General features: G+C 40.0%; 1 protein-coding gene, 2 long non-coding RNA genes and 1 pseudogene across 3 annotated transcripts; 1 reads left to right on the top strand and 3 right to left on the bottom strand.

Moving 5' to 3' along the window:
• Window positions 1-5,651: 5,651 nt before the first annotated feature.
• LOC124076044 (cytochrome b-c1 complex subunit Rieske, mitochondrial-like) lies at window positions 5,652-17,481 on the bottom strand (annotated as a pseudogene).
• A 10,344-nt stretch (window positions 17,482-27,825) lies between these two features.
• LOC124075675 (uncharacterized) lies at window positions 27,826-38,978 on the bottom strand. The gene is made up of 2 exons (XR_006846132.2): window positions 38,618-38,978; window positions 27,826-28,456 (listed from the first exon to the last, which is right to left on the bottom strand). It is a non-coding gene; the product is annotated as an uncharacterized LOC124075675 (long non-coding RNA).
• A 5,380-nt stretch (window positions 38,979-44,358) lies between these two features.
• Degs1 (delta 4-desaturase, sphingolipid 1) lies at window positions 44,359-52,375 on the bottom strand. Its single transcript, XM_046419143.1, has 3 exons — window positions 52,190-52,375; window positions 47,241-47,983; window positions 44,359-45,203 (listed from the first exon to the last, which is right to left on the bottom strand). Exons 1-3 carry the CDS (start codon window positions 52,269-52,271, stop codon window positions 45,057-45,059), a joined length of 972 nt encoding a protein of 323 aa, XP_046275099.1. The 5' UTR covers window positions 52,272-52,375; the 3' UTR covers window positions 44,359-45,056.
• Window positions 52,376-52,671: 296 nt separating this feature from the next.
• Window positions 52,672-71,738, top strand: LOC131423276 (uncharacterized). Its single transcript, XR_009224621.1, has 2 exons — window positions 52,672-58,151; window positions 64,612-71,738. It is a non-coding gene; the product is annotated as an uncharacterized LOC131423276 (long non-coding RNA).
• The last annotated feature ends 351 nt before the right edge of the window (window positions 71,739-72,089 follow it).

Below are 72,089 nucleotides of genomic sequence, written 5' to 3'. Positions count from 1 at the left end.
AGTTCAAAACCCATCTCATTTATTTATGATGTCTCTTTATATATTGAGCTTTCTTTGGAAAAATATTTTACTTAAACAAAGGGAACCCTAAGTATTGAAAACTCATAGCTGCTCTCAGTATGCAAATGGTAAAGAAAAATTCCTCCTCTGGATTTTCCTGAAGAGCATGTGAAAATGCTATGTACAGTGTCTTTGATAATATCTCTGAAGATCCTCAATCCCTCGGATTGAGCCGGATCATTCTCTTATGTAAACTGTGAAGACATGACCCAAAGCCAGTTCGTACACAACAATGTTATGAAAGGCCAGAGAAATGCTCTCTGAAGGGACACAAGGCTTTGTGAAAGTTTAGTGCTCAACCTAGGAGTAGAATTTATATTGAGGAGAACAGAAGAATTATCCCTGGTGAACTTATTTCTTGTGATTGGACTTTTGATTAAATAAGGCAGCAGACAGCACATGGAATATGCATTGGAAAGAACCGTGTGCTATGTGATAGTCAAGGTAAGGCTGAAAGATTTTATGAACATTAAACCCCTCATAACAGCTCATGCCTTCCTAGATAGCACCCACCCCCTCACTCCACACCTCCTCCAGTGGTGGCTGGAGATGATCAATGAGTTGTTTTCCAGCAAAGCAGAACTTTCTATCTCAGTAATTGCTTGGAAGGTCTCAGCTCTTCTCCACTGCAATAATCCCTGTGATATGTTCACCATCACTGTTCAAAGCAGTTCCCCACGTCTCCCCAAAATATAACATGAAATTATATGCACTCGATTGGAGATAAAGTACTATCTCCTTCAACAATCAAAACATTTTAAAAATAATAAAAATTAAGGGATTTACCAAAGATGCATTCAGCTGAACCTCAGAACTCAAATTTCTGATGCCAAGTCCAATATAATTTCTGCATTTTAGGTCTTCTTTATTGAGGCACAATGGACATGGGGAAAAGTGAACATTAAGTGTCCAGCTTTATAAATTGTTACAAAGGAAGCCTCTAGATCAAGAAAGGATGTTCATGGAAAGACACAGTAGAATGGTGGTTGCCAGGGACTGGGGACAGGGGCCAGAGTGAGAGGTGACCTAGTGTTTAATAGGGACAAAATTTCATTTATGGAAGACAGAAAAAAGTTCTGGAAATGGAGAGTGTTGATGGTTGCTCACCAATGTGGGCATATCAAATGCCACTGAATGGAATGCTTAAAATGGTTAGATGGTACAATTGTATGTTATGTACATTGACCACATATTAAAAAATAGAAAGCATTACCAGATCCACAAAAGCTCCCTTTTGCTTCCTTCCATCACTATTACACCCCTACCCTTTGAAGGGTTACTCTCTAGCCTGACTAAACTGGAAATCATTTACACTAAAAAAATGCTTAGGGCTCATGTGGTTTGACCCTTTAGCACAGCATCCTTCACCTCAGTACAGAGAGAGTTTGTTTCCCAAAAGGGATTGAGTGGGCAACGAACACTTTCCTGATATAGATGAGGCCTCACATAGCAGTGGATAGTTGTGCCATGCAGGTCTTGCAGGTCTTGAACAGGCCCTGCTGGGGGGCCCTGAAAGGCTGGTGATTGCACAAGGTGATGACTCCACCCCTGACCTGGCTTTCTGACAGAATCCCCAGCAGGGCTGATATTTCACACTAAGATAACTTAATGTCATGTTAATGCACTTGGGTGTATGATTCGTCTCACAATATTTATTTCACGAGTTAATATATGCTAGAAAGGAAAGAAAGTGTACAATATAGATGTTATCAGAACAATGAGCCAACACTGAGGAGCATATCATCTAGCTGTTATACATTATAAGTCATTTAAAACTGTGTTTTGTTTACTTTGTTGTGTAAGCTACAAACAATGTTTTTGAATATGTTGTGTAACATGGTGCTTTGCTAAGTGTTAATGCTGAGATGTTCTGATCCATGTCATTTCTAGAAGTTCTTGATAAGGGCTGAATGGGAATTGGCTCCAAAGTCAGGGTTGTTTATGATACAGGATCAAGAAAGAGTGTATTGGACACAGAGGCCTTGGGGCTTTCAGTGGAGAGCAGGTGGGTTAGTGATCATTCCCACCTGCCTGGGTTCAGTATTATTCTCCCATCACAGCCAGCCTCAGACCGGAATTCAGCACTGCTCCAGCGACCACCATGGTCAATCAGGGAATGGAAGTACTGCTTTACCTGTGGAGAGGTTGAGTTGCTGGGTTTTCTTCTTCTTGTTTGGGAGGTGGTTTTACTAGGAGTGCACATGAACTCTTGAAACTTCATAAGCATAAATGGCTTTCCGCTAGCTTTCCCACATTTGGAGTCTGCTCCTTACCTTCATTTCTCAGAATTGAAACTTGTGGCACACTGGTTTGGGAGTAAAATTGGTTTGGGAATTGACTATCTTCATTGAGTTCAGCAGCTACTCCTCTTCCATAAGAGCCTGTGATGTGGATGCATAAGGGTCTTTAAAGCCCCAATGAAAGCTCTTGTTTCTGTCTTCTTCAGATGGCACCAAACCTCCCCTGGATGCAGATGTAAATTTGGAAGCAATTGCTGGTGATCTTCGCTGTGATTGCTATACGTAAGTATTTAAATCTCAAGTCAGTAACTCTGTGGGGCTCAGTTTCTTCACCTGCAGAAGGAGGGGAATGATGCCCATCTCCCAGGTTATTGGGAAGGTTAATGACATGTCCTCTGAAGCTTCTGATGTAGGGTCTGGCTGGTCTTGCTTCTTCTTCATAGAATTCCTGGGAATGGGGTATTCAGGTCACATGTTGCCTCTTGGTACTGAAACTTCCCCAACCACATTGCTGTCCGTCACACATTGTGCTTTAAGATTATTTGAACAGATATTATACTCATGACTGGCTGCCAAATTATCCAGGTGCCTTTGGAAGTGACTAATATATAAGTGCTACATTCTCCATTCTGCACAACCACAGAATGCATTTTGTCAACACACCTCTCACAGCCACACAGCCTGCAGTAACAGCAGGAAATCTGACACATGTGCCTCAGCTTTCATATGGTTGTTGTAGTTTGGGGAACAGACAAATATGTATCTTTCTGTGTTTGGAGAAATAGGAATTAAACATAAGGAGCACTTTCTTGCCCCCTAAATCGCTAAGCTACATCCTTGCCTGTCTCCTTGACCTTTTGAGACAGAGTCTGGCTAAGTTGCTTAGGGCTTCATTAAGATACTGATGCTAGCCTTGAACTTGTGATCCATCTGCCTCAGCCACCTGAGCTGCTGAGGTTACAGGTGTGTGCCACTGTACCCAGCTCTTCATATATTGTTTTTTAAATATTTATTTTCTAGTTATAGGTGAACACAATATCTTTATTTTATTTTTATGTGGTGCTGAGGATCATACATCCAGTGCCTCACGCATGCTAGGTAAGCCCTCTACCTCTGAGCCACAACCCCAGGCCTCTTCATATATTTTTAAGTAAATTTGTTTGTTAACTTTCCCAATTTGGGGACACAAGGAAGGAAGTGGAAGACATGTTTTAACAAAGACATTCCTCCCCCGCAGCCCATTGATTGTCCCTGATATGTTGGTTTCAGGTTATACCTCTAGGGCAAGGCAAGCCAGTAGTCTATGTCTTTATCTTTGAGAGTTTTGGGGGATCTGTTTTTCAGCAGTGTAAATTTGAATCGAATGGCATATCCACTAGTAGTAATTAAGGTTCCGAGGTATTTCTGTTCCTATTGTGGAATTTCATCTAACCCTCTCTTATTCAGATATTTCCACTTGAGAACATGCAGATGATTTGGGGGAAATGTGGTAGGATACAAAATTTAATCTCCACTTCTTTTATATATGGTCATCTAGAATAGGGAATCTCAGTGGTTCTGCCACCCCAATGATCCTGAGAGACATAATACATGGTGGCCAGCAGTCATGTCTTGGTAAAAGGCAGTGAGCAATTTTCAATGAATGGGAAATGGTAGGTTCTCCGGCAGGGGTTGTGTGGGGTTTATGTAAATGAAGGAGAATACATCTCACCCCTTAGTTGTTTTATTTTGCTTTCTTTCTTTTTTCTTTTTTGGTACTGGGGATTGAACCCAAGGGTGCTTAACCACTGAGCACCATCCCCAGCCCTTTTGTTTTTATTTTGTCACAGAGTCTCACTAAGTTGCTTAGAGCCTTGCTCAGTTGCTGAAGCGGCCTTGAACTCACAATTCTCCTGCCTCAGACTGCAGAGTTGCTGGAATTAACAGGCTTGTATCACCATGCCCACTTTCCCACTCCCTAATTGTTATGGGAGTTTTAGAATGAATGCACTGCTTCTGGGGTCCCCATGGACTAGGTTCTACCATCTGTACCAAGATGCCAATGGAAGAGACAAGCAGTGCAAGTCAGGAAAGGACTGTTATCAGTGTAGCTCTATCAGGAAGATAAGCAGAAGTAGGCATCCCAGGAGCTGCCAGGTTATATGGCAAGACTGGGGTAGTGGGGAGCAGGGAGTAGGCAGAAGTATATAATCAAGCAAACTTGGTCTGGTTGATTATTATCTCAGGATTGGTCAGTGGGGCCTTGTCTGAGGTAGAAAAATTGCTCTTGCCTAGAGGTAGTTTAGACTCTTGTCACAAGATATTTATCCAGCAGACCTGTTATTCCTGGAAGCCAAAGTTACTGTGGGAGAGAATGAGTCAGAGAAAAGGAGACAGATGCAAAATGGAGGCAGAGATGCCAAGTTTGTATCCTGTTTCCAGTTAACCATCAGGCATCCAAATAAATTCAGAAGTCAGTGCTTTTAGTAAAAGCAGCCTCTAAGTCCTTGTTACAATAGCTGTTGGGAAAAGTATAAACAGCAGCCATACCCCAGAGAAAAAACCCCAACATGGCGCCTAAGCACCTCTTCTTCCTACCTTCTTCTTTTCTGCAGTGGCGCGAAAAGTTTCCGCCCGTGTGAACTCTCCCGCCGGCGCCAATTTCAAATCTCGCTGGCGGGGAACCTTAGCCCCAATGAAAACTAATTCCTGGTCTCCACAGCTGATATCTGAAAGAACTTGCCAATAAACGGGTTGCCTGCCATTTGTCTAAACCCTACCATCTCCCCCTTAGTTCTATATAAGCACACTGCTTTTTGCAATAAAATTGGAATTCTCCCGGCGAAGTGTCTTTGCGTGGGGAATTCTTTCAATAGCAGTCTTTGATTAAATGATCTCACTTCTTTGAGTAGGAGAAGATTTAAACGAGTTGTTTGTAGTTTTCTGTGAGTGACTGAGGCAGTTTTGATGTCAGAAATTACCCTGTGCCAAGTCTTGAGGATTATACCAAATGGGGTGTCAGTTCATAAAGAGGGTAGAGTTAAAGTTAATGATACAAATTTTGAATTTTACTATTATTGTCATCACTCTTTGAGAGGCATTTTACTACCACAGGCTTCAGCTACCTGTTTGCCTTAGTTAATAGTGTCTGCACCAATATTAACTTTAATATTACGGGAGGTACAAATACCCCAGGATGTATATGATTTTTTGGGGGGGGAAGGTACTAAGGATTGAAACCTGAAGCACACAGCCACAGCCCTTTTTATATTTTATTTTTTTAACAATGTTTAACAGTAGCTTTATTAAGTGAATGCTTGTAAGCATTCAATATTAAATTCAATTTACTTCATATTTGCAAGTACACTATTAACAATTCTTAAATATTTCAAATCAACCAACTTAGAAGTACAGGAAGCTTGCCCTCAACTCTTCTGAGGTGATGTGAAAAATGAAGGCAGCCTAGGACTTTAGTTCAAAATCTCTAACCAACAATCACTATATCATCACTGGTGAACTCATAGGAGACAACTTCAAGGCTGAGAGGCACAGGCCCCTTCCTGATCGTGCCTGATGCATCATAGTGTGACCCATGGCAAGGGCAGTAATAACCACCAAAATCTCCTGCATTTGCAATGGGTACATAACCAAGATGAGTACAAACGCCTATTAGGATAACCCATTCAGGTTTCTTCACTGCATCCAAATCCTGCTGTGGGTCCCGCCATTGGGACACTTCAATAGCAGCTTCCTGGTCAATCTCCTTCTTGGTTCTGTGGCGCACAAAGAGGGGTTTGCCTCTCCAGTTGAAAGCCATGTCCTTGGCTTCCGTAATATCGGATAACTTGATTTCAATTTTCTACATGGCCAATCCATCAGCAGAAGCACTCATGCTGGAAACAAACTGGGAGACAACATTCTTGGCGGCATATGCAACACCCACAGTAGCTGTTGCAGTCACCAAATAGGAGAAACCTTTTCTAGCCTGGCTGCTCTCTTTTGAAGACTTTGTGCTATCTAACACTTCGGAGTGATGATAGAGAAATCAGGCACTTTGACATCCGTGTGGGAATAACAAACAGAAGCAGGTACATTGAGGCCCACGCAGGCGACCAAAGGCCGGCCCAAGGCCTGGCCACTCAGCGACTCCTGGCACAGGAAGGGTCGCTTCACGTCCAGCACAGGCGGCTCAGGGGATGGTGGGCATTGCGGTCTGCACCAGAGGTCGCAGTGCACCCACCACCCTGCGGGACATGGGCGACAGGACCCAACCTGAGCCTTATTTTTTCATTTTAAGAGAGTCTTGCTAAGTTGCTTAGGGTCTCACTAAGTTGCTGAAGCTGACCTAAAACTTGTGATCCTCTTGCCTCAGCTCCCTAGGTAGTGGGATTACAGGCATGAACCCCTGTGCACTATCTGGTCATAATTCTTCAATAATATAATAATCTCACACTTAGCCAACGGAAATGTTGTATTTGGTTAGTAAGTTAAGCTCTATTAGTCTTGAACTTTATATATTGTGTGAATTGTATAATAAATAAGTTCAGTGTCCAGAAATGAAACGTTTTTAATTGCAAAAATTCAAACTCTCTCTCAAAGAACCTTTATGAATCATTTTAAAGCTGTAATGTTGCAAAACCTATCAACACCAATGTTTTTCATTGACCTCATGCTGTGCTGACTCGCTGCTGTTACGTGAATTAATTACATAAATGAAGGCCTGTTATGGTGTTTCCATGAAACTTGAGCTGAATCAAGTGCTTCAAAGACTTTCTAGGCTTTGTTTTCCCCTTTTCCACTTGGAGCCGTCTCAATGATTTTTTATATAACCTTACTTTAGGCATTATGTAACATACAAAGGTGCTACTCATCACTTTAGCACAGCTCTTATAAGGGAAAATGCTACAATAAATTGCATGTAAGTTTTTATTGGCTGGATTTTTTACTTTTTTATTATGTTTTGCTGAGAAACTGGCATTCTTCCATTTATAATTATCATTACATAGCATCTCATTTTCCCATATTTGCCAATAGCACAAGCAAAGCCCTTTAACTCGACAGATAATAACTTAATACTGCTGGGTGCCGTGATGCAACGTCTGTAATCCCAGTGATTTCGGAGGCTGAAGCAGGAAGATCGTAAGTTTGAGGTCAGTCTCAGCAACTCAGTGAGACCCTGTCTCAAAACAAAAAAATAAAAAATAAATAAAAGGAACTGAGAGATGTAATTTGGTGGTAAAGTACCCCTGGGTTCAATACCCAGTACCAAAAACAAACAAACAAAACTTAATATCAATCTGTGTCAGCATAGATTTTTCTCCTGAAAAACTAATTATCCTTCATGTCCTGGGCTTTAGATTCTCACTGTGCTCTGCAAACAGATTAGTGTACTGGGAAGAGAGGAGGAGATGCTCGTTTCTTGCAGGTTATATACAGTAGGGGCACATGGCATAGGTTCAACATAGGCTTATTCATCCCTAAACTATCCAAATTTCATTAGTAAAAACACAGCTTAGTAACAACAACAACAGTATATTAAAGAAGATAGCAGTTTATTTCTCCCTTGTATAATAGTCCAGATATAAGCAGTCCATGGAAAATACTGCTGTTGGGTGTCAGAAATTCTGGCTTTTTCTCTATCGTTGCTCAAACATCCATATATTTGATTTCCATGTTTAGTCCAAGAGGCTCCAGCCATCACATTTCCAGTCCTTCTAGCGGAAAGTTTATATGAACCTTAGTTTCTGTGGCACTTAGGATGAAAAGGTTTATTTCTCATTGCATTGCTTCCTGCATGCTTCTCCTTTTTCTAAAGATTAGAAACATTTTAAGTGAAAGCTAAATGTTCTTTCTTACTGGTCCTCATCAGTTTGTCTCAACTTTATTGGTCATCAGTTTGGTTCCTGATTGTTTAATATATGACAATATAAAATTGCCACCTGATTTCTTCCTGGGCTTTTGCAGTATCTAAGAATAAATAAACAAGAACACTTATTTCATTTCAGGAGTGCAGACCTCTCTGCTTTGGTAGAAGAAGCTTCTCTCTGCACTGAGATTGGAACTAGCAAGACTGATGAGGGAAATGGAAAAGGTACAATTCTCTCCACAATCTCTTAATTTAATGTATCACTTTGAATAGTTAAAACCACAATTGTACTGGAAAATGACTATTTTCTAGGATCTATTTTCTGTGATAATAAAGCTTACGTTTTAAAATGAGACCTTTAGAAGCTGTTCTGGAATATTATATAACCTCTGTTATTGACAGTATAATAATAGCAAAGTTAATCAGTGCCTCTCTAAAATCAACAGAATTATATCTTATCATACACAAATGATTAAGTAGGGGCAGATAGGTCCATTCACTGTCTCCATCATGATTGTTCCACTTATCCATTCTGGAAGCACTCATCTAAAGTGTTATCTTCTTGCCTGTTAAAAAGCAACCTAAATTAGAGAGGTTAGAAACACATGCAAGAAGTGAAAATTGAGTAACTTTCCATATATTGAGTCTTTCTTTTCAAAATACAAAAATGGGCTGGCTAGCATGCATAAGGCCCTGAGGTCCATCCCAGCACCACAAAAACATAAACAAACCAAAATACACGTATTTATGTGCACTTTAATTCTGTAGTGCTCTCCTTTTATTCAAAAGATGTCCTTTTATATTTGTACTGTTCTTTCCATTTTTCTTTGGCTACCAAAAATCTTAGAGCTAAGTTTGTTTACAGTTATAGCAACACATGCTTTGCCTAGATGTGTCAACACACATCTTCATTATGAAGTCCCTAGGTGTTTTGTTTTGTTTTGTGGTTAACTTTACGTTTCACTGATCTGAACTTCATTTATTATAAGCTACATTCCATGCCTTTTAGAAGTAGGTGATATATTAATAAGCAAAATAAGAATATCTTGTAAAATAAAAATCAGGTATACTACCCAAGAGCTGAATCGCCTTTCTGATGTATGTTTAGTAAATAAAATTAACAGACCCCAGCATATATATTGGGTTTCTATTAATAATTTTGTTTGGGTGTTGTCTTACATATAACAAATTCTGACATCCCTGTTTTGCTACAGTTTTCATTTCTAGCTACCTGGCCTTTAGGGACTTTGTACTAGTATCTTACGAAGCCAAAATCAATAATATTATCCAGATTCATTTGATATATTCAACAATGTATTTTATTTTACTTTTAGGTAAATATACTGTAGTATCTGAATAGAAAGTTTTATATTTTAAGTATAACTTGTTATCATGTAAATTGTCATATTAACATTCTAAACTAAGCCATGTTTAACGTTTAGCTCCTTTATTTCAGTTACTTGTGAATGGCCCCTAAACTTATAAAGAAATATAATCCTCATCTGATCCAGTATTGTGCTATTTTATATAATATAAAATATGTCATAATATGTTAACTTCTTAGTATCTAATTATGTTATGCAGTCTTAAATGGGATTCTACTATCCATCCCCAGTTAAATTTATTTGAAGTATCCTAAAAAAAAAAAAGTTCAGATTCTTCATAAACATCATTATTGAGTTGAATTAAACAGCACAAGAAAGTCCTACAAAGTGTTAACTGTTTTTGTATGGTAACTCTCCTTGGTCAGCACTGGATTAAAATCTAATAAGCAGGGATAGGGATGTAGCTCAGTGGTAGAGCACTTGCCTAGCATGTACGAGGCCTAGTACTGAAAAAAAAACCAAAAAATTGATGAGCAGAATATATCATGCTTGAATATTCTTCTGGAAAAGAGCTCATTTCGTTACTCATCTCCTCAGTTTTCCCTTGAAGCCTTGAACACCCTTCAAGACAAACTAATAATCTATGGTCAATGGCTTCTATTGAGGTGTGTCTATTTGTGAATTTCTCCACAGGTCAACTCAAGATTAGTCATACTTTGTAGAAGCTTTCAAGAAAGTGAAACCATCGATGTCAGGAAAGGTAAGGAACACTCTTTAGCACCTAGAAAAGGGCATTAGAAGTGACAGCTATTCATGAACCATAAAATTCAATTTTACAGATAGTGTCTTCTAAACCATTTCTACTTTCTAAAGAAATTTCCTGGTATGTTTTGACCTGAAAATAAGCCACATTTGTCCTTCATGAGAGTGTTCTTGAGATTTTAATTTTGCATGTGTCTTGGGCACTGGAGTATAGTTCTCACTAGATTCTCCAATCTCTATTTATTCAGAGGTAGAACAGTTACTTGTGTGTGTTTTCACAATCTATCTTTGTTGTTGTTGTTGCTTTATTTTGAGTATTGGGTGTTTTGTCACTGAGCCTCATCCGTAGTCTTTTTTATTTATTTATTTAATTTTGAGACTGGGTCTCATTAAGTTGCTGAGGCTGACCTGGAATTTGCCGTCCCCAACTCAGCCTCCCAGATCGCTGGGATTACAGTCTGCACACACACACCTGGCCGCAATCTCAGAATTATTAATCAATCTCATTCAAGTATTATTTGACCTACTCCACCCTTTTTGACAGATGGTTTCTTATGTTCTTGGAGCTAGACTGTACTAAAACTAAGATGTAGAGATTTAGCTATACATTTAAAGGGAGTAAAATACTTTCACTAGAAGGTAGGAAGAGAGTTTAAAAATAAACACTCTGATTTTTCCTTACATAAATGCCAGGTTATACATATCTCCTACTGTAATCAGGCTTTCTATTTACAATAATTTAAAATGGTTGCTATAAATGAAATTAGATTATTGTGGTGACTACTGAGGGTTGAAATAAAAATATCTAACCCTATTATTATTTGTTTACTTGGGATTCATAACTGTTTCCGGAATCTGCTTTAGCCATGAAAACCTGTTTGCTGGCTGTTAACTTCTTTTAAATCATTAACTATTTATCACCAAGTTTAGCCATTCTCATTATGATTATTGAGTCAAAGCAGTTGCATGAATTGAGATGCTGTGTTTCAGTGCCCTGTGGTCCACGTGTTGTGTTAGTTGACCTTCTTATCACTTTACTATAGTGAGTAGCCTGTTAAGGGTTTGGGCTGTTGTGGTATCTTGTGGGCACATGACTTTTTCAGCTGGAATAAGGAAGAACAGGCTTCACCTGGACTAGTCTTTCACCATGTCTGGAAAGCAAGTCTGCCTTGAATTCTCAGCATCTTGTGTACTAGGGAATTTGTTTTTTAACTGTAATTCCTTGAGTAAAATATAGTCTTATTAATTTTAATCAGAATCAGTTTTGCTGGTAATACTGTTGGCCCTTTACATTCTGATCAACAAGTGACGGTTATTGTCTAGGGATACTCGTTTCTTTGTCTCCATCCAGCAAAGAATTGAAGAACAGAACACAGAAATAGCAAGCGAGCATCAGGTTTATTGCAAAGTCAACAGAAATAGATTTCTCTGAAGAGAAGGAGCCCCAGAGCTGGGAATCCAGTGGGGAAGTTTTGGCCTGTTCTTTTTATGGTCTCTGGAATGCCTCCTTTCCTTCTCTCCTCCCCTGTCCATATTCTCCTCAGTATTACTGTTTGGTGTCCCCTCTGTCTACGTGTGTGTTTTAGTATTTCTACCGGATCCCCTACTTAGGAGCACTAGTACAGAAGTGTCTGTCTGACTGGGTCCTCTCTTGTGTCCACGAGTGCTTTCATCAAGTAGGAAGTTGACCTCATCAGAAGACCCTCTCCATGCTCCTTTGTCTGGCTCTGCCCCCAACCTCCTCACTTTCCATCCTTCCCTGGCTGCCTAAGCCCTTCTGCATCTCCCTCAAGACTAGGGATATAATTGTCCTTGCGAAGATTTGGTGGTATAATTTTTTTTATTTTAGTGGAAATTATTTTTTACTTTGGAACTGAGTTTTAGTTGTCAAATTGTTAGGACATATGACTTAGCTCCACATTTGTCACTCTTCAGCTCTAGCCTTACTTTCTACATTGAAATTTAATTCATATACAATAGTGTACAAGCTTAATTGTACCATTCCTTGAGTCTTGGACATTGTTACCAGCACTAGTGTCAAAGTACAGAACATTTCCATCAGTGCAGAAACTTCTGTGTTCTTTTGTAGACAAAACCCAACTCCATAACCAACCACTGATCTGATTCTGCCACCATACTCTCACTTTGCCTGTCTTAGACATTTTATAGATGGGATCGTAAAGCCAATTGCCGCAGTCCGGCTGGGCACAAATAACTGGGAGGTGACAAGCGACTTGAAGGTTGAAATGGGAACTACTTTATTGCGAGTGAACTCAGCGGGAACTGAGCGAGAACTCAAAGTAGCAGGCACCCAAGGTAGCAGGAGCCGACTCTCTGCCGGACAGCAGAGGTACATATACTCAACTAATTACACACAGCTTAATTTAATTAACATCATCTAGATACAGCAGTCAGCCAATAAGGAATCCTCATCATCTTAATGGCTCTATGGCGTTGCTTCACAAACCACTCCTTCTGGCAAACTGCCAGGCCCCATCTTGACTTGATTTGCATCCCCAACAGCCAATAGTCCTGTCTGGCTTCTTTCACTCAGTATGATGTTCTGAGATTCTTCTTTGTTGTTCTGTTTTTCAGTAGTTGAGTCCATTCTGCTGCTGAGAAGTATGCCTTTGTATAAATATGCCTCAAGTTTTCTTATCCTTTCACCTACTAGTGGACGCTTGGGTTGTTTCCAGATGTGGCTTTTATGAATAAAGTTGCTGTGGATATTCTGTGCGCGCCGGCGCGCGCGCGCGCACACACACACACACACACACACACACACACACCCTCTTTGTGTGAACACGTGCTTTTATTTTCTTCAAGTATAAAAGTAGGAGAGGAATTGCTAGGTCATGTCGTGAGTGTATGTTTTTATACATACCCTTTAAAGTAAACTGATGGCCTGTTTTCCACAGTGGCTGTTCCATTTTACATTTTTCAAGCATTCTAGTTGTTCCCCTTTCTCACTAACACTTGGATACAGTGAGTCTTTAATTTTAGCCATTTAGCCATTCTACTGAATGGAAATATCTAGTATCACATTGTGGTTTAAAATTCCATTTCCCTCTTGATTGAAATGTGGAGCATATTTTCACATGCTTATTGATCACTTGGATATTGTTGTGGTTTAGATGTGAGGTGTGAGACATGCATGAGACAATGTAAGATGGTATAGAGAAGAAATGATTGCATTATGAGAACCTTAACTCAATCAGTGAATAGCTCCCCTGATGGGATTAACCAAGTGGGAGCTGAAGGCGGGTAGAGTGTGGCTGGAGGAGGTAGGTCATTAGAGGTGCGCCTGTAGGGTATATATTTGTATCTGGAGAGTAAAAGTCTTTCTCTCTGCTTCCTGATCATCATCGTGAGCTGCTTCCCTCTACCACACCCTTCTGCCATTATGTTCTGCCTCATCTCAAGCCCTAAGGAATGAAGCCAGCTGCCTATGGACTGATACCTCTAATACTGTGAACCCCCAAATCAACTTTTCCTCCTCTACAGTTGTTCTGGTAGAGTCTTTTCATCATAGCAGTGAAAAAGCTGACTGAAACAGGTATCTTATTTTATGTCCTCATCTTTTGCTCTTTTTAAATTTTTAAAAAATTGCTTCCTCCCTTATTATTGAATTTTAATATAAATTCTTATTTGTTCCTGGACTGAATTTCTTTTATCAGATATACATATTGAGGATATGTCCTCCTAATCTGTGATTTAGTATTTTATACATTAAAAGCACCTTTTGAAGAACAGGTGTTTTTTTTAAATTTTAAAAACAGGTGTTTTTTTTAAAATGAGAAATTGACATATAGTCAATTTATCATTTATGTTTCTGTCTCCCCACCCTCCACTTTTTTTTTTTTTTGGTACCAGGGATTGATGCCAGGGGTGCTTTACCACTGAGCTACATCCACAGCCCTTTATAATTTTTAGTTTGAGACAGGGTCTCACTAAATTGCTTAGAGTCTTGCTAAACTGCCAAGGTTGGCCTTGAACTTCCTATCTTACTGCCTCAGCCTCCTGAGTTGCTGGGATTACAGGCATGCACCACTATGCCTGACTATTGTTTATTTTTACTGTTTTGTGTATTTTTGTCATAAGAAATTTTGCCTATCCCAAGCTTGCAATTTTTTTACTGTGTTTTCCTTCATTCTTCTTTGTAAGTATTGTAGTTTTAGCTTTCATATTGGAGTCTGTGATCCATTTTACAGTCCTCTCTCATTATGTGTGGGGAATTGGTTTCAGGACCCCCATGGATACCAAAATCATGGATACTTATGTCTTATGAATTGGCATAGTCTTTGCATATAACTCATTCAAGTCCTTCCATATATTCTAACTTGGTTTTAGATTATACATATTAACTAATACAACACACATGTCAATGTAAATAATTGTTAAACTGTATCATTTAGGGACTAATGAAAGGAGAAAATGTTTGTACATGTTCAGTATAGATGCACTTTTTTTCCAGAATATTTTTTATCTTCAGTTGGTTGAATCCATGGATGAGGAATCTAAGGAAAAGAGATGGGGCATAATTTTTTTGTTTGTTTGATGTCAAGTAGGGATTGTAGTTATTTTTTATCCATGCAGTATTTACTCTGGCTCTGGTTATTAAAAAGTTTCTATCCTCTTGAAAGACAATTGATTGTATGTGCATGAATTTTTATCACTGTATTCTGTTCATTCATCTTTATATCTATTCTTAATGCTACTGTGTCCTTTTGCCATTACACTGATGATTACAGAATCAGATAACATAAGTGCTCTAAATTTGTATCCCCCTCCTGGTTTTTTTTTTTTTTTTGTTTGTTTATTTTATTTTTGGCCCTTTGCATTTTCATTAAACATTTAATTAAACATTTACAATCAGCATATCAATTAATACAGAAAAAAGCCTGCTGTTTTGGTCATATAATGAACACTTGTAGTCCCAGCTACTTGGGAGGCTGATACAGGAGGCTGGCCTGGGCAATTTATCACGAACATGTCTTAAAATAAAATTTAAAAGAAGATCTGGGATGTAGCTCAGTGGTAGAATTCAATCCTTAGTGCTGGGGTGGAGGGTAGGTCTGGTGGGTGATGGACTCTTGACTGGGATTGCATTGACCCTGTAGGTCATGTGGCAGAATTTAGGAACATCCCCTTGGAAGGATACATGTATGTCCTAGGGAAACAACTTTATTCCATTATATTTTTTTAATATCTTTGAGGGTCATGTCTTTACACTTTACATATTTGATTTCTGAAAAAAATATGAATAAGGAGCTATTATTTGGTTTTTTGGTAATGACATAATACTAATTTTTAAAATTTATTTACAGTACAATGCATTTTGACATATTGTACACAAATGGATCACAGCTTCTCATTCCTGTGGCTGTACATGGTGCAGAGTCACTCCAGTAATGTAATGATACATGTATATAGGGTAATAGTGTCTGTCTCATTCTACCCTTCCTATCCCCACAGCCCCACCCCTCCCTCACTCACCTCTACACAAACCAAAGTTCTTTCATTCTTCCCTATCCCCCATCCCACTATGGATCAGCATCTGCTAATCAGAGACAACATTCAGCTTTTGGTGTTTTGGGATTGGCTTTATTTCACTTAGCATGATATTCTCTAGTTCCATCCATTCACCTACAAATGCCACAATTTCATTCCTCTTAAAGGCTAAGTGATATTCCATTGTGTATATGAACCATGTTTTCTTTATCCATTCATCTGTTGAAGGGCATCTAGGTTGGTTCCATAGTTTAGCTATTGTGAATTGAGCTGCTACATCGATGTGGCTGCTAATTTTTAATAAATATTATAAAGCAGACTACCAAGCTGACTCTGTGTTAGATCTTTCAAAAAATAAGGAATAATGTCAAGGTCAAGAGACTTTTTTCCTTTCTTGGCATACCATAAACAAAACATGCTTAAGCTATCTTTACTTTGTCATCTAGCTTTGATGGTAAGAAACAGAGGCCCTATTTTATTTTATTTCAGAGTTAGTTCAGTGTTTCACTAATACGTTTTATGTCCGCTTTTGAAGCTGAAAGGTACTTGAAAAGTTTAAGTTTACCTCTTCCAGGAAATGATTTTGTGTTTTGTATGGGCTTTTTCCCTGCTCTCAGTTTGTCAGGGCTGCTATATCAAAAATACCATAGCTAGATGGCTTATAAACAACACACATTTATTTCTTCTGGAGTCTAAGAAGGCCAAGATTAAGGTTAAATTGCTGGGGCTTTCCTTAATTTGCAATCCTCCTGCCTCAGCCTCGCGAGCTGCTGGTTATTAAAAACACATTTACAAGTGTGTGCTACCATGTCTGAAGTGGAATTTTATTTTTAATACAGATTTTTAAAGGGCCTGAAAACAAACAAATCATACTGCAGTTATTTCCTTGGGATAAATATATTGGAGGGGAATTGCCACCCAGCATTTAAAGGTCAATGTAACCTCAGTGAAATTTTGCTACACACCTGCCAGAATGACTAAAATTGAAAAGAGTGGCAGCACCAGACAGTGGTAAGGATATGAAGTAACTAGAAGTCTCATACATCATTGCTTATAAACACAAATGGTACAAGTACAATGGAAAACATTCTGGCAGTGTCTTGGAAATGTAAATATACATTAAGAAGCCTTTGCTTTTGCCTGTGTTTCCATCTGGAATCGTGATAGTTTAGATTGTGCTTGCTTTACTAATTAGATATAGGCATAAGAATCTCTTGGTTGATTTTTTCAAGGCAAAGTTTAGTGGACAACAGTGAGAGGCATGGACATTCCCTGAGGTGGAGCCCATGTAGGATCTAGATACAGGGAGGTGAGTTGGGCTCTCACAGACTAAGGGGCTTGAACAACAGAATTTGTATATTCTCACAATTCTGGAGACCATGTCTGAGGTCAAGATGTTATCAGAATTGGTTTTGCTGTGGCCTCTGCCCTTGCAGATGGCTTCTTCTCCTGTGTCTTCATGTGGCCTTCCCTCTGTGCACATCTATGTCTTAACTTCCTTTTTCTTACAAAGGCACCAGTCATTTGTGTTAGGGCCTGCCTATGTAAACTTATTTTACCTTAATAACCCCCTTAAGGACCCTGTCTCCAAATACAGACACACTCTGAGGTCTTGGGGTTAGGATTTCAACCTACACATCTGAGGGGAACACTCCTCAAAATGCAACCAACTGTGATCAGGTCTATATTCTGTTTTCTCCCCTTCTCTCAGGGTCAAATTATGTACGAAGCTCTGCATCGCTCCCTCAGCCAGTGACATATCCAGCAGCTGGCTTGGAGAAGTCCAGCCATCAAGCCAGCAGAAAAGACCACCTGCCCTGAGGTGTTCAGTTTCAGCTTGACACAGATGTGGTCTCATGTAAGCATTTGATTTTGAAATTAATGAAGTCAATCTAGAGCTGAAGATTCTTCTCATCTGGATGACCTTGTGGGAAAATTCCCTACTTTAAGACAAAGAAATTTTTAAAACTGCCAAAATAATACTTTATTCAAATAAATTTTTTATTTTAAACCATCTTGACCATACACAAAAGTTACAAAGAAATTTTTTCCTTGAGAGTAAGTGGCCAATCTCATGTCCCCTCATTCCCAGATACATTCATGTAGATTTCCTACACACCAGGATATTCTGCATAACCAACCATCAAATTCAGGAAATTAACATTGACACCTTGCTACCATCTCATTTTTAGGCCCCATTCGAGTTTCTCCAGCTGTCCTAATGAGAAGCCATATAGCAAAAGAATCCAGTTTAGAATTAAAATTAGCCATTCCAGTGAGTTGCTGAGGCTGTTCGGGCCCCTTGTGATGTGGAAGAATTCTTCTGGATTCTCTTTTGGCCTATGACTTTTGAAGGTCATAGGCCAATTACTTTGCAGAATGCCTGCAGTGTGCACTTCTGAGATGTTTTCTCCTGATTGGACTCAAATTATGCATCTTTATGAAGATTATTTTGAAGTAATGCGTGTTTCCTGTGTCTTGTCAGGTGACTTGATCTGTTCCTGCACTCTGATCCATTGATTCAGGTGCTTCTGCCAGATTTCTTATACTATAGGGTTATATTTTACCCATTTAGTGTTGCTTACAATATATTCTGAGGCTGTAATACATATGGGTTGGGATAACTAATTTTCTTCTGAGTTTTTATTCCACTTCATTCTACAAAACATTTTAGGCAACTTTTAAGAACATAATTGCTAAAATGGAGAAAATATGAATAAAGAAAAGCAAATCAGGGTTACAAAGGTCAATAAGGAACAGTCCTTTTTTTGAGGATGAAAAATAGAGATATCTAGACAGAGTATTCAATACTCAATGAAAGGGTACTATAGAACCCCAGAAGAAACAGCACCAGAAAGAAAAAAACGAATAAGCCAGGAAACCAGGATCATGTAAAAGAGATAGATGATTAAGAATGAAGGGAGCTGGGTGTGGAGGCGCACGCCTGTAATCCCAGTGGCACAGAAGGCTGAGGCAGGAGGATAGTGAGTTCAAAGCCAGCCTCAGCAAATAAGTGAGGCCCTAAGCAACTCAGTGAGACCCTGTCTCTAAATAAAATATTAAAAAGGGCTGGGGATGTGGCTCAGTGGTGAAGCGCCCCTGGATTCAATCCCTGGTACCGGAAAAAAAAAAAAAGACTGAAGGGAAAATCAGAAGTACATGCCAGAATGTCTTAAGTAGTATTAAATTTGAATAACAAATTTTACTCTGTGGTTGGTATCATCCAGATCAAAATACAGACTGGCTTACCAAAGATAAAGCCAAAATCTTCCTGACAAGTGAATGTTAGGTCTAAGTAGCAAATTTCTGGTAGTTTTGCTTAGTCTAGACATAGATGTAGAGTGCATAAGGGATTAAATGCGTTGGATTACCTAATTTTCATGCCCAACAGTTCTGCAAATCAGCAGTTGTGCAGCTTGAACCGCAGGCAGTTATTGGGCAGAAAAAGGACCAGTTAATGTCACAATGGATATTGCCAGCACTTTTCCAAATTCAAGAGAAGATAATTTTTGAGCATGCTCTGTGTGCTACTAGACACTGTTACGTGTTTTATGTAATGCTCCCGACTCATATAAAGGATCATACAGCATCATCTGCGTTTTATCAAAAACACAAGGTTGAGCTAGTTCAAGGTGACTTGCTAATCCAAGAGCAATCTAAATTCTAGTCTTCAGCTGTTTAACCTTTCTCTTGTGAAAAAGACCCAATCCTGTGTTCAGAAATATCTGGAACTACATCTGCTATTCTAGCATTATCAAAGCTTCATTATCAAAGCATTTGTGTGTGTGTGTGTGTGTGTGTGCAAGCACCTCTGATATAATGGTAAATAAACTCAGAACTTCCTGCCAAGTTTGGTATGTGTGGCAGACACAACTAATTGTCCCACAATACCCATTCTTCCTTCTCCCTTTTGGTGTGAAGGGATTTGATTGCTAGAAGAGTAACGAAGGTCTGGCTGGTGTGATGCGCACAGGCGCAATGCATGAAGCTTTTGGTCATGTGCTTAAAAGTCTGTTGAGGAGAACTGACTGGGCCAGTGGCTCATTATGCTGGTAATTCCAGCGACTTGGGAGGCTGAGGCAGGAGGATCACAAGTTTAAGGCCAGCTGGGTCAACTTGATGAAACCTTGTCTTAAAAAAGAGAGAGATCTGGGAATGCAGCTCAGTGGTAGACACCCCTGGTCTCAATCCCCAGTGCCTACAAAAATAGAGTTGGACTATAAATCAGAGTCATTAACGTGGAGCAGCACTCATCGATCATAACCCATAAGCAAAGGCTCTGAGTGTGTTGTTAAAAAGTCACAGAGCAAAACTGGACTCAACCTAACCCAAACATCCATCAAAAGTGGGATGGATCAATGTGATGTTTTCCTGCCCTAGAATATGACCCAGCAATGACAGACTGTACGCAACATCAGAGTTGATGCTCACCAGTGCTGAAAAGAAGCCAGACCCCAGGATCATCCTGTATGAGTCTACTTAATAATACAGACGGTCCCCAGCTTAAGATTTTTCAAATTTTCCATGCTGTGAAAATGACACACATTCAATAGAAACCATACTTCGATTTTTGAATTTTAATCTCCTCTTGGCCAACCGATAGTGGACAGTACTCTCCTAGGATGCTGGAAGCAGCAGTGAGCCACAGCTCCCAGTCAGGCCAGCTATCACCAAAGTAAACAAGCAGTACTCCACAGTGTCCTATCCTGCTAAGCCAACATGTTTAGTAAGTTAAGTGTATTAAATGTATTTCCTATCTCTATTTTCAATTTCAGGTGTATTTCTTGGGATAAAACCCCATCATAAGTGAAAGAACATCATCTATATACATTCCAAGAAGGCAGAAAACTAATCATCACCATTAGAAACCAGGTGGATGGTTATTTTTGGAAGGGAGCACATGTGAAATGGCTCCTGGAGTACTGGCTGCACTTTCCTGATCAGTGATGGTTGGACTTGCATGCTTCCTTCATGAGAGTTCTTGGTGCCAGAGGCTCATCTGTGCTCTTTTCTGCAAGTATGTTCTGTAGCATTTAAAAAAAGGTAAAAAACTGAAGCCAGGTATGGTAGTATGTACAACTCTTGATTCTTCCACTGATTTTGAAAAAAGAGTCAAAAGTGACAGGAATGTCCGAGTTGAAATTTTAGGTTTCTTAAAAGTAAACAACACTACAAAGCACGTTAGAGGCTAAACTAGGCAGCATTCCTCCCCCTTCCCTCCACCCCCAGTGTCAGGCATGCTATTATATTATCCTGCACCTTGATAGCAGTGAGAAAATGAGGTCGGGGGAGCAAGCAGTGGTTGGATGTTGTTAATTGGATTGGCCTGCTTCAAATGCCATTCTCTCTTCATGGGCAAACTCCATTTGTGAACATGAACTTCAAAGACTTATGCATCCTGCAAGGTTACCTGGGTAAATGTCACCTTCTGGAATGTTCTTTAGACAGCATGTGACAATGTGCAATCTGCTCCGTCTTCCAAGTAAGCCTTGCCCCTGACGGGAAAAAGGAATGACACAGCAAGGTTTGTTCCAGAGAACTCTTCCTTAGAAGTGAAACTAAAAAATCCATGTGACATCACAGTCATCCAGTCTTCCAAGTCCACAGTGTCAGGATGGGAAAACCAGATGGACTTCAGGAGCTTTCCTCCACCTCCATCTGCACAGCTGCTCTGCTTTCACATCCACGTCACCCAGGTAGAGATCTTCAGTACTATTGATTGGTCCTCAGTCACCGATTATTTAGAAATGTTCCTGAAATCCATCCCCTTGGTTCTCACAGCACCACCCTAGCATAGGCTGTCACCACCTTTCACGACTCCCACTGTGGCTCCCAGCTCATCTCAGCCAGTCTCCTGCACACTGACATCAGGTTGCCTTTCCTAAATATAAACGGATGATGTCACTGTCTCCTGAATAGCCCTCAGCGTCTTGAGTTCATCATCTGATGGCACATGGACTTTGTAACCGCCATCAGCCCACCTTTGGCACCTGTCCCTCCTCCTTCCTTGACTAGATTTATTGCCTTTCCTTTAAAACACCATGTTCTTTCACATCTGGGCTTTTGCTCATTAAGTTTCCTCTTCCCAGAATGCCTCCTCCCTACCAGCCACAGGGCCAGCTTTCACTGAAATATCATCACCTGAGAAACTTTGCCCTGTCCCTCTGCTTTCTGCGCAATCTGCATTTTGTGCTGACCTCACCACTCCTATATGTCTGCTATTTTAAGCACAAGATTGAGACTCTTATTGGCAGGGTCCCTGTGTTTTTGTATATCTGTAGCAGTTGACAATAGAATGAAGTTTTTTTTTAATTAGAAAACAGAATCAGTTAATCCTGAGGCACAAAGTGGTTAATATTGGAGAGATTTGATGGAGATTTGATGAAACTGGCATCTTAAGGCTGCCTGAAGAGAAGCTAGCCAGATTTTGGAGAAGCTTCCTCTGATGTTAGTCATTGCCGGTTGGAACAGCAGTAGCAATTCTATTGTGCTGTGGGGTCTATGGGCCTGTGATGGTCAGAATATTCAAAAGAAAGTGTTTCTAAGATCCTTACCTACATAAGCATTCTGTAAAACAGACAGCTTGAAAGAGAAAATTGTAGATATTTATTACAACTGACATTCTAACTAACTTCTTTTGTATAGACAGCAAAACCTGCTCTTCTACTCTGGCTGATCCTGAGCCTTGTAAGCAGATAATAGGTCATCTTTTCAAACTTCAGGAGGTTTTTCTAGCTTATCATTGTCAAAACTGGATTTGTGAACATCAACTTAAAAGTACACCAAAACTGAATGCACGATTTAACTATTACCGATGTTTTCAAATATATATAAAACACTATTCTGCTAAATGAGACCCTATCTCAAAAAAACAAACAAACAAAAAGGCTGGGGTATGTTGCCCAGTGGTTAAGCACCCCTGTATTCAATCCTCAGTTCCAAAAAAAAAAAGATCAGTGTCAGGTTCAGCCAAATATGATTCCCCCATGTGCCTTGTCACCCAGCTTTACCAATGACCACCTTACACACATCTTGTTTCATCTCTTTCTTCCTTACTACACCTCATCCTGGCTTGTTTGGAAGCAAATCCCAGACAAGGTATTGCTTAATCCATATTATTTTATTTTTGAAGAATAATGTGGATATTTATTCTAGGCTTTCTTCAAAGGGCTATCATGCCCCCACAGGTTTTATGCATCCCACTACATGCAAAGTTCTCTCTCTCTCTCTCTCTCTCTCTCTCTCTCTCTCTGTGTGTGTGTGCATGTATTTAAAATTCTTTTTCCCCATTTTTAAAATTGATACATTATAGTTATACACACCCATGGGATTTGTTGTTACATATTCATACTTGCACACAATACACATTATAACAGTATAATTTGGCCAATATATTTCCCAGCACTTCTACCTCCCTTCCCTAACTCATGTATTTTAAACAAGTTATTTTTAAATGTGTAGGGTGGAAGGTGAAGAAATAACCTAATCCTATTGTTCAGTCTCAGGAGTAAAAAATTTTACAAAATGGGCAAATCTGTAATTCTAGGGACAGTAGTAAATGCTCACATCTCTTCTCAGGCATAGTTAGTAGCCAGAGCTGGCTTTGTAGTTTCTAATCTTATAGATTCTAGAGAACAACGAATATTTCTTTCACAAGACTACATGCCCCAAGTTAGTTACCATTAGAGTTTATTTTGCAAAATATTACCTCTGGCTATCTCCTTAAACTGATGATTGAATGCCACAAAAGGCCTTAAACATCTGTCTTAACTGGATGATACAGGATTTAGCTAGGGTTCAAAACTACACTCCCTGCACCTTGCTGCAGAACCTTATATTAGAGTCTCCAGCTGGGGCAGTGTGGCCTCAGCATTTTTGGTCTCCTCATGAGATTCCCATGTCCCATGACAGAGAATTCCAGAGGATCCAGTCGTCCAGTTTAGAGATAAGGATGTTTACCCAGGGCCCAACAATAACCTGCCTTGGATCTCAGGACAGGGGTGAATAGGGGGGCATATGATGACTTGGATTCAATTTCAGATTGCTTTTGCTTTGTTGTCCTCCCAAAGGAACAAGTGGGTAGTGCCCATGATGAATCCAGATACATGGGGTGTGACTCCTGATGCCCCCCTCAAATCTCACACACTGCCTGCCAGAGAGCCGTGTCTTTTAGCCAGTGGACAGGGAGAAGATTGCCAGGTGGGGAGCAGTGGTGTGGGATTGCTGCCTCTCCTCTCCTCAGTGTCCTTAGCACTCAGAAACATCTTACAAGACCATGTGAGGCTCTGATATTCCTGCTGGGGTGCCGGGATTCTGTTCTCTCAACTAAAAGGCTCAGGGGTCACTCCAGGTAAACTGGGCTGACTGGGCTGCGCAAAGTAACACACAAGAGACAAAAATACCTTTTTCTTTGGGGTCGCTGTGATGGCTTCTCTGACCTTAAGGGTCCACAGGAAGAGAGAGAGAGAGAGAGAGAGAGAGAGAGAGAGAGAGAGAGAGAGAGAGAGAGCGCATGCACACACGCACACTGACCCCTTTTATTGAGGAGAAGCTATTCAAATGAGGCAAGGGGTCAGATTTCAGGGGGCTGAGTCTATCTTCATGATGTCCACTGTCAGCAGGTTGACTGACATCTAGGTAGGCCACACCCAAGGATACAGTAAGAGAAGGGGACACACAGAAGGCACTTCCATGGAAGATTCTATCCTAAATAGAGCAAGAGGTTATATTACAAAGGAACAGGTGAGCGTAGCTCCACCCATGGGGCTGTAGGAAGCCTGGGCAGGAAGACACAAGTCACTCGAACCCTAGAAGAGCTGGGCAGTCTAGCAGCATGGGTGCCTAACTCCACATCGCCCAGCAGGGGAGTTAACTCAAGTCACATGCTAGGTTGGTCTCCCACACTGGGGAGCACCCAGCCCAGGCATAATGTACAGATTCTAGTCCTGGATGCTTGCCACTAGCATTAGATGGACTCCCTATATCTGTGTCTGCACTGCAGGGCCTGCAGGCTTCCCATTCCTGCCTTCCTGGGGGCATCCCAAGGGCAGGCCATTGCTGACCTAAGTTCATACAGGATCAATTCGTGACTCTTCTAGTTTTCCTAGACTCCATCCACTTTGATGGTTTCTGCTGAGTCCAGAGGCCTTTAGTGGCTTCTCTGGGACACCTGGAATCCCAGCTGATAGCCTCTAGGTAGCCTTGTCTGTCTACATCCTTCCACCCATTCTCAGGAAACTAAGGGAGGACGTGTCTCATCAAAATGAGGAAGTCAACCAAGGAAAAAGGAAGATATCTCCAGAGAGGGGTTACAGGAACCTGGGAGAGAATGGCTGTGCTCCCCCACAGAGGGCAGCTGGGGCTGAATCCGGAGACAGACATAACTCAAATTATGACCACAGAGCAACCAGCTTTATTGGTATGTGAAGACAAAATGCTCAGGTGCACCCAGCCCACTACACATCCTGCTTCTCAGAGGACCTAGGGACACTTGTGTCCCTTCTGGGCATATAGCTTCATTCTACTGCCACTGTTGTGAATCAAGGCAAAAACTCCACAGCAGCCATTGCCCTTTGACTGCTTTTGCTGGACAAGCAGCACCTCATTCACATCCTCCCTGTTGCCCACTCCGCAGAGGGCCTCTGGAGAACTGAGAAGAGCTGGAGCCCCTACCTCTGCTCAGCTCATCTGCTGGGAGCTTGTACCTAGCAGGGCGCAATTGCCCTTCTTTGAACAAGCTAGGTCTATGCTTCCTGTTCAGCTTCTCAGAACTAAATAATGTTTTTGGAGATTTGCTTATAAGGAAGATAATTAAGAAGAAATCAAGGAAGTAACACCAAGGTCCGGATAGTGGTCACCTGTGTCTGGTGGGAAAAGGCATATGATGGAGTGCACCCAGGGGTCTTCATTTGAAAGTGCTTGTTCTTTTTCTTAATCCATGATAGGCAAATGGGGTTCACTTTATTTATCTTCTAAGCTGTACATATGTATTTAGTACTCTTTTCTGTATTTATATTTCACAATAAGTTTTTTTAAAAGTTGGGAAGTGCTTTTTTACTGAAATAATTGGCTGAGGCAGAAGTGGTTATGTTCTGAATTGTCTAGATGGTTTTATGTGAGTGGCTGATAGCTTCAGCTCATCTAGCAGAAAGCAAATGCCAGGCCTTGGATTCCTGCCAAACTTGACTCACTGAGCAAATGACTCCACCTTCATGGTATGTATAATTCAGACAAGCATTTGTGCTCACGTCCGTCTCAACCCAAAATGCATTCTAAGACTTGTCAGAGGTAAGAAAGAAAATCTGAAAACAGAAGCCTTTGTCCCCACGCTTTGCACCTTTCCTTCCTTCTCCTTTTCCTTGCCCTTTAGCTACATGCAATCAGCTGGCTATTTGGTGAGTCAGCACGCTAAAATTAAAATTTTCTCCAGTGTTGTTCACATGGACCCCACCCCCACTCACAGAAGGACTGGATTGAGATATTTTGAAGGTTGAAGTCGGGCAGCAATGGGGATTGGCCTGAATAGGAAGCATTGTGTGATTAAGACTCAAGAGGATAAGGAACAAATTCCAGGAACCCTCCTTACTTCTGCTTAGCATGTAATAAATGTGGAGAAAAAACTACTTAGGAATTACTTAAGGTCTCAATCTTGAAGAATTCTGTATTTGCTTCTCCCTGGAACCTGGAATGTGTTTGGGTAGCAGTTAAAATTAAGCAGTATTCATTTCAAGTGGTTCTAGTGATTTTTAAAATTAGCATCAGGTCACAGTATGGTAATTTACAGTTCAGCGTCCACCTGTACCTTGAAATTAGAAACTGGAAGAACATTATTGTACGTGGGAGGAGAAATTTCATTAATCTGTTCAACAAATATTTATTGACTGGCACCTGAGCTGGTTGGTGGCAATTGAGCTATGTGCCAAACCAAAGTCCCTTCCTTGTGGGAGGAGAGAGAAGGGTGAGTCATTATAACCATATGTAGGACATATGCTTAGGCTTTGGAGAGGGCTGCGTGTGTGAGTAGTGGTGGTTATTTTACAGAGAGTGGTCAGGACAGTCCTCTGGCAAGATGATATCTGAAGGAAGTGGAAGAATATTATGCAACTCTTGTGGCTGAGTGTACTGGGCAGAGGAAACAGCAAGGGCTAACCACTAGACACTCTGCACAGACACAGATATGGGGTGCCATAATATGGATCTGAAAGGCCCCCCAAAGCTCATGTTTTTGGAGGCATTTTCCCCATCCCATGGCACTACTGGGAGATGGTGGAACCCTGGGAGATGGGGCCCCTTGGGAAGAGGTTAGGTCACTGGGGACATGCCCTCAAAGGGGATTGTGGGACCCCCATTCCATCCTCTCTCCTTTTTCAAGGGGGAGGATAGCAGTGAGGTGAATGGGCGCCTACCGCCTGGAGCCCCTGGAGCACCACCCCGATGCTGTACTGTAGAGCCAAGGCCCAATGCAATGGGGTAGATCAGTGGAGCCCTGAAATACCCAGCACTCTCAAAAATACACCTTTCCTTTTTTCAAGTTGATTTATCTCAGGCATTTGTTAAAGTAATGTTACTAAAGGAGGCTGGGCAGGCCTGCTGTGATGAGACCTATACTCTGAAGGAGCAAATTTTGCAAAGAGAAAGGGTTTATTCAGCAGGTGATCAAACGTGAGAAGATGGGAGCCCCAGGTTTCAAAACACCTCCCTGAAAATCCAATCTCCAGCATTTTTGGAATGAAGCATTAGGGAATTGTGGAGAATTTGTTGGGGAAATGATTGGCAGAAAGTGTTCTGCGTATGCATGGTCAAGCTCAGCTGTTTTCCTTGAACACCTGAACAGAAGATGGCGCCTTGTGGGCTCTGAGGATGGAGTTTCCAGCCCTTTAATTTCACAAGTGACTCTTTGGACACCTGTGTGAGAGGTGGGTGGTTTCAACTGGCTTGAGCTACCTCCAAGTTCCTGAAAAACAACTCAGGCAGCTGTTACCTTCCTGACCAACACTTCAGAAGTGCTATCTACAGCAAAGCTTTAATGAGAGTACATTGCTTAGCCATGTGACCTCTAAAATTGGAAGTAAAACAAATAAAAGCAAGAGAAGATGAGGGTTTATTTCTCTCCCTTGGTTACAGTAACCCCTAGGTGACTGACACATGGAGTATCATTCAGCCACCATCCCTCATCTGCCCTTCACTGTGACCCACAGGAGCCAAGAACTTGAATGCTGGGCAGTGAGTGGCAAGGTCCCACCAGGGAGATGTCTCCAGTACAGTGAGGAGGACAGAGCTGCAGTTATAGACCACCATGCTGGCCTGTGACAGGCTTGAAAGGAAGGTCAGGGAGCTGCATGTCACCCTTGCACAAGGTGGGGGCGGGCCAGGTACCAGTATTTTTTATGTGGTTCTGATGAAGCAGCTGGTGGGAAGGCTAAGGGAAAGTGGCACAGCTGGGAGGGGATCCAGCCGTTGGCATCTGTCCAGAGCTTTCCACCTTGGTGCCCTTTCTCCTCATGAGGTGGTGATTTTACAATCAGAGTGAGCACCTGGGAGCGGAGGACAAGAGAGGGGTTCCAGAAAGACCTCCTTCACCACCACCTTTGATGACAGACGAAAGTCACCCCAGCTGAGCAGAGTGCAGTGGGGCACAGCTAACTGGCAGGCTGAGGCCGGAAGATGGCTTGAGTCCAAATATAGAGGGCCAGACTGGGCAGCAGAGTGAAGCCCTGTGTTTAAAAAAAAAAAAAACACCAAAGGATCTGACCTGTGAAAAGCTTCAAGGCAAATGTTACAAAAGCATTCAGAGTCGTGGTCTTGCAGCCGTGGGATTCTCAATGACTTGTACACCTGTTTGCTACCTTTCTGTGAATTTGACGAGTTACTTTAGCAACTGAAAAATGAAGTGAACCCTTGCTCCCGAGCAGACTAACAGACTGTTTTCTAGAACCTAAACTGGCAACCTGTCCCTGGCTCCTTGCACTTCTTTCTGTACTAACCAAAACCTGTCATTAAGAGCATTTAAGTCCTCTCTCCTTTCAAGGGACACCCACTTCTGCCTTGTGCCACACAGGGGGTATTGTGTAAGACTTAAACCTCTAACCTTTTCATCATTGTGCTCTGTTTCCTTAAAGAAAGGGCTTCAGGGGTAGGACTAGCCGTACTTACTCTGCCTCTCTAGCTCTGGGCAGGTTCCTTTCATTGCTTAGTATCACTTTGTCAGTGGGCAAACAGGAGGTTAGTGACACCTCCGTCCCAGGGACAGTGAGGGACCCTGAAGCTTAGGCCTCTAGGACTCACAGAAAGGCACAGGAGAGGTGGGTGTGACACCAGGAAGTGGCACAGCAGATCTGCAGGGCTTTCTCTCCTCGAAGGATAGTGACTCTGCGCAAAGGCCTTCCTGGGTCTCCTTGCCTAAGGGATTTCCCTGTACCCCCACCCAGCAGACCAGAAGTGTCCCCACAGTGGCTCTCAACAAAGATGGACAGGGTTGGTGAGTATACACCTAGCCTTCGTCACTCCTCAGGACTTTTTAAAGAATCTTGTAAAGTGCTGATACACGATAATACACAAAGCAAATGTGCAGCCCCATGAAGTACTCTAAGGTGACACTTGCATAACCATTGGTGGGACTGTTGTGAGGTGCATTCCCCTCAGTGTCCCCCCTTGCTGACAGGGTGTCTTGTTCCAGGACTTGGTGTCTAGATGACTGGTTGTCCCATGGTTACCTGCTCCTTTACAGACCCACCTCTTCTGACTTCTTCCCACTCCTTAACCCTTGTCTTGGGATATCTTCCAAAGAAGTCACTACCCAGTGGTTGTCTCAGTGAACACTTTCTGGTAAAGCTGAAATTCAGCCAGTTGCTGAGGACAAAGATAGGTGTTGAGAGCTGAGTGTGGGGACGGAGCTGCTGTGCAGGGGTCCTCATGGAGGGAGCTGTGGAGTTCCTGACTCTCAGTGGTCTTGAGTGTGTACACAACAGAAAAGCAGCCTGCCTTGCTAGGACACTGTGTGGGGAGGGGCAGGCACATGGGAGAGACAGGCAGGAGCCAGGTCCTCGTGGCTTCCCATCCTGTGGGACATGGCAGGAAAGGCCTCTCTTCCTCTTTCCTTCTCACCACCCCACTGCCTCCTGACACATCGCCCTCTCACTCATGGGAGGTTCAGTTTTGAAAACCCATTTCATGTGGCCATTCCAGTCCTGGACAAGTGTCTGTGCAGATCAAGCAGTTAAAAGACCAAATCCTGTCCACATGGGCTCCAGGAAATGCGCAGGTTGAATTGCCTGGATCCAGCTCTAATGTCTGTCATGTTGGCTGATTATGGAAGCCCAGCTCCCATTGCCAAAGCTCATGGCCTGAAGCTCCACTGAAAGGGAGGCATGGGGAGGGTGGGTGTAGCTGCAGAGTAGGGCCCTGTGAGCTGAGCGCCTCCTGCCAGCCCCATCAGCAGCACCTGCAGCCAGCCTACAGGTCTCTCCAACTTCCAGCAGACAGTGAATCAGGGTGTTCAACGGAGCCCGTCTAAGGCAGGGGAGTCTGTGACTCCACCCATGAGTAATATTTGTCTTTGCTACTGTGTGTGTGTGAAATAGGCCTTCTATGGACTGAAGTGTATATATTTTTTTTAATTTTTATTGTTGGTTGTTCAAAACATTACATAGTTCTTGATATATCATTTCACACTTTGATTCAAGTAGGTTATGAACTCCCATTTTTACCCTGTATACAGATTGCAGAATCACATCGGTTACACATCCATTGATTTACCTATTGCCATACTAGTGTCTGTTGTATTCTGCTGCCTTTCCTATCCTCTACTATCTCCCCTCCCCTCCCCTCCCCTCTTCTCTCTCTACCCCATCTACTATAATTCATTTCTCCCCCTTGTTTTTTTTCCCTTTCCCCTCACTTCCTCTTGTATGTAATTTTGTAAAACCCTGAGGGTCTCCTTCCATTTCCATGCAGTTTCCCTTTTCTCTCCCTTTCCCTCCCACCTCTCATCCCTGTTTAATGTTAATCTTCTTCTCATGCTCTTCGTCCCTACTCTGTTCTTAGTTACTCTCCTTATATCAAAGAACACATTTGGCATTTGTTTTTTAGGGCTAGCTTCACTTAGCATAGTCTGCTCTAATGCCATCCATTTCCCTGCAAATTCTATGATTTTGTCATTTTTTTAATGCAGAGTGATACTCCATTGTGTATAAATGCCACATTTTTTTTTATCCATTCATCTATTGAAGGGCATCTAGGTTGGTTCCACAGTCTTGCTATTGTGAATTGTGCTGCTATGAACATCGATGTAGCAGTGTCCCTGTAGCATGCTCTTTTTAGGTCTTTAGGGAATAGATGGAGAAGGGGAATAGCTGGGTCAAATGGTGGTACCATTCCCAGCTTTCCAAGAAATCTCCATACTGCTTTCCAAATTGGCTGCACCAATTTGCAGTCCCACCAGCAATGTACAAGTGTACCCTTTTCCCCACATCCTCACCAGCACTTGTTGTTGTTTGACTTCATAATGGCTGCCAATCTTACTGGAGTGAGATGGTATCTTAGGGTGGTTTTGATTTGCATTTCTCTGACTGCTAGAGATGGTGAGCATTTTTTCATGTACTTGTGGATTGATTTTATGTCCTCCTCTGAGAAGTGTCTGTTCAGGTCCTTGGCCCATTTGTTGATTGGGTTATTTGTTTTCTTATTGTTTAATTTTTTGAGTTCTTTGTATACTCTGGATATTAGGGTTCTATCTGAAGTGTGAGAAGTAAAGATTTGTTCCCAGAATGTAGGCTCCCTATTTACCTCTCTTATTGTTTCTTTTGCTGAGAAAAAACTTTTTAGTTTGAGTAAGTCCCATTTGTTGATTCTAATTATTAACTCTTGTGCTATGGGTGTCCTATTGAGGAATTTGGAGCCCGACCCCACAGTATGTAGATCGTAGCCAACTTTTTCTTCTATCAGACGCCGTGTCTCTGATTTGATATCAAGCTCCTTGATCCATTTTGAGTTAACTTTTGTGCATAGCGAGAGAAAGGGATTCAGTTTCATTTTGTTGCATATGGATTTCCTGTTTTCCCAGCACCATTTGTTGAAGATGCTATCCTTCCTCCATTGCATGCTTTTAGCCCCTTTATCAAATATAAGATAGTTGTAGTTTTGTGGATTGGTTTCTGTGTCCTCTATTCTGTACCATTGGTCCACCCACCTGTTTTGGTACCAGTACCATGCTGTTTTTGTTACTATTGCTCTGTAGTATAGTTTGAAGTCTGGTATCGCTATACCGCCTGATTCACACTTCCTGCTTAGAGTTGTTTTTGCTATTCTGGGTCTTTTATTTTTCCATATGAATTTCATGATTGCTTCATCTATTTCTACAAGAAATGCCATTGGGATTTTGATTGGCATTGCATTAAACCTATAGAGAACTTTTGGTAATATCGCCATTTTGATGATGTTAGTTCTGCCTATCCATGAACAGGGTATATTTTTCCATCTTCTAAGATCTTCTTCTATTTCTCTCTTTAGGGTTCTGTAGCTTTCATTGTATAAGTCTTTCACCTCTTTTGTTAGGTTGATTCCCAAGTATTTTATTTTTTGGGGGGATCTTGTGAATGGAGTGGTTGTCCTCACTTCCATTTCAGAGGATTTGTTGCTGATATACAGGAATGCCTTTGATTTATGCGTGTTGATTTTATATCCTGCCACTTTGCTGAATTCGTTTATTAGCTCTAATAGTTTCTTTGTAGACCCTTTTGGGTCTGCTAGGTATAGAATCATGTCACCTGCAAATAGTGATAATTTAAGTTCTTCTTTTCCTATTTTTATGCCTTTAATTTCTTTCGTCTGTCTAATTGCTCTGGCCAGTGTTTCGAGAACTATGTTGAACAGAAGTGGTGAGAGAGGGCATCCCTGTCTTGTTCCAGATTTTAGAGGGAATGCCTTCAATTTTTCTCCATTCAGAATGATGCTAGCCTGAGTCTTAGCATAGATAGCTTTTACAATATTGAGGTATGTTCCTGTTATCCCTAGTTTTTCTTGAGTTTTGAACATAAAGGGATGCTGTACTTTGTCAAATGCTTTTTCTGCATCTATCGAGATGATCATATGGTTCTTATCTTTAAGTCTATTGATGTGGTGAATAACATTTATTGATTTCCGTATATTGAACCATCCTTGCATCCCAGGATGAATCCTACTTGATCGTGGTGCACAATTTTTTTGATGTTTTTGTATCCGATTCGCCAGAATTTTATTGAGGATTTTTGCATCTAGATTCATTAGAGATATTGGTCTGTAGTTTTCTTTCTTTGAATTGTCTTTGTCTGGTTAAGGAATCAGGGTGATGTTGACCTTGTAGAATGAATTCAGAAGTTCTCCCTCTTTTTCTATTTCCTAGAATAGCTTGAAAAGTATTGGTATTAGTTCTTCTTTAAAGGTTTTGTAAAACTCTGCTGTATACCCATCCGGTCCTGGGCTTTTCTTAGTTGGTAGTCTTTTGATGGTTTCTTCTATTTCCTCAATTGATATGGGTCTGTTTAGGTTGTCTATATCCTTCTGACTCAATCTGGGTAGATCATATGACTTAAGAAATTTATCGATGCCTTCACTATCTTCTATTTTATTGGAGTATAAGGATTCAAAATAATTTCTAATTATCTTCTGTATTTCTGAAGTGTCTGTTGTGATATTGCCTTTTTCATCCTGTATGCTAGTAATTTGAGTTCTCTCTCTTCTTCTCTTCGTTAGCATGGCTAAGGGTCTGTCGATCTTATTTATTTTTTCAAAGAACCAACTTTTAGTTTTGTCAATTTTTTCAATTGTTTCTTTTGTTTCGATTTCATTAATATCAGCTCTGATTTTAATTATTTCTTGCCTTCTACTTCTTTTGCTGTTGTTTTGCTCTTCTTTTTCTAGGATTTTGAGATGAAGTGTGAGATCATTTATTTGTTGGTTTTTCCTTTTTTTAAGGAATGAACTCCAGGCAATGAATTTTCCTCTTAGCACTGCTTTCATTGTGTCCCATAGATTCCGATATGTTGTGTCTGTGTTTTCATTAATCGCTAAGAATTTTTTAATTTCCTCCTTGATGTCTTCTATAACCCATTGATCATTCAGTAACCTATTGTTCATTCTCCAAGTGATGCATGATTTTTCCTTCCTTCTTTTATTGTTGATTTCCAGTTTCATTCCATTATGATCAGATAAGATGCATGGTATTATCTCTACTCCTTTATAATGTCTAAGAGTTGTCCTGTGACATAATATATGATCTATTTTTGAGAAGGATCCATGTGCTGCTGAGAAAAAAGTGTAACTGCTTGATGTTGGGTGGTATATTCTATATATGTCAATTAAGTCTAGGTTATTAATTGTATTATTGAGTTCTATAGTTTCTTTATTCAACTTTTGTTTGGAAGATCTGTCCAATGGTGAGAGAGGTGTGTTGAAGTCTCCCATAATTATTGTATGGTGCTCTATTAGACTCTTGAACTTGAGAAGAGTTTGTTTGATGAACATAGCTGCACCATTGTTTGGAGCATATATATTTATGATTGTTATGTCTTGTTGGTGTATGGTTCCCTTGAGCAGTATGTAGTGTCCCTCTTTATCCCTTTTGATTAACTTTGGCTTGAAATCTATTTTATTTGATATGAGTATGGACACTCCTGCTTGTTTCTGAAGTCCATATGAGTGATATGATTTTTCCCAACCTTTCACCTTCAGCCTATGTATGTCTTTTCCTATCAAATGTGTCTCCTGTAGGCAGCATATTGTTGGATCTTTTTTTTGATCCATTCTACTAGCCTGTGTCTCTTAATTGGTGAGTTTAAGCCATTAACATTTAGGGTTATTATTGAGATATGGATTGTTCTTCCAGCCGTATTTGTTTATTTATGTTACTTAACATGGTTTGTTTTTCCTCTTTGATTATTTTTTCCCTTTACTGTACTACCTCCCACTGTTGGTTTTCATTGTTATTTTCCATTTCCTCTTCCTGTAATGTTTTCCCGAGGATGTTTTGAAGAGATGGTTTTCTAGCTGCAAATTCTTTTAGCTTTTGTTTATCGTGGAAGGTTTTAATTTCATCTTCCATCCTGAAGCTTAATTTCGCTGGATACACAATTCTTGGTTCAAACCCATTTTCTTTCAGCATTTGAAATATGTTGTTCCAGGATCTTCTAGCTTTCAGAGTCTGTGTTGAAAGATCAGCTGTTATCCTGATTGGTTTACCCCTAAATGTAATCTGCTTCCTTTCTCTTGAAGCTTTTAAAATTCTCTCCTTATTCTGTATGTTGGGTATCTTCATTATAATGTGTCTATGTGTGGGTCTCTTATGATTTTGCACATTCGGCATCCTGTAGGCTTCTAGGATTTGGGATTCTGTCTCATTCTTCACGTCTGGGAAGTTTTCTCGTATTATTTTGTTGAACAGATTGCTCATTCCTTTGGTTTGGACCTCTATCCTTCCTGTATCCCAATGACTCTTAAGTTTGGTCTCTTTATGTTATCCCATATTTCTTGGATGTTCTGCTCATGGTTTCTTAAGAGTCTCGCTGAGCTGTCTATGTTCTTTTTAAGTTGAAATACTTTGTCTTCATTGTCTGATGTTCTATCTTCTAAGTGTTCTACTCTGCTGGTAGTATTCTCATTTGAGTTTTTAAGTTGTTTTATTGCTTCCTGCATTTCTAGGATTTCTGTTTGTTTTTTATAACCTCTATCTCCCTGTTTAGTTGATCTTTTGCTTCTTGGATTTGTTTATGTAATTCATTGTCGAAGTGATCTTTCATTGTCTGATTTTGCTGTCTAATGTCTTCCTTGAGACTCCAGATCATCTGAAGCATGTAAATCCTGAATTCTTTATCTGACATTCCATCTGCTGCAGCTATTACCTCTTCTAAAGTTGAGTTGACCTGCATTGCTTGTGGTCCTTTCTTTCCTTGTCTTTTCATACTGCTTGCGTTTCTTTTTGCTTGGTGAAACTGTTGTGTTATTGAATTTTCCCCCTATATATTTATATTGCTCTTGTATAGTTGCAAAGTCTCCCTTGCAGGGGCGGGCGGCGGCTGTGCTCCTCCTCCAATTGGGGTGATCTGTCTATCACGCCGGCGGGCCACTGGGCCCCTTCTCCAGGTCGCGTGGTCTGCCTACCTTGTGGGCGCAGGCAGCGGCTCTGCTCTGCCCCTACTCCAATTGGGGTGACGTGTCTACCCTGCCGGCAGGCCGCTCTGAAGTGTATATTGATGGGAAAAATTAAAAGAGTTTTGCCAGATTAAAAATCCTCTAGTGAGGGCCGGGGTTGTGGCTCAGCAGTAGAGCGCTTGCCTAGCATGTGCGAGGCCCTGGGTTCAATCATCAGCACCACATATAAATAAATTAAATAAAGGTATTGCATCCAACTACAAATAAAAAATAAATATGTATTTTTTTAAAAAATCCTGTAGTCAAATTCATGGAAATATATAGAAACAGAGTTTCTGAAAATGTCAAAAAAAAAAAATGTTAAATGGTTTCCAGGTGCTGGTGGAGGGGATGGAGAAATACTTACGGGTACAAAGTTTCAAATTTACAGCATGAAAATGTCTTGGTGATTGGTTGCACAATAGTGTGAGTACCTTTAATACTACTCTATTACACTTTGAGGTCTAGCAATGGCAGAGTAGCAGGATATAAAATTAACATCATAAATCAGTTGTGTTCTTATATGCCAAGATGAAGCAACTGAAAGAGAAGTTAGAAAAACAATCCCATTCACAGTAGCCTCAAAAAAATAAAATACTTGGGAATCAATCTAACAGAAGAGATGAAAAATCTCTATAATAAGAACTACAGAACACTAAAGAAAGAAATTGAAGAAGACCTTAGAAGATGGAAAGATCTCCCATGTTCTTGGATAGGCAGAATTAATATTGTCAAAATGGCCATACTACCAAAAGTATTATGTAGATTTAATGCAATTTCTAGTGAAATTCTAATTTCATTCTTCATGGAAATAGAAAAAGAAGTCATTAAATTCATTTGGAAAAATCAGAGGCCCAGAATAGCAAAAACAATCCTTAGTGAGATAAGTGAAACAGAAAGCATCATAATACCAGACCTTAAACTATACTACAGAGCTACAGTAACAAAAATGCTATGGTGTTGGCATAAGAACAGACATGAAGAACAATGGAACAGAATAGAAGACACAGAGACAAACCCACATAGATACAGTTATCTCATACTAGACAAAAGCGCCATAAGCATACATTGAAAATAGCCTCTTCAACGAATGGTACTGGGAAAACTGGAAATCCATATGTAGCAAAATGAAATTAAACCCCTCTCTCTCACCCTGCACTAAACTCAACTCAAAGTGGATCAAGAACTAGGCATTAGACTAGAGACCCTGCACCTACTAGAAAAAAATGTAGACCCAACTCTTCATCATTTTGGCTTAGGAACTGACTTCCTCAATAAGATTCCTAAAATCAAAAAGTAAAATCAAGAATTAATAAATGGGATAGTATCAAACTAAAAAGCTTCTTTACAACAAAGAAATCTTCTGGAATGTGAAGAGAGAGCCTACAGAATGGGAGAAATATATCTCCAGGATATATAAAGACTTAAAAAACTTAATACCAAAAAGCCACAAATAACCCAATCAACAAATAGTCAAAAGAATTGAACAGGCACTTCACAGAAGAGATACAAATGGTCAACAAATATATGAAAAAGTGTTCAACATCTCTAGCAATTAGAGAAATGTAAATCAAAACTACTCTAAGATCCCATCTTACTTCAGTCAGAATGGCAGATATCAAGAATACAAGTAACAATAAATATTGGTGAGGATGTGGGGAAAAAGTTCTACTCATACATTTCTGGTGGGACTGCAAATTGGAACAACCACTCTGGAAAGTAGTATGGAGATTCCTCAGAAAACTTGGAATGGAACCACCATTTGACCCATTTATTCCACTCCTTGATGTATACCCAAAGGACTTAAAATCAGCATTCTATAGTGTTGCTGCCACTTCAATGTTTATAGTCCTTCAACTTACAATAGCTAAGTTATGCAATCAACCTAGGTGCCATTCAACAGAAGAAGGGGTAAAGAAAATGTTGTATATAAACATAATGGAATATTACTTATCCATAAAGTGGTATATAAACACAATGGAATATTACTTATCCATAAATAAGAATGGATTTTTGGCATTTGCTGGTAAATGAATGGAATTGGAGACTATCAGTCCCCCAAAAAAGTAAAGGCTGAATATTCTGATATATGAATTCTAACACACAATGGGGAGAAGGGGAGAGAAGAATAGAAGTTCACTGAATTAGTCAAAGGGGAATGAAGGGAAAGGAGAGAGGATGGGAATAGGAAAGACAGTAAAATGAATTGGGCATAACTTACCTGTGTTCATTTGTGAATATATGACCAGTGAAACCCCACATCATGTATAATCACAAGAATGGGATCCTATTTAGAATAAGTTATACTCCATGTGTGAATGATATGTCAAAATAGACTCTACTGTCATCTATATATAAAAAAACAAAAAAGTGTGGCAATGGTATAATTTATGCTTTGAATATTCTACCACAATTTTATTTAAAAAATAAAAAAATAAAAAATAAAAAAATTTAAAAAGTAAAAAAAATGACACCCCGCAAAAAAACTCAGACCAAAGTTTGGACATTAAGCATTAACTGCTATAGTTTGGAACTATTGTGACCTAACCACTTGCTGCTGGACCTGTCCCAAATGACAGCTCCAATATCCCCTGGCAATGAGAACCAGCACAACTAAAGCCCACCCAGGGGAGAAAGAACTGTGTCTTTCTCCTGTGATCTCCAAGCCAGGCACAGCCTGGGAGTAGGCTGGCAGATAAACTCAGAGAACCTACCTGCTCCAGTCACACAGGCCATGTAGATCCCATCTTTCATCCCCATGGCTTCTCTGCCTCCGACTGCACTCACAGACCAGAGCTCTTCCTGTGCCCTGTGACTGGGTTTGACTGCTGAGGCTTGTTAAACAGCAGCTAGTCATCCTCCTGGTCATAAGGAGTCATCTGGTTTAGGATCTCACAATGTACAGATGTCCGTCTTTCTTTCTTGCTGACAACCTGGGCCTCCCTGGTTTGGCCTCTTTTCCTAGCATGGCAATTGGATGATGGAAACTTGGCTTTGCAGACCTGTGGAGTTTGGACAACCCATGTGTCTAGGCTAGATCTGAAAATGTTTAGTTAAATGTGAGCTTCAGGCCACAAGCTCCTGACCTAGCTTCTGATTCAGCATTTTCTGAGCAATTGAGTGTGGAAAGAGCTTGGGGAGTTGACTGCATACCCCGTGACACACTCTCACCCTTGCTGAGAGCCATGGCTGGCCTGCTGCCCTTATTCCTGGGAGTGGTTCAGAAGGAGATGGTGAAAATGATGAAGTTGGAGCAGATCACACCTTTTGAGGACTATGTGTTGCCCACAGAGGTGGCTGTCTTTAATGAGATCTAATATCCTTCCTGGATCATTGCACTTAAATAAAGCTTGACTTCTCAGTCTCCTGAGCTATGAGGGAATAAATTTCTGTTCTTTATAAAAAATACAAAAATTAAAAAAAATAAAGCTTGAAAAGTTAAACAAGACTAGCACAGTGCCTGACAGGGCAGCAACCCCATCAAGCTCATTAGTCCCCCGTTACGGTTCTCTGAGGATAAGCTGGCACACTTGTGTACATAGTCCTTTAGTCCTAAAATAGTCTGTCTTCTTAATTGTATAAGTCTGTGAGGTAGGTTAAAGTTCTCTCTACACCCTTGCTTATGTTATTAATTTACTCAGCAAACTTTTCCAAAGCCAAGGTAACCTCAGGGCAGCCAAGTCTAAACAGGCCTGGAGCAATGTCACTGCTTCTCCTCTATTGCAGCCATGAGCTTCAGCTGGTTGCAAGAAATAGCTCACTGTGTCTCCTGGACAGTGGGGAGACAACAGGAGTGAAGGGGCCCAGCCCTCACCACAAAATATTCTCCCAATTATACCATCTCTGACTGAAACTTTAGACTTCTTAATTCCCACCTGGACACATTATTGCCCAACCCCACACTGCATACATAAATAGAAGTTCTTTGTGGACCACAAATTGAAGATGCTGTAAGGGGGTGGTGGCCAGTGCTTAGACTTAGGATAGGGGTAGTTCAGTTCAGGTTTTGCTTAGGCCTCCACCTGAGATCAAGCTGGTCAACTCAAGGCAAGTAACTTAACATCTTGGAGTCTCAGTTTTCTCTTCCTTTAAATGGTAATATGATTATGTGCTTAACCTTGTGCATTTTAAAAGGAGATAAAGATACTAAATTGGATTGAAATAGGAAGGTTATTTTCCTAAGACATCTTGTTCCTGAGCCTGTGAAAAAGTAACACAGGAATCAAAGGAATATGGATGTTTTAATACAAAGTGCTTAGGGGCTTTCCTGGGTGTCCAGGCTGAGGAGCTAATGGCCAACTCACTTCCCAAAGGACTGAGGTTTCTGAAATTTTCCTTTAACCCTCTCCTCTGCCCCACCCCGACTCCTAGTAGAAACAAAGGGCTGCAGACTGCTTTAAGCAGTCAAAGAGATCTCCCCTGATGGCCCCAGGGCTGGGATGGGACTGAGCAAGGACAGAAACAGGTGCTCTAAGGGAAAGCAAACCTGTGCACACAGAAAACATCAGGGATATGAGGCCTGAGTGGCAATGTTCACATGGGTTGAGTTTGTCATTTGGTCTTGATTTTTGATGACCTGACTTGTTTTCACATATGTATTTTTGAGAAGGTAACAGGAAATAAAGAATTGCTATTACAAAATTGAAGGGTGGTAGAATTAAATTAGAATCTGAAGTTGTTCTTTTCACTTGAAAAGGGTCTTCAAAGTGTATGTGGCAGGGATTGTGAGGAGATGCCAGACTGATGTATGATCATGTCTCTGTAAAGTAATCCCCTCATGATCCGGGGTACTTCCCTGAGGCCTCTGACCCCTTGGGTTGAGAATCCTTGGATAGTGAAGGTGTAAGGAAGATTCCCCAGGGACCCCACTCTGGGAGGCAGAGGTGGGTGCAGAGGGAAGAACTCAGCCCTGAGAGGTGGGGATTCAGAGTTCAGTGAGTGTGGACAGGGAGGCCTCTAATAGGGCTGTGTGAGTAGGCAGGGCCTTCTCCTTGTTGGTGCTGAAGCAGACATGAGCTTAAAAATAGGAGAGATCACATGAGTGTGTTTCTTCTGAAGAAGATAGAAAGGAACCCACTTTCTGGCTTATGGAATGCCCAGCCTGGAGGGGAAACAGGTTTCTCAGTGTGTGGTTATGGCCAAGAGCGGGATTACTGTTCAGCATGGGAAGGGAAAAAGGGGTGGGGTGGAGAGGGTGACACCCTCTTAAGCCAAAAGAATTCTCGGCTGCTCTTGTGAGGCTCACACCACTACCTGGACAAATGAAGGGTCATTCTGGGTCTTATGAAACTCTCCCCAAAGGTCTGTTGGGGCAGCCTTTGAGAATAAGCTCACAGGGGAGGGGATTACAGAGGCCCTGCTTAGATTGGAGATTGCAGCTCCACAAGGATTTATCATCGCACTGTTGGCAGTTGGATTCCTCCATCTTTCACACAGCATCCATTCAGTCCTTTCCCCCAGGAACTGCAAGGATAGAGATGTGTGCTTACTAACCAGTGGTCTGCTTGTGATATAAGGGCACCTTGTGTTTCCTTGGGTTCCACCTTCCTTCCTAGAAGGTGCTGTTTATACAAGCAGCCCCACCCAGCCACAGTTCCCCAGGATGCCCTAACTGAACTTTGCCTTCGCATTGGGTCTTTTCGTCAATTCACGTTTGTGAGAGCCACTGCCTTCAGAAATACAGTGAGGTGTCCACTCAGTGCCACCTGAAACTTCCCCTGGGTGGAGTCCAGTTACTGGCTTCCTCAGCCATCTGTCAATACAGATGAAACTTGGCAGAAGCAAAGGTGTCCCTTTTTGGATGATGTCCCAGATTCTTTTTATTTATTTATTTGATACATGGCAATAGTGGAATAATTATCCATTCACTCACTGCTGACACTGTAGCCACTTCAGGGCTTTCAGCTCGTCAGCCTCAGGCCTCATCTCCTGATGGTTCACTGCCTGCTCTTTCCTCTACAGGCTTTAGCCATGCTGATCCTCAGAACTGAGTATGGAAAGTACCTTAACACTCTTGGGTTTCTGAGGGTAGTTTTCTCAGGGCCTTCCCAGCCTTAGGTCATCAGACTGTTCTTGCTTCATTCCAAATGACTGACGCTCCAGGAAGATTTGCCTAATAAGAAACAGCACATTTTCTTGTCCAGTGAAAGCTCAAGTCAGTGGGACAAGTATTATAGCAAAACAGAGTAAGCTTTGACAGAGGTGGCTTCAGGTTAATCCCCAGTACATGGACATTCAGTTCCTCCATAATAGGGGTCCACTTGTGGCTTTGAAACTTTTTTTTCTTTTTCCCAAACTTCTTCTGCCTCATCTTTTCCCTAACCTTCTCCTCCTTGATCTTCTTTTCCCTAATCTTCTATTCTTGATCTCTCCTCCCTAACCTCATTTTCTCTTAATCACCTCTTTGACCCCTTCCTGCTGATGGGCAGAATCAGTCTTTGGAACAGGAGTCCTCTGTTTCTCCTTTGCTAGCAATGAAACTTTTCTTTTTCATACATGACAATAGTGTGTTCTCGTTATTGGATTGGCATTAGGGACAAGGACTGAGTTTTCAGCAATATCTCCACATAGAAAGTGTGGAGGTAATAGCTAGCTTGTTAGGCTGGAGGATTAGAATACTATCTATCCTTCTGTACGTACTGACTGACAAAGCACTGGTTCCAGCCATATTTCAATCCTATTTTGTGAAGTCCCTTATTACTGAATTCTGCTGAACGGGATATGCATTGCCCAGCTCCTTGGTTTGGGATCCTACTTTGAGTCCTCATTTTCTAATGCAACATTTGATAAAGAATCTACAAAATGAATAAATGCAACTTTGCTATGGATTTAAACATGAATGTTTCATATTAGGATTTAGTAAACATTGTTAAAACCAGAGACATCTCTCCCGAACATAAAAGTGGACTGAGCACCTATTTGGTAATGGAACACATGTTTTAGATTGTCTTTGCTACTCCCTGGGCAGGCTCACCACACAAGCCATGGGGAGCCTGGTCAAGAGTTTTGATTTTGGAGTCACGGTGTGATTTTTAGATTCTGTTTCTGCAATGTACTCAGTGTGACCTTGGACCAGTTACATAATCTCTCTTAGCCTTGGTTTTCTCATCTACAAAATGAAGATATTAATACATCATAGAATTGTTGAGACTTCAATAAGATTATGCAGGTAAACACTTGGTGTAGGTGAAAAGTAAGAATTCCCAAGAAATGTCTGTTGTTTTTAAAATATCATACTTACCTGAAGGTTTTACAAACCCTGTTTTGGCTGTTTTAGATAAAGCTTCTCAAGTTCAAAGATTCTCTGCTGGTCTTATTCCTTTATCAAGCAATTACTCCAAGGCCAGCACTGATCATGTGAGCTTTAAGAACATAACTACAGAAGATCCCTCAGCCCTTGAAGCGTTGAAACCTCAGGGGGGCGGAAAACAAACTATTTACAAAACAGTGTGGTTGGAGACAAGATGAGGAGGAGGTAATCATTGGTCCTCAGGGTCCAAAAAAAGTGGTACCTGCTCTAGGGTGGAGATAGTCCAGGGAAGGCCTTGGAGCCTTGAGACAAGATTATCAGACCAGAAAAGTGAAGGAATATGAGACAGAACTGCGAGCTAGTGTGAAGCATGTGAAAGCATGATTCCTCAAGCTTACTTTCTTGAAGGTTCCAGGACTTAACCTTCCTGCTGCCCCAAATGGCAGATCTCTTAAAGAATGGACTGAGCTGGCATGGGAGCCAGACTAGGTAGGCCTGCTACAACTGTGAAATGTCTAACCAGCAAAAAGTGATAATGTAAGGGAAACAGAAATTATGGGGAGGGATGATCATGTACTTTATATCTAGTAGGTAGTGGAATTCAGAGGAGATTTGGGAGTTTTAGGCTAGAGTTCTACAGGTGAGAGGAATCAAGGGGTCAAAAAAATACAGTCTGTTTAAAAGTAGTAGTAAATCCATGGATATATTTCACAGATACCTTTTTAGTGACAGAATAAATCTGATTTGCAAAATTGGTTCTATTATCCTTCTATACTTTAGATCAATGGTTATTTAAGCAACAGATTCAATGTTACTAGGAATTTCCCTTGCTAGGGAGTCAGGAAAGGAAAGCAAAGCAAAGCACTGTGGGCTGAAACTGTAAAGCACATTTGCCAGTCCCTGGAAGATTCTGCTCTTCACACTTAGCTGCCTGGGAGTTGCCTGCCACTACATGAAACCATAATTAGCTGATATATTTTAATAATAGTTTCCCATATTATACCATATTCACCCCAAGTGACCCATCTGAGAAAACCAGGACTGCTGGTCTAATAGCCCATGATACTGGCTCCTTATACTAAATACCTGCCATCAGCCTACAATCAGTTTCCCCTGGAATGAAGATCATGGAAGACTATCAGTTAAGCCGTTACTAATGTGTGAGAGTGTCAGTACATCTGAAAGGAAGTTGGATGCTGGCCATGATTAAGTTCAGTAAGTACTTTATTCATGAGTAGGCTGTACAGAATTCAGCAGAATCTAACTGAGGTCTCATGTACAACAGTGAAAAATTTAAGTAGTTCGGCAACATTTCCGTCTCAATCATTTATACTGTATTAACTTGCAGCCTTTTTAAATTATTATTTTTGGAGTGAAATTTTAAAGTTGCCCCTAATACCCAGGTAACCATATTATAAAGACAGAAAAATACAAAAATGCAACAAATACTAATATACTGTGATTAATAGCTCAGTTCATTAGCTATTTTAATAAAATAAAACCTTACAGTGAAAATAACATACTAGAAATACTCTTTATGATATGTTTACAAAATGACAGAAATGGGTGAAGATCCTCCAGGTACGACAATACAGTGAGTGAGCAAAGCTGAGCATGAAGGGGTAAGGCTGCCTGTTGAAGCCTGAGTCGCTGCTGCTGCTGCTGCTTCTATTGTCTCTTGATGGCAGGGACTGAACCCAGGGCCTCAGGCATGTTGCAGGCAAGTGCTCCATCACTGAGATACATCCCCAGCCCCAGATTAGTTTCTTAACAGCAGGAAGATCCTAGTTTGAAATTGTGTCATGACAGCTTCTAAGCATCACTGATCTTCAGTTTTCAGCGAAAATTCCACTTTGTCAGCTATTTAAAGCTTCAGAGAGGAATTCCTTTGGCTGTGGTGATATTTACTCCAGTATCTCCTTCCCTTTTGGATGCCTCTTCATTCTTGAGTAGGGACTTATTGTATCATCCATCACAAAATCGTACAGTACTCTCACCCAGGAATTGTACTGGGGGAGATTGTCATAGTATTCAGCTGCTATTTTCCTCACCTGGAAGGGACAAAATACAGCAAGATGATAACAAGTGTTACACTAGGGCCTATCAAGGATGATTGGTGAATGTCTGACACAAACAGAAAAGGATGAAATATCAAATCCCCCTCCAAGGGGAGGTAACTTTGATCCTAGTCCTTCCAAACTTCCTAAAATTCTTTCATAAACAAGGATGATCTACAGTCCACACATATGTATAAATAAACCTTGATCATAATCCACAGTGAATTTATGTCAATAAATTTTAGTGATCACTACTGGCTAGATCAGAAAGATACCATCAAATAGAACAGAAAGATACCATCTTTCCAAAAATGTAAAATGACTGCCAATTTAGACTCTGAATACAAACACTGCAATCAAACAAATCATATTGAAATATTATGATTATAATGAAAATAAAAAGTTGATAATTTGTAAATGTTTCAAAGACATGAAGAGAAAAATCAATAAATTCTTTAATATTAGGAGTTAAAAAACCTGAGAATTTATTAGCCAATGTGTCTAGTTATATTCAAATGCTAACAAAATAAATCTCTGGATGTCTTTCTATGTATGTGTTCTACAGAGTTGTGAGAGAATGGAAAAACATGCAAAGCTCACCAAAAATAAGGGAAAATTAAACTTAAAAAAAATGAAGATATTAAATTAAAAATCTTACTATAACAACTTTTAAAAATTAATTACAGGGATAGCTGCACATCTCTGATTATACTAAAAATCTCTGAAATGTATACTTTAAGTGGGGGAAATGATATGAGTGATTTTAATATAGATGTTAAAAAAAAACACTCCATATTGCATACTTACTAACCATACAATAGTTATATATAGTGTAACTACTATAATTTATGCAGCAAATATCAGGTAGTTATTGAGGAAAGAAGATATTCCTCAATACACAGCATAGAATAGGAAAGGCAAGACAAGGGAACTCTAGGGATAACTGAATAAGAAGACAACATGGAAGGGAGAGGGAAGTAAATAGTCAGAGATGTACTTTGGGCCTTAAGTCAAGAGATGACTGAACTAAGTTTTCAATTCTGGAACTGTTCTAGAAAAATGAAAGTTATCCGTTATGTTGAAAAAAACCCCCTCTATTCAAAGGGTGACTGGCTTTCTTCTTAAACCACATTCCTTTTAACAAGTTATATAATAATCACTTTCTTAGTCACAGAAAAGGCAAACAAAGGCTGCACACTCTGTTCAGGCCACCATATGGTCAGCATGACACCTGCATGACACTGCATCGCAGCACAGGCTCAAACTGTCTTCAGGCAGTTGTGTGCTAATTTTTTTCCCATGCATTTTATTCTGAAAATGTAAAACCTATTCAAAAGTCAAAAAGTATAAAATGAACACTAATGTGCCCTCACCTATTTTACCACTGATTAACTCTATGAATCTGCTTTCTCTCTGTGTACTATGAAAACTGTATTATATCTAATAAACCCACACACTTTGTTCTTTTCTGAACTTTTTGAAAGGTGGAGAAATTATGTGACAACTTAGCCCTAATATATCATCCCTAGATATTTCAACATGTATCACCAATCGACATTTTCCTACAAAACCACAGTATTACAGTAAAAATACATTATACAAAATCTTTGGTCAAAAGAAAGAGTTCCTGATTAAGAAAGATTATGGTATTGGAAACTGTTGTTCATTAATTTTGCAGACCAATTATGCAGATTACCTGTTCATCATAAATTAAATAAGTCTTAGCACTGGTATAATGGTGATCATGATCACAAGGGACTTAGTTTTCTATTTCCAAATTACTTTTTTATATATATGTATATATCTTTCAACATTTCTGAACCCTAAATTCAGAAACTAAGCATAAGGATAGTTAACTCTTTGTAGAATTAAGCTGGCAGACATAGGATTTACATCCTTCCCTTTTCTCCCCCTTCTTTGATGAGCAGCTTAGATTGATAAAATATAGTGGACTCTTTAAAATAAGCAAGTCAAACTAATTTTCTTACATACTAATCAGAAATCAGAATATGCATCAAGTCCTTTACTTACCAGTGGGAGGTTTTTTCCAGGAACATTGGGAAAGTCATGATGTTCATTGTGGTAACCCACATTGAAGGTGAGTAAATTCAGAGGCCCATAATATGAGTAAGTTTCATGTCCCTTTAAGAACATGTAATGTTCAGCTATGAAATGTCCAGAAATAGGGTGCAAACCCAGACCAAGCAGGGATGCTGCCAACATGTAGACTAAAGATTTAATTCCAAAAATGTAGTAAACTATAATGTCAAAAATGATCTGGGCCACAGTATTGATAATTTCCAGATGAGAAATTGGTTTGGGGTTGATGAGTAGAGGTCGGAAAGCATAAAAGAGAGGCTGAAGAATAACCCATAGAAACTTTCTGAAAGTGGTACAGAAGAACCAGCCCTCAAAATCAGTAGGAATATCCACATCGATGCCGTCAGCTCCAAGATATCGATGATGATCCATGTGATACCTCTTAAAGGAAATCGAATATGGAACCCCAATAGGAAGATTGGCAAACATTCCAAACCAGCGATTCCACAGTGCCTTGTGGTGGCCAAAGGCAAAATTGTGGGAAATCTCATGAATAGCCAGAGTCATTGAGTGGTTAATGCAGCTGCCAAAGACGTAGGCCCAAAATATGACCCATTTCCAGTCCAAGTCTTTTACTAAGTAAAATGCAACCAACTGGGTGAGAACCATCATAATTATAATCCATATCAAGTTGGAATCAGGTTTCATCAAGGATTTTATCTCTGGATACTTTGCTGTAAGAAAAAAAAAAATCAGGAATGTAGAAAAGTACCTAGTTACTCATGAATTATAATTAACACATTAACTAGACATTTTCACTTCCAAATGATAATATTCCCTCTATTCAAGACTTTACCAAATGTTTACCTACTACAAGGAAAGAGTATATTCTCATAGTAAAGTTTAAAATACTATGACACAACAACTTAATATTCATGCAAGAAAAATTACTCCTAAATACAGATGTATTCATTTGTATTAAATATTTTATCTATGTTATACAGATCTTCAGCATCTTAACCTTATAAAATAAATCAACATTTGACAAAGGATAGAACATAATATACATTCTGTAGGTATTTTAAAACCATGAAACTTAGTTTCACATTTCTCTCAAATAACCCCAAGTAATTCTGTAATGAAATTTCACAAAGCTGTAATAGTATATAAAAGTCAGTTAGTTCTGGGCTGGGATTATGCTCAGTGGTAGAACACTTGCCTAGCATGTGTGAGGCACTGGGTTCAATCCCCAGCACCACATAAAAAAATAAAAAAAATAAAGGTATTGTATCCATCTCCAACTAAGAATTTTTTTTTTTAAAAAAAAGTCAGTAGTATAAGGAAGCCAAATAAGGAAATGGAGAGAAAGAATAATCTTTTCAACAGATGATGGTGGAACAACTGGAATCAACACGCAAGAGAATGAAGTTGGACCCCTTCCTTAGGCCATACGTAACAATTAGCTAAAAGTGGATCACAGATCTAACTATAAGAAAACGGTCAAACTCAAAAGAAGTCGTTGAAGTAAATCTTCTCAACTTTCATGGTTTCTTACATACTAAAACAAAAGCACAAGTGACAAAAGAAAAAAAATAGATACACTGGACTATATCAAAATCGCTTCTGTTGAAAATGATATCATCAAAAAAATGATGACAAGCCACAGAATGGGAAATCATGTTTGCAAATCATTTATCTCATAGGTGAACTGTATTCAGAATATAAAAAAACTTGGCTAGGGGTATAGCTCAGTGCTACAGTGCTTGCCTGCCATGGGCAAGGCGTTGGGTTTGATCCCCAGCATGGCAACCAAACAAAATTAAAAAACATGCAAAAGGCTAATAAGCAGGTGAAAGATTTTAACATAATTAGTAGGAAAAACAGAAACAAACTACAGAATTCAACTTCACACCCACTAGAATGGTTAAAATAAAAAGAGGCAATAATGAGGATATGGAGAAACTGGAACTATTTTTTTTTTTAAGTTTTTCTTTTTTTAGTTGCAAATGGACAAAATACCTTTATTTATTTATTTATTTTTATGTGGTGCTGAGGATGGAACACAGTACCGCACACATGCTAGGCAAGCACTCTACCACTGAGCCACAATCCCAGCCCATAACTAGAAATTTCATACACTCATGGTGGGAATATAAAATGGTGTAAATTGGAGAACCTTTTGGCAGTTTTCAAAATGACTAATGGCCCAGCAACTCCAGTCCTACATATCTACCCCAAAGAAATGAAAACATATCCATTCAATAACTTGCACATCAATGTTCACAGCATTATATGAAATAGCTGAAAAAGGGAAACAGCCCAAACACCTAGCAACTTAAGTAAAAAGTGGTATATCACTAAAAAGACAATTATTTAGCTACAAAGAGGATGATGTACTGTCCAAAAATATTAAAGGAAGTGAAAGAAGTCACTCAGAGAAGATCAAGCATTGTATGATTTCATTTATAAGAAAGGTCCCAATTAGGTAAATCAATCAAGACAGAAGTAAATTGCTTTCTACTGGGGAAAGGAGTAGAAACAGATGTGGACTGCTTATGGGTTCAGAGCCTCTTCTGGGATAATGAAATGTTCTAAAATTAGATGACAGGGAGAATTTCATAACTGTATACTAAAAAAATGAATTTTATTCTTTAAATGGGTGAATTTATGTGATTTATATTTCAATAAATTTGTTAAAAAATTGCTTCCCTATGAAAGTACAAAAAGTAAAGAAGGCATTACTTGTGACTTATTCTTATTTGACCCACTGATAATGATCTAGTCCCGAGCCTTCAGGATTTTGTTTTGTTTTTGAGGTATTAGAAACTGAACCCAGGGCCTCTTGCAAGCTAGGCAAGTACTCTACCACTGAGGTAACATCTTCAGCCCTCTAAATATAAATTTAAACTATAGAGAGGTGATTGTTAAATACGTCTATGGTCTAATATGCTTTTCCCTACCCCCTCAAACCCTGAAATTGTAGAAATATCTCTTTTCATTTAAACAAAGTTTAAACTAATCCCCAGATTCTTATTTTTCCTAAGCTTATTCCATCTCCCACCCTTGAAGAATTTCCAATCACCTGCTTGGAAATGAATTTTCATTGAGAAATATGTAGTCCTTTCAACTGAAAAGATTCAAATGATAGTAATTTTGTGGGGAACAAAAAAAGCTTTTGGTTGAAATTTGCATCAACTTGCACCTTCTTGCTTCCTTGATTTTCTGACTATTGAATAGATAACTAAATTCCAGTATTTGGGAGTCATTTTTAAAAAATATTTTTTTAGTTGTTGATGGACCATTATTTTATTTTTATGCAATACTGAGTGGAGAACCCAGTGCCCCACATGCAAGGCAAGTGCTCTATCACTGAGCCACAGCCACCGTCCTTTTTTTTTTTTAATTCCTATGAGACATTTAGATAAGGCACAGAAAAAATGTAACATATGCATTCTCATATCAAGTATTGTAAGTTATTTGAGAAATATACATTTTAATTAAAAAAAAAGAAAGAAATCTAAAAACTCAGTTACTTAAAGAACTACCCTTAATAAGCAACTGTAAAAATTCAGCTCCCAGAGTGAGGCTATAGCACAGTGGTAGAGCGCTTGATTAGCATGTGTGAAGCACTTGGTTCGATCCTTAGTACCACATAAAAAAACAAATATAATAAAGGCATGCTGTCCATCTATAACTACAAAAAAATTTAAAAGTTCAGCTCCTAATCAGTGACTCAATTTTTAAAATCTATTGTAGGGGCTGGGGCTGTAGCTTAGTGGTAGTGCACTTGCCTAGCTGAGTCTGATTACCAGGAAGGGAAGGGGGGAAAAACAAAAACCATTTCAATGGGATTTACCAACACTTATCTGTGAAAACCTCAAATATCTAACTTCAGATACTCCTGCAAAAATAAGGATCTTGATTTTTTCTTTTCACTGGGCAAAAGTAAAACGAGAGAAATATGTATATATGAGAGAATTCTCCAACCATTAGTTCAAGAATTATTAAAAATTAAAAAACATATTCTTTGGAGGTAATCTAAACCGGATTAGAATCCTCCTTTTTGCATTAACTCATCACTTAAACTACAGACCTAGCCAAATTTCTGAGAGAGGATTAAACTCCAGTTTTTCATTTTTGTAAAGCATTTAACCCAGTGCCTAACATATCATTAACAGCAGCCTGCAAGGGATAAGAAAAAATGTTTACACAGAAGGCCCAAATACTCCAGAGAGTTGGGTAAGGCCTAGTTAGTTTGGCCTAAAAGGCCTAAATTAGCAATCATTTGGGAAACCAGCAGGCTAAGCTGCACATCTTGTTTATTTGGCAAGTCTTCCATATTTCAGTCTTTTCATCCACAAAATCGGGATGCATGAAAAACGTCTTACGAATTCTACCCTTCTTGCGGGAAAAGCACACGGGGACCCATACGATCCGAGAAGACCCTGGGTCATAGGGTCAGGTGCCGGTCCCTCGCCCTGACGGCCCTCGGCACTGGACCACGTGACTTGGTTCAAGTGGCCCCGGGATGCCGCAGGACCATGCCCTACACCGCACACGCCGGCCTCGCCCGGGAGCAGGCGGCAGCAACGGCGCCCACAGAGGGCACAGGATCTTCACGCTGGAGGGATGGCCAGGGGTGGCCCTGGGGCCCTTGGCCCCAACGGGTCCGCTGGGGTCCCGCGTGGGCGCCTGCGCTCGGGGACGCGCCCGCGCCTCTTCTCGGAAAGGCACCGGCGAAGCGCGGGACCCCCTGCCTCCCGGCGCTCCCGGGCCCGCAGCCCGGCCCGGCGCCTCACCCCGGCCTCTCCAGCGCGAGCGGAAGAGCAGGAAGCCGGAGCTTCGGCGGGACGCGCGGGAAGCGGGCTGGTAACGGGCCTCGGGCGCCCTGGCCCGCGCGGAAGGCCGTGCACGCACATAACGGGGCGCCGGGTCCTCACCCAGGATCTCCTGGCGCCGGTCAGCGTGGGGCTGGTCGGTGTAGACCCACTCGAAGTCTTCCCGGGACACGCGGCTCCCCATGGCGGCGGCGGCGGCAGCGGCGTCTCACGGGCCCGGTCTCGGCTCTCGCTCCCCGCCGGGATCTGTCGAAGCGACTGCGCTGGCGGCAGCTCCTAGGCTTGTGTCTGAGGGCGGCAGGCGCAGCGTCCAAGACGCGACCAGGGGCGGAGCCCCGAGACCCCGCCCCGGCCCGACCCCGGCCTGCCCCCGGCCTCTCGGGGAGAGGCTGCCTCCGGGAGCCGTACTCCGAGGCCCCTACGCGGAACCGGGATTCCACGGTTCTTGGCCGCCGGCTTCTGAGGTTCTGGGACTCGCGGAGCACTTCGAATCCCTGCAGGTGCCCACGTCCGCACTCAGGAAAAGGTGAAAAAGGAGGAATAAAGCTCCAGTTAGACGAGGCTGCTGCTTTAGCGCCGGTGGGGGTGGGGGTGGGTAAGTACCTCAAGGTGCTGCAGCTCCACCGCGACCTGAGGCCCTTTGGCGTTAATAATTGGCTGCTGGGACAAGTTTTGTTTGATATTTAATACTAAATTATCCACTGAGGTGTGTGTGTGGTTTTTTTTTTTTTTTGGTTGCGTTCTGGAAATGATACGTCGAGGGAAATGTGAAGTGTGTGGCAATTAGAAACTGATCGAGTAGAAAGTTCAATTTTTGAGGGGGAAAGGGTATGGAATTTGTCATTCTAATGTTATTTCCATTACAAAGTAATTGCTCAACCTTGCACCTGTGTATCACTGAAGTCATCAACCACAACCTCTTCCTGAAAGACAGGACATTCTGTTTTAAAATTAGTTACCACTTCTCCATCAAAAAAGAAACTTTGGGGGCTTTTCGCATTAGCACAGCGAAAAGCCCTGTGCTCAAACCTTCAAGCCCCAGCACTTAAAAAAAGAAAGAAAGAAAGAAAAGAAAACAAGGAAAAAAATATTGTACTAAGATTACAAAGATAACCAGACGTGGTGTGCCTCGTAATTAAAGAACACACTGTGAACACATAACACACGTACAAACCACACTCACGCCCCACCCATACATATACCAGAGCATATACAATCCAAATCTGATCAGGTCCCTAAATTGGACTGTTAATGTATAGAAGCTGGAAAGAACCGATGAACATGTTAAACCACACCACAGGAATCCAAATCAACAAGATCTGACTGGGGAACCCTATAGCAAGACTCCTTGGTTTTTTAATAAATAAAAGAAAGGAAACCTACAAATTAACTGGGACTTAAAAGATGAATCAACCCATTGCAATATGTTGACTTCACTTAGATTCTGACTCAAATAATCATTTTTAAAAGTTTGATATGCAAACATTAAATATCAATTGGATAGGTGAATTAAGAAATTATTAACTTTTAAGCGTGATGATAGCATTATGGTTATTGCATCTTTAAAGAGCTTTTATTGCTTACAGATTCATACCAGAAAAGAAAAACTAAACTACAACTGAATTATGGTACATGTAATTAACCATACAATGTAATGCAAGACACGACTATGTACCATTTCTTTATATATTTATATGAATTGAGCTACAAAATATACTGTTAAATTGCAAAACAGCAGGTATGAAGGGAGGGGTGTGTATATATAATACGTGTTTCCTTGGATATGCATAAAATGTTTATCAGGACAAACAAGAAATGATTACTTTGTGGTAGAGTAAGTAAGTAGGGGAGAGAGTGTGGAAGGGATTTTTTTCCCACTGAATACTTTGTCACATTTGAAGTGAAAAAATAATGTGGATTTTTGACATTCGTAGAAAAAGGAGAGATTTTGAGCTATAGAATTGTTGTAGGGATTGACAGTTACTTAACATCTAGGCATGCTTTAGTTTGCATTTTTAAAATTTCTTAATGTGTAAACACAATCAAAAAGGTAACTGAGTACAAATACAATGCTTTGGAGTTTTAAGATTTTTAATACATTATCTGGCTCTCACATCTTTTCCTTACTTTTGTCAAGTAATTTTCAGTGAGGCAATCATACCAGTTATTCTGGAAAGAACTGTCCAGTCTACTTTTCAAAGCTGTGGTAAATCTGAATAGTTTCAGATGACATTAGGAAATTTCAGATGAGAGCAACACACTTTTGAAATTGACACATTTTTCTACACAGTTGTTTTCTTTTCCATTTGCTTAATCTTTGAATAGGCAAATAATCTTTATGACCATTTCAATAATGATTTAATTGAGATCTAGTAATGATGTTGAAAGGTAGTAGCCACAGGAAGCTTTGTCATATTTATAGAAGAGAAATTAAACATATTTTTATATTCACTATGAACAAACCTGAACCACAATAATAATATATCATCTTTTTCTGGACATCAAGTAACCCAGTCAGCAGTTAGTTGCCAACTTATATCTTTTCTTACATATTTTAAAATGTATTATTGGATTATAAAATTAGCACATTTGATTTTGCAATTAAAACATTCACAGATTTGTTTTTAACTAAAGTGGAGTTAGTGTAATAGGAAATACACTCCACCTTGCCTGTCTGTTCTCTGTCCTGCTGGTCTCACTCTGTAGCAGGGGACATTGTGTACTCCCACTTACTGCTAGCATCTTTAGTCCCATGTGGTCTTTACTCTCAGAGTCTAATCTGGGCCTGTCTCCTCGAGGTCCCTGTCCTTCCAGTACACAGCCTTCTCAGGACTCTGGGCCTCCCTTCTTTGGAGGGATACTCACCCTCAGCTGAGTTCCTTATCCATGAGGGGTTCTGCAGGATTCTGTGGGATTGTCCTCAGGCTTATCAGTTAGACATTTCCCTTATTGATTGTTAATGTACTGCTTAAATGCACTGCAAACAGGGCTACCCTTTGAGACTTTACGCTCTCTGGTTATACCAAGAGAGCCAGGCAGGCAACCATACCTTTTGCCTGCCTGTGTCTCAACTTACCAGGAGTGCAATATTGGTAGAAGCACAGGTGGCAGGAGGAAATTGTGTGGTGGTCTCAAAAGAAGCAGGAAAAAGGTTTGATAAAATTTAATGTCTATTGGCAACAACTGGGTAGAAGATCCAGTAGAACTGAAGTCTTGGAATAAAATGAGAGAATTTCACAAGGTTGTTAGCTAGAAAATTAATGTACAAAAAATTTGTAATTTAATATACCAGCAACAACCAGTTCAAAGATTTAATTAGAAAGAAGGCACTTATAATAACATAAAAATGTACCTAGAAACAAATCTAAGATATATGAGACCTTCAAGATCAAATTATATATATAAATGTGTATACACACACACACACACACGTATCAGGGCAGATATGGAAGAATGAAAGGATCAAGAACCCCTAAGACAAATCTAGGACAAAACAAGGTAAGGGGGTTTACCCTGCCAAATACTAAGGTTTGTGTAGAGCTTTAATTTATAATATAGACGGTGTCTTAGTCTGTCCAGGCTCTTCTAATACATTGCCATAGACTGGGGGTGGCTGATAGACAAAAGAAATGTATTCTTACAGTTCTGGAAGCCAACAAGTGTGTGATGAAGGCACTGGCAGTTTCTGTGTCTGGTAAGACTCTTCCTGGCATTTTCTTACCGTGTCCTCCTGAGGTGGAATGCAGGAGACATCTCTGTGTAGTCTCTTTCATAAGGGCACTAATCCTATGTGCCAGGGTCCAGCCCCGGCAGGGGATCCAGGGGTCCTGAAGGAGGAGTGACGTTGGCAAAAGAAGAATATATTTTTATATCTTTTTTACAAGAGTTTTTTTAGGTAGTTAATGAAGAGCTTCAAAGCCCTAAACTTATTTGATTTACATAATTTTCAAGAGTTACAATCTTTTCTGACATACATTGATAGTGAGTACATTGTTCAAAATATTTTTCTTTTTAAAAAATATTTATTTTTTAGTTTTAGGTGGACACAGTATCTTTATTTTACATTTATGTGGTGCTAAGGATAGAACCCAGTGCCCCGAGCATGCTAGGCAAGCACTCCACCACTGAGCCACAACCCTAGCCCCTCAAAATATTTTTCTATAATCTTAGCCAATCATGATTAAGCTTTTACGTTTTTACCTCAATCACTAGGTGTTAGACTAGGCAACAAGACTACATGTCTCCTGACCTATTATTCACTTTAAGCATACTTTATTTCATTAACCTTTAACTTTAAAACATACTTATGATTGTTGGTAAACTTTCTTACTTCTAAACTAAAATCCCAGTAAAACACACTTAAAATAGTGAAAGTCTATTACTTTAAAAGCCTACTATTCTGAAGTGCCTCTAAAATATATCTATGTTAATTTTACATTATTTTATTTTTAATTTCCAAGGTAATTTCCTTTTTTCATATGACCTATTTTACTGCTTTCTTACCGAGTTTCCTTGATCCTTGGTCAAAGCACACCAATTCTTATGTCTTTGTAATCTTTAACTAAAGGGCAGGCTTTGCACCTCAACCCATTTGTTATTTATATTAACTGTGTGTTTCCCATTTTCATCATAAATTCCTGTCTAAAGCAAAGGACCGTCTTGGGGGGGGGGGTGTATGTTGCAGAGGTTGTGGCTTTAGAATTGGGGGCTTAATGTAAATTGTTAAGCTTTCCTCAGGAACCTCGATTTGCAATCTTTTTCCCGTAAATTTCTTGAGGAATAACACTATTGATTGTATCCTGAGAGATATTGAAACACACCTTGTGGCATGTCTTAATTGTATCCTTAGTTTCATTCTGGGAATTTTCCTGCAATCTTAGGCAATACGTACTCTTATTATTGATTGACATATGCCCTATTATCCATATCATGAGTATCATAAACAAAACACTTAACATTCCCCATGGTTCTGGTTTCCAGATTGTGCGGCCCTGCTACAGCATCCCCCATGCTGTGACCCTTTCAGACAGTGGGTAGAGGAATGCCTTCACCACCTATGCACGGGGGTTCTACCCTCATGATGTAATCTCTTCTTAAGCATCCCACTTCCTAATACCATCACATTAGGAATTAGACTTCAACACATGAATTGTGGTGGCAGCACAAACTCTTAGTCTATAGCAGCTAGCAAAACAGTAATTCAGGAACAAAGAATATAGTAATAGGACAGAATAGGGTCCAGAAATAAAGCCTGTAAGTATGTAGAACTAGAAGATCTATAAAGAGAAGGAAGACTTTTCACATGAAATTGGACCTACCTCGTGTAAATTCAAGTTATTTTATGACTTAAATGTATAAGATGAAACTAAGAAACTTTTGAATTTAGGAGAATATGTTCTTGAGGGAAGTTCAGGGGAGGATTTCTTAAGGTGTAAAGAGCACAAACCATCAAGAAAGAGAATTTGAAAACTAAATTATGTAATTAAAGGACTGTTCATCAAAATGCAACATAAAGAAGAATGAAAAGACAAATAACAAACTTAAGAGAAGATATTCCCAGGACATAAAATCAATAAAGGGTTATGGGCTGGAGTTGTGGCTCAGTGGCAGAGCACCTGCCTAACATGTGTGAGACACTGGGTTCAATCCTTAGCACCGCCTGCAAAAATAAATAAATAAAAGCATGATGCCCATCTACAACTACCAAAAAAAAATTAATAAAGGGTTAGTACTTAAAGGATATGAAGAACTTTAGAATAAGAAGAAAAAGAGGCTGGAGATATATGTAGCTAAGAGGTACTGGGTTCCATCCCCACCCCCCGATCCCCCCAAAAAAGGAAAAATAGAAAATAGCAGAATAAATAAAGGATTGAAGAGAAAAGGAAGTACTATGGTGTCTTGGTCAAGGTATAACCAGAAAATAGACACCATTCTAGGTATTTGTAACAGAAGGAGTTTATTGCAGGGCACTGGTTAGATAGGGGACAAGAGTTGAGAGGTAATAGGGACAGGAAGGACAATGTGGGAAGCCACTCTTAATCCCTCAGTTGGAAGGCCTTCTCAGGTAGGAGAATGTACTGCATTACCCAGTGAAAGTGGAAGCCATAGAGGCTTGGCCTGGCCTGGCCTGGCCAGAACTGGAGCAGAAACTGCAATTGGTGAAGCCTAAGGTAGACAAAGGAAGGGAGAAATCACTGACTTCTCCCTTTCTTCTTCCTTCGGTATCTCCCATTGGCCAGAGTCAGCCAGAATCCAGCTAGCATAAGAGCCTAGAAAACAACTCACAGGGGACAGTGCAGGGAGGGAAAATAGGTGTGAACTGGCCCAGGATGGTGTAGTGGGGAAAAGTGTTACTTATCAAGAACACTGTGTTAGTCAACTTTCTGTTATTTTACAAATATCTGAGATAAAGCTACTTAAAAGGAGGAAATGTTTGACTCATGATATCAGAGGTTGTAGTCCCTGGTTGACCTTGGTGCTTTGGGTTTGTGGCATCTCAGTACATTATAGTGGGAGTGCATGGTGGAGGATTGTTCACTTCATTAGCCAGAAAGCAAAAAGAGAGTAAGAAGCCAATGTCCCATATCCCCTTCCAAAGCACCACCCCCCCCGTGACCTAACTTCTTCCAACTAGGCAAAACCTCCAGAAGGTTCCACCACCTCACAACACAGGCTGGGAGACCAAGCCACATGTGCCTTTGTGTTACATTCGAGATTCAAATTATAGCAGACATGTAAATAAAATCCACAATATAATACTATTACAGAAATTCTCACTTCCAGAATGGAGGAGTGAGTAGCTTTGTGGATCCATCTTAACTGGTGAATACTTTACAAAACTACTACAACAACTACTTAAAGTCTCTATAATTTGTCCTAAGGGTATATAGCAAATAAAGAAATATTTATTGGGCTGGGGATATGGCTCAAGCGGTAACACGCTTGCCTGGCATGCACGGGGCTCTGGGTTCGATCCTCAGCACCACATAAAAATAAAGATGTTGTGTCCACCGAAAAATAAAAAATAAATATTGAAAAATTCTCTCTCTCTCTCTCTCTCTCTCTCTCTCTCTCTCTCTCTCTCTCTGAATAAAGTCTATCTTTAAAAAAAAATTTTATCCAAGAAAACCTAAATTTTGGTAACAGCAGCAAGGTCTATGGCTCTCTCTGTCCCTCAGCCCCAGATTAGCTGCTGTCTCTCCCCTCAACTCCAGCTTGGCATGACACCAGGCAGGTGTGACCTAAAAGATAAAGCTCCTTATCTCCTCAGCTCCCTATCAGGGACCACAGAGTCTCCCTAACGGGATGGGTTGCCAGCATTTTTCATCCAGTCTACATGCTCTGTGTCACAGAGGTTAAATTACAGGGGAGTGAAGCCACATAGTCAAGGGCTTCGTTCACCTTCCCATCTCTGACTCATTCAAAAGTGGAGGCTCCTACACCATTACCTTCACCTCACTTTCTATAAAGGGATGTTTCACAATAGAAATGCCATGCCAAGAAGACCAGAGGTGGCCAGCCTGGCTTAGCACCTTGCTTATAAAGCCAGGGTGTCCTTAAAGAGTGAAGCAAGCAACTGTCCAGTCTTCAATTCTGGAGTGACTTGCCAGTGGAGAATGGAAGAGGGAGGCCACAAGAAAAGAGAGCTCCTACGCTGTCCCTATGGAACTGGTCCTATTTAGGACAGAAGGTGGGGAAATTCAAGCCTAAGGATGCATGAAAAATTAATGGGCATATCGTGGTAGGCAATAAAGAAGGAGCTGGCAGATCCATAAGAGCAACAAGCTAAACCCTGCACCAACTAGGTTACCATAGAAAACTAGGGAAAGAGTCTGCTAAGAGAAGTCCTCCAGGGGTTGTGCACAGTGGTGCATGCTTTTAATCCCAGTGACTCAGGAGGGTGAGGCAGGAGGATCTAAAGTTTGGGGCCTCAGCAATTTACCAAGATCCTGTCTCATAATTAAAAGAGGGTGGGGATGTACCTCCTAGATTCAATTTCCAGTAATAACAATAAAGAGCCCTCCAAGGGTCAGAACAAATTTCAAAGACTGGCCTCAAAAAGTATTCCTGGAAAATAGCTCAAATTTATTGGATCGGATTGTGGGACAATTTATGATCCAGAATATTGTCAAAAACAATAGAGCAATTAGCCTGCAATTAGAGGAGCCCAACTAACTCAGTGTTATACCTGCAGAAAAAGCCCTCTTAACAGACCAAGGGAAGGAGTAATCGAAGAGCCTACTGTTATCTCAGGATTACTTGGAGCATGGCCAAGGCCCCCTGGGGAGCAGTGTCTGAGAGGTCACATTGAGGGGGATACAGGATTCACTAAAATAGTCCAGGCAAGTCACCTAATAAAAATAATCAAGTGCCAGGTATAGTGGCATATGCCTATAATTCCAACGACCCAAGACGCTAAGACAGGAGGATCACAAATTCAAAGGCCAGTCTTAGCAACTTAGTGAGACCCCCCTCTCAAATTAAGGGGGAGGTAATAGAGATGTAGCTCAGTGGTAGAGTGCCCCTGCACTGAAAAATCAAGCTATCTGAAATCACACAAACTGGAGGTGAAGATTGCTACAATATGTTATCTAAGTTGTGTACTGAGAAAAAAAATAGCAGACATCCAAAGAAATTGGGCAGCAAGAGTGGGAAGAGGTGGTAGAACACTCTGAGAAGGCCCTGATTTCAGATTTTAAAAAGTCTCTAGAGCAGCCAGTTTAAATACGTTTAAAGAACTAAAGAAAACCAGGCAAAAGGAATAAAGGAAGTTATGTTCACAACTCTCATCAAATAGAGAATGTCAATAAAAAGAAAATTCTTAAAAAAAAAAGAAAAGAAAGAACCAGAGGGACATTCTGGAGTTGAAAAGTACAATAACTGAAATGCCAAACTCACTAGGGAGGCTCCATAGTGGATTTGACCTGACACACTCTCAAACTCAGAGATGATGCAACTCATTAAAGAATAGTTTTAAAATACAAAGAAACATAAATGAGCACATACAAGGAAAATGTCATATGGACATGAAGATAGCCGTCCACAAGTCACAGCCATCCACAAGTCACTAACCCCTTGATTTCAAACTCCTAGGTTCTAGAACTGTGAAACAGTAAATTTCTGTTATTTAAGCTACCCAGTTTATGGGTTTGCCCCCAGAAAACGAATGTATGCACTCATTTGTCATCAGCTGCTAGGATTTCCAAATAAGTCTGAAAATTTTTTAACATAAAACTTGATTCAGCAATAAACAGGAATTCTGAACTCAGGTAATAGGACATCCAATTTGGGGCCGGGGTGGCAGCAGTTGCCATCTTTGAAGTGATAGTATAGTGAACAAAAAATACTTGCCCGTGATGAGTCCATGCATAGTACAGAAGATATAAAACAGATTTGTGTGCATCATCTTTTAATGTATCACCGTTTGTTTAAATAGAGTTTAAGTTATACTTCTCTGTGGAAAAATACTTTTGAAAGAAGCCATTCATGTTGTAAAATTGTTGACAAAGCCGAATGGTAGAAAAGGCCATTCTTATATTTCCCACATGTATTTCAGTTACTCCTAGATGAATTAAAGACATCCAGCCTATAAACCAAAGCAAAATATCTGAGTCAGGAGGCAATCTTCGGAGAAGGGTCTGGGGGCATAATTCTGACTCCTACTGTAGTGGACAATGTGGTGAGTGATCTTTCACTTCCTTCTGCTGAGGAGCCAGACACCTATGCTTCTCATTGGTCTGATCTCACAAAACTACAGATGCATTTTTAGTGTATGCAGGAAGCAGTGTTAATCTTATTTGTTTATTTGCACATAGGATATCAAAAGGAATTCAAACTTGTGGAATGTATGGTTTCATGAGAAAAATTTCAGGTGGCAAGCATGAAAGTACAAAACTAATTATATCACAACTGGATAGAAGCTTGGTTTTTCTTTTTGTTCTGAAGTTTGATCAGAGGCTCCAAAAATTGAACAGCAGGAGCAAGATGGTTTATGTAGAGCATGCTAGGTGTCTTAGTCTGTTTGGGCTGGTATAACAAAATACCATTAACTAGGTAACATTTGTTTGTCACATTTCTGGAAGCTGGAAAGTCCAAAATCAAACTACTGGCAGATTCAAAGTCTGGTGAGGACCTATTTCCTGCTTCATGGATGGGCATCTTCTCACTGTGTCCTTACACATGGTGGAAGCAGGTAGTCACCTCTCTAGGAGCTATTTTAAAGGGTACTAATCCCATTAATGACAATAAAAAATAAGGAATCATCACCCTCTCTATCCTCACCTGTGGAAGGACTTTCTTTTCTTTCTCCTAAGCACCTATTTTCTTCAAATTATATTTTAAGCCAAAGAATTTTCCCTTCTATACTCTATGAAAACCTGATAGAAAGAGAATTCTTGTGATTAAAATATAAAAATTGACCAGATGTAGAGACAGAAAGAATAATAAATGTTAATAGGAACTAGATGAGGGGAGTGATGAGGGTTTTTTTTTAATGGATACAGAGTTTCTGTTGGGATTATGAAGAAATTCTGGAAATAGATGGTGACATTGTGCAACTTTGTGAATACACCTAGTGCCACTGACTCCTGCGCTTAAAAATGGTCAAAATGGTAAACTTTGTTATATATATTTTGCCACAATTTAAAAAAAATGAGCCAGGTGTGGTGGTACATGCTTGTAGTCTTAGCTACTGATAGGAAGACTGCTTGAGCCCATGAGTTTGGGGCCAGCCTGGGCAACATAGTAAAATCCTGTGTTGGCAAAACTAAACAACAAAAATAACACCTTAGAGAAGTGTGGAACTTCATCAGGCTCATCAACATACATGTAATGAGAGTACCAGACATGGAGGACAGAAGGAGCAGAACAAAAATTGAAAGAAAAAGTAGGTGTAAACTATATTTGATTAAAAACATTAATCTGTACATCTCACAAATTCAGTGAACTCCAAGTATGATGAACACAAAAGAGAGGTCTGTACCCAGACACAACATAATCAAAGGCTGAAGGCCAAAGACCAAGATGAAATCTTAAAGCACCAAGGGGAAAAAAATTACACCACTGATAAGAAGACCCCAATAAGATTCACAGCTGACTCATCAGAAACAATGAAGGCTAGAAGGCAGTGATACAGTACTATGGTTTAAATATGATTTGACTCCTCCAAAACTTACCCCATTGCAAGGTATTAAGAGGGTAGAAATCCAATCTGACTATAGGATTTATGGGTGGTCCCTCTGGGAGGAGATTAGGATTAGGTAATGTCACCAGGACGTATCCCCCATGGCGGCTAATTAAAAAGAAGGAAATGGACTAAAGGAGGCACATACACATGTGCTCCCTGTTTCTCACCATACAAAGCCCTGTGCTGCCTCACAATAAGAAGGCCATTACTGGATGTGGCCTGCTATAGTTTGGATCTTGAATGTCCGCCAAGGTCTAACTGTTAAAGGCTTTGTCCCCATCCTGTGGTGCTACTGAGATGTGGTGGAAACTTTAGGAGATGGGGCCTAGTGGAAAGAAGTTAGATCACAGGGGTGAGCCCTTGAAGAAGACAGTAGAATTACAGTCCTTTCTCTTCTTCTCTCTTTGCTTCCTGACCACCAAGAGGTGAGCAACTTCTTCCATCACATGCTCCCACCAGAATGTGCTGCCTTGCCACAGGTCCAAATGCAATCAGCCAACTGACCATGGAATGAAATCTCCAAAACAGTGAGCCCAAATAAAACTTTCCTCCTTATCAGTTTATTTGTTACAGTAACAGAAAGCTGATTCACACATAGCTCTTAGACCTTCAACTAGAAGCATGAGCCAAATTAAACCCCTTTCTTTGTAATTTACCCAATGTGTTGTATTGTGTCATTATCAGCAGACAATAGGCAATTCAATGTGCTGAAATAAAACCTTGTCAATCAAGAATTTTATATCTAGCCAGGCTTGGTGGTGAGGTCTTTGAAAAGTAATTAGGATTAGATGAGGTCATGAGGGTGAAGCCACCTCAATGGAATTAGTGTCCTCATCAGAAAAAGAAGAGTTATAAGAGCTCTATCCACACCCGCCCCCCACACACAGAGTGAAGAAAGTCTATGTGAGCATGCAAGGAGGCAACCATCTGTATGCTGCCTAGGAAACCACCTAGGAATAAATCTTAACTAAGTGTTGGAACCATATATGAATTTTGGGTTTGTTTGAGCAAACATAAGGCAGGGAAGCTGCTTTTCTGGGAACTCTTGGGAAATACTCTTGGGTTCGAGAAAGCCCAGATCATGCAGGCACCCTGCCTTACCTCACAGCCGCCCAGAGATAGGAGTAACCTGCCAAGCATGTAAACAAGACTCCTCCCAAACTGAAACCTTATCCCTGGCTTTGATGTACCTCCCCTTAAATAAAGAATTGGGGCCTTTTTCAGTCCTTCAGTTCCAGTTGCTGTCAAGGCTAGAAGACCCATCAGGTGCCCCACTTCCTAAATCTAATCTTTGGATTTGTCTTTCTTACTGATTATTTCAGACTTTTTATTTTCCCAGGCAGCTCACACCTCCTAGCAGGAACCTGGTCTTCTGTGGTTCTGTCTACACCATCAACTAAGGAGGTGAAAGTCCTCTACAATGAAAACTATAGAACATTGAAGAGACATTGAAAAAGATCTCAGAAAATGGAAAGACCTCCCATGTTCATGGATAGGCAGAATTAATATTGTTAAGCTGGTCATTCTACCAATCTCCATCAAGATACCAATGGCATTCTTCACAGAATTAGACAAAACAGTCCTAAAATTCATTTGGAAGAATAAAATAACCAAAACAATTCTAAGCCAAAAAAAGCAACGCTGGAGGCAACACAATACCTCACTTCAAATACTACAGAGCTATAGTAACAGAAATTGCATGATACCAGCATAAAAACAGACACATAGACCAATGATACAGAATAAGACACAGAGACAAATCCTAGACATCTACAATCATCTGATTCTTGACAAAGCTGCCAAAAATATATCTTGAAGACAGCCCTTTTAGCAAATGGTACCAGGAAAACTGGTTATTCATAGATTCAGAATGAGACTAGATCATTATTCACCATGTACAAAATTCAACTCAAAATAGATCAAAGACCTAGGAATTAGATCAGAACTATGCAACTTCTAGAAGAAAATGTAGGGTCAACACTGCAGCATATAGGCACAGGAAACAACTTTCTCAACAGGACCCCTGAAGCTCAGGAAATAATGCCGAGAGTTAATAAGTGAGATAGCATCAAATTAAAAACATTTATGCACCAAAGGAAAACAATAAGGAATTTGAAGAGAGAACCTACAGAATGGGAGAGAATTTTTGCTAGCTATTCTTCTGGCAGAGAATTAATATTTAGAATATATAAAATCTTAACACCAAAAAACCCAAACAAACAACCCTATTAAGCCTATAAATAAATGGACAAATGAACTAAACAGATGCTTCTCAAAAGAAGAAATACAAATGGCCAACAAATATATGAAAAACATGTTCAAACCATTAGCAATGAGGGAAATTCAAGTCAAAACTACACTGAGATTGCCAGGCACTTCTGTAATCCCAGGGGCTTGGGGGCTGAGACAGGAGGATCACAAGTTTAAAGCCAGCCTCAGCAAAAGTGAGGCCCTAAACAACTCAGTGAGACTCTGTTTTTAAATAAAATGCAAAATAGGGCTGGGGACGAGGCTCAGTGATTGAGTACCCCTGGGTTCAATCCCTGGTACCCCCTCCAAAAAAAAAAAAAAAACTACACTGAGATTTCATCTCACACAGTCAGAATGGCAGTCATCAAGAATATCAAGAAAACAAATAATAATAAATGCTGGAAAGGATATAGAGAAAAAGGAACATTTTTACACTGTTGGTGGGATTGTAAATGAGTACAACCACTGTGGAAATCAACATGGAAGTTCTTCAAAAGGCCAGGCATGGAACCACTATGTGACCCAGCTGTAATACTCTTCAGTATTTATCCTAACGAATGAAAGTCATCATACTAGAGCAATACATGCACACTCATGTTTATAGCAGCACTTTCACAATAGTCAAACTATGGATTCAGCCTATGTGTCCATCAAAATATGACTACTTAATGTGGTATATATAGACAATGGATTATATATCATCTTGAAGCCATTAACAGTGATGTATTAGGGCCAGTATGCAAGTACTGAAAGTTAAATCATTACAAACTTGTGAGTCAGTTGATGTCACATTGGTCCCTTGAAATTGACCACCATAGGAGTATTTAAGCATAGAAATCTGCAGTTACTATACATCATGGCTTCTTCCTCCCATGCAAGTTTGTTGTAGAACATTTGCCAGCCCACCATTGAATGTATATCTGTCTAGCACGTAGATACGAAAAGATCTAAAGAAAAATGTGGAAATGACTATACCAAACTCAGAATATTGGTTACCACTTGTCTTCAATTTCTGTTACTATAACTGAATACTATAGACTGGATAATTTATAAAGAATATATGTTTATTTAGCTCACAGTTGTGAGGCTGGGAAGTCCAAGAGCATGGCACAGGTATATACTCAGCATCTGGTGAGAGTCTTTCTTTCTGCATCATAACATGGTAGAGGGCATCACCTGGTGGAACAGAGCCACCAAGTCAGAAAGTGATTGCTTTCTCTCTCTCAGTAACCCATTAATCCATATGTCAGTGAATTCACTAATGTGGGCAGTGCCATCATGACGCAATCACCTCCCCAAAGGCTCACCTCCAAATACCATTAAAATTTGAATTGGGAGATTGAGTTTCCAACACATGAAATTTGGGGGATAGATGCAAACCATAGTGCCACTGGAAGGGACATAATTTCTGAGGAACACACAGGGCTTCTGGGGTTAATCATTTCTCCTCCGTGGACAGAGCAGTACATGCAGTTGTACAAAAGACCACAAACTCACATTTTTGAAATGTGTGTTTGTCACTTATTAGAGATCTGTATGCAGAAAGAAATGAGGGGACCAACCAGTAAGTCCAGGGACCAGAACATCTCAAGGCTGGACATCAGTTTCTTCATTTAACCACCTACAATTCCTTCCCCTAACTATACATACCTCTTCCTAGAACTGCTTTGGGATCCACACAACAGGGAGGGCCTTGTGCTCATCATTAACAAACTTCAAAGGGCCAGAACATTTGAGAATATATTCAAACATATATATATCAACAAGGGAAGTCACACTATTCAATCAGAAGAAGGCAAAGGATGAAAGGGTCATGATGGTTGTAGATAAAGATTTTGTTATTGTTATCAGCATTTTAACCTTTAAGCTGAGTTTTATTATGTATAAAGGGTTGGTTTCTTCTTTAGCATGCAGTGTTTGTTTTACTTGTTATTTTTTACTCTGTAAATATAAATTTTCATACACTACTTTGCTACGTTTCACAATTAATTAAATGTAAAAATTACTATGAGGGGCTGGGGTTGTGGCTCAGCGGTAGAGCACTTGTCTAGCACGTGCAAGGCGCTGGGTTCGATCCTCAACACCACATAAAAATAAATAAATAAAATAAAGTTATTGTGTCCAACTACAACTAAGTAAAAAGTTTTTTTAAAAAATTAGTATGAGGGCTGAGTCTGTGGCTCAGTGGTAGCACACTTGCCTGGCATGTGTGAGGCACTGGGTTCGATTTTCAGCACCACATATAAATAAATAAAGGTCTATCAACAACTAAAAAAAATACCTTTGTAAAAATTAGTATGAGAGGAAATAATATTATATATGCTATACTATATTTCACAATACATTTAAAAAGAATAAATTTTATAAAAATTTTATTTTGTACAATAAATGTCTGCACTATTGGCTCACTAAAAAAATTCCTAGACTGAAATTAGAAAATCAAACCATCTTGCAGCTAAGGCCTTAACCCTGTGGGAGAGTGCTAAAAGCTTTCTGAGGTCTTTGCTGATTTTAAAGCAGTAGAAAACTGGGACAGAAGACTGAATTTGAAAGAGTTCAATAGGATTCTCTGAATGTTCTGGGCAGATATCCAGGATGAAGGCCGGAGGTGGAGAGGAGAACACTGTATTGTTCACATTTGTTGATAAGAATGTCTTAAAAAGTGAAACTTCTTCCTCGAAGCAGAAGGGATTCTGATAGGGTCTAAATGTTTACCAGGAATGTGATTGGCTCAGGCAAAATGGATAGCTATGTAGAAAGAGCCCTTAATCTATAATCAAGGTGGAAAGGACAGCACTTAAGGGTAATGTTTTCATGACAATTGCTAAAATTTCAGAGCAGCACATGGATTCTTTTTTGTTGTTGTTGTTCTGGAGACTGAACCCAGGGCAAGCTAGCATATGTTCTACCACTGAGCTAAACCCTCAGTGCTCCTCTTTCTCTTTTAATTGTAGGAAAATATTAACTTTTCACAGTACCCATAAAGAACCTCTACCTGATAATATGGAAGCTAAAATGGGTTTTGGTAATGTGGGGAGACAGAAAGAGACCAGAAAATGGAACTAGGCTGATGCCCCCTAAGTAGTCTCAGATAAGACCACATCAGGGCAGCCAGCCTGCGAAGGACCAGGGTCTGGATAATGGTGACTTCTGACAGCATACTGGGAGGCTGTGACCTGGGTTCTGGTCCACGTTTTCTGCTGGTCTGAAATAAATACTAATCCTCAGATGTGGAAAGCTCACCTGAAAATGCCCTTTACCAAATTTTATTATTATTTTGCTGTTGTAAATGGGATGTTTTCCACCAGTATGTCATCTAAATGTTAAGGATATTTTTGAGGGTTGCCTTTAAATATTTTGAGCAATAGGCTCACAGACTTGGAGCTCAGAATTTATAAAATAAACAAAATAGGGAGGAAACCGGATGATGACAAGAGGTTTTCCTGTCACACAGTAAGGCAATAATACAGTGTTCCGCACTCCCCCCCCACCAGCTAGCAGGAAAGAATGAATGCATTCCCTTAAAAATCAAGAACAACGCAAGAAAGTTCACTCTATTTCCATTCAACATTGTATAGGAATTTTAGCCAGTGCAGTAAGGAAAAAGACACATAAAAGTATACAGATGGGAAAGGAAATTGTAAAATGTTATGTTAAAATGACTTAGAAATTGTAAGGAATCTATAAAGACTCCTACTCTGTAAATGTAAATGAGTTTGGCAAGGTCATTGGATAAAAGGCCAAAATACAAAAATCAATGGCAACAGTCAAAGGTAGCAACAAGCCATTGGAAATTGAAGTTAAAAGCCATTTATGACAGCATCAAAAGCATGAAATGCTTAGTCGTAAATCTAACGCAATATGTGGAAGACCTGTATGTGAAAATTCACAGTATAGTTGGAATAAATTAAAGAAGACCTAAATAGATGGGAAGATATACCATTGCTCATGGAATTATTAAGATATTAAATATCAAATGCACTTAGATTGAATGTGATTCCACTGAACATTCCAGAAACTGTCAAACTGATTCTAAAAATTGGAAAGGAATGCAAAGGATCTAAACTAGACAAGACAATTTTGAGAAAGAAGTTGGAAGATGTATCATGCTAAATTTTTAAATTATAATAAATCTTTTAAAAGCTAATGTAATTTGACAGAATGGTATAGTGTAAATATAGACACACAGATCAACTGAACAGAATAGAATTTGTAAGTGGCCCATTTGTTTTTGACAAACGGACAATGAAATTGAATAGAAAAAAGGTGTTTTTCAATGATGTTTCTGGAACAAATGGACATTTATATAGAAAAACAATAAAACCTATTATTTCTTACACAATACACAAAAAATTGATCAAAGCATGTTTAAACCTTAGAAAATATGATTCAAACCCTATGAAATTATTAGTAGAAGGCCTAAGAGAAAAACCTTGGTGATCTTGGGGTAAGATTTCTTAGAATGAAGAAAAATAGAAATTATAAAAGAAAAACGAGGGAATGGGATTATGGCTCAGCAGTAGAGTGCTCACCTAACTTGTGCTAGGGGCTGGGTTCAATCCTCAGCACCACATAAAAATAAATAAATAAAATAAAGGTATTGTGTCCAACTACAACTAAAAAAAATATTAAAAAAAGAAAAAAACTTGAAAGACTGAACTTTATCAAAATTAAGTACTGCTACTTTTCAAAACACACTGTTATGAAAATAAAGGAAGCTGTAGATTGTGGGAAATTATTTTCAATGTATATATATGACAAAGGCCTTATATGTAGAATATAGATACAACTCCTGTTCAATAAAAAGATATAATTTCCAAATATAAACTAAAGATTTGAAGATACTCCACTAAAGAAGATATGAAAGTATCTAGCAAGCACACGAGAAGCTGCTTAGCATCATTTGTCATCAGAGAAGTGCAAATTTAAACCACAATGAAATACTATCTTATATCCTCTATCCTGGCTTAAAAAAAAAAATAGTTGATGCCCTTTCCCCTGGTCAGTAGTCCAGAAAGCACGTGAAACTTAGAATTCCTGTAAAAGATGTAAACCAGCAAGAGTTCATCAGAGTTCTGGCAGCCTTTCTTTAAAAATCCAGGAAGCTGAAGGTCCTCGAGTGGGTGGACACAGTCCAGCTGGCCAAGCACAAACAACTTGTTCCCTATAATAAGAATTGGTTCTTCACATCAGCTGTTTCCATATCAGGGCACCTGGACCTCTGGGGGTGGTGCAAGAGTTGGCTCCATGACTACATTCTAAAGGAAAGATCAGAGAAATGGCATCACGCCCAGCCACTTCAGCCAAGTCATCAAGAATGTGGCCTGGTCGTGATGGCTGCACAACAATGTGAATGTACTCAAAACTACTGCATTGTATGCTTCAAAATGGTTAAGATGGTAAATGTTATGTTTTGTGTTTTTTGTGTATTTTACCACAAGGAAAAAAAAAGTAGATACATCAGTGGAACAAAACAGTCTATAAATAGATTGCAGGCATATGGTCTACTGGTTTTCAAAAAAGTGTTGTAATGGAATAAAAAGAAGAGAGAGTAAGAGTGTGTGTGTGTGTGTGTGTGTGTGTGCTTTTTTCAGAAAGAAATATAGCATGAAACTCACTGAGCTGCTTTGTGCAAGCTGTATGACATTGGCCTTCACCATTTCTAAGAACAATTCATTTATGAAGCCTATATGCCAGGTTCCAGGTCTGATAGTTTACTTGAATTCTTTAATTTTTGCAACAACCTTAGGAGATAGGATTTATTTTACAAATACTAATACTGAGCCTCGGAGATCTTAGGTACCCATGCTGGTGACTGGGAGAGCTGTTTGAAAGCTCCTTTATCAATTCCAGAACAAGTGCACTTGGCCTTTACCTCTAAGTTGCATCTTTCTGTGTAAGGAGTTTTGGAGAGGTTCCTATCTTCTACCATTGTAACCCAAGGACCACTTTCCTTGTCCTGATTCTAAGCCTAAGGTGAAGAACTTGTTTTCTCTCCTGCTGCTCTAGAGGAGGCAAAGTGAGGCAGTGCAGAAAGTCCTATGAACAAATACCCCGAGTTGCCATTTGAGAGCAGGTGGCCTTGTGCAAATCACTGTGACTTCATGGATGAAAAAGTTGCCAATTTAAATCAGCTCCAAGTTTCCTTTCTGTTCTAGGATTCTAAGATATGACAAAGCTAAGATAGGCTGAAAATAAATTTTCTCAGAAGGCTAAGTGTAGTAATATTGTTTTTTGTGCTAAATACAAGTGTGTGTATGCATTTCACATGTACTCCATACAAGGACTAATATAAACTCATGTTGGGGCTAATGCATAACATAAGCTCCTTACTTTTGGAGACGACCAATCAGACATGTCATTCCACCTAAAGAAGATACATGTGTTTCCAAAATAGCTGTACCTCTATTTGTGTAATCATGTCTAAATATACGTCACAACTATTTATTGCATGTTTACTATATACTAGGCACTCTTAGCTCATCCCTGACACTCATTCCTTCATTGTCTTCCTGGGCAGACTACAATTACTGCATTTCACCACTGCTTTGGGAATGGAGGGCAGCT

This window comes from Marmota monax, unplaced genomic scaffold (assembly GCF_021218885.2).
Source record: "Marmota monax isolate L192 unplaced genomic scaffold, Marmota_monax_Labrador192_F-V1.1 WCK01_AAM20220418_F8-fsc00153, whole genome shotgun sequence".
Lineage (NCBI taxonomy): Eukaryota > Metazoa > Chordata > Mammalia > Rodentia > Sciuridae > Marmota > Marmota monax.
This window is presented reverse-complemented; position numbering and strand designations above follow the sequence as displayed.

Bases quoted from the DNA above. Each gene is read 5' to 3' on its own strand.
- Degs1 (XM_046419143.1), bottom strand. From the start codon at position 52,271: ATGGGGAGCCGCGTGTCCCGGGAAGACTTCGAGTGGGTCTACACCGAC. The intron at 47,984-52,189 runs GTGAGGACCCGG...TTTTTCTTACAG, and splicing joins CCGGCGCCAGGAGATCCTGG to CAAAGTATCCAGAGATAAAA. The intron at 45,204-47,240 runs GTAAGTAAAGGA...TGTCCCTTCCAG, and splicing joins CTGGAAAAAACCTCCCACTG to GTGAGGAAAATAGCAGCTGA.